Source organism: Onychostoma macrolepis, chromosome 12 (genome assembly GCF_012432095.1).
Source record: "Onychostoma macrolepis isolate SWU-2019 chromosome 12, ASM1243209v1, whole genome shotgun sequence".
Lineage (NCBI taxonomy): Eukaryota > Metazoa > Chordata > Actinopteri > Cypriniformes > Cyprinidae > Onychostoma > Onychostoma macrolepis.
The window spans coordinates 26,067,580-26,139,668 of NC_081166.1; the positions used below are offsets into that span (position 1 = coordinate 26,067,580).

Sequence of the window (72,089 nt, forward strand, 5' to 3'; positions counted from 1 at the left end):
ACATGCAGGCTATAGAACCTAACGAACGTGTTAGGAGTCGCCCAGCCCGCAGTTCTACAGATGTCTGCCAGCGAGGCACCACGAGCCAGCGCCCAGGTTGATGCGATACCCTAGTGGAGTCAGCACGTATCCTGAGCGGACAGGGCACACCTTGTGCTTCATAGGCCAAGGTGATGGCATCCACTATCCAGTGTGCCATCCTCTGCTTGGAGACAGCCTTCCCCTTCTGCTGTCCCCCGTAACAGACAAAGTGCTGTTCTGAGGTCCTAAAGCTCTGAGTTATATCCACATACTGTCGCAGTGCGCGTACAGGACAGAGCAAAGCTAGGGCTGGGTCTGCCTCCTCCAGGGGTAGCGCTTGCAGGTTTTAAGTGAGTGAAGTGACATACGGCCAAGTATGGTGACCCATACTCGGAATTCGTGCTCTGCATTTAACCCATCCAACGTGCACACACACAGCAGTGAACACACACACACTGTGAACACACACCCGGAGCAGTGGGCAGCCATTTATGCTGCGGCGCCCGGGGAGCAGTTGGGGGTTCGGTGCCTTGCTCAAGGGCACCTCAGTCGTTGTATTGAGGTGGAGAGAGCGCTGGACATTCACTCCCCCCACCTACAATCCCTGGTTCACCACCTGGTCCCTGAAGGGAGTGGAGTCAGCCGGCCGAACTCAAGGCACGATTCGTCGACCGAAAATGCCTGCAGGTCCCCAACCCTCTTGATCGAGGCCAATGCAGTCAGGAGTAGGATTTTCATAGAAAGAAACTTCAACTCGACTGACTGCAAAGGCTCGGAGGGGGCAGTTTGTAGGGCTCTTAGCACCAATGCCAAATCCCAAGAGGGTAGGGAGGGAGGCCTAGGAGGATTTAACCTCCTGGCCCCCCTAAGGAACCTGACGACCAGATTGTGCTTCCCCACCGACCTCCCCTCTATGGGGCAGTGGGTGGTTTCTGGAGATGCAAACAGGTCTACCTGATCAACTCCGAACTGCCTCCAAATAAGCTGAACCTCCTGGGGATGGAGTCTCCACTCCCCTGGAAGTGCTGCTCAAGACAGCTCGTCGGGTGCCTGGGATGTGGATGGCATGAAGGGACCTCAGATGCTTCTGACTCCAGAGGAGAAGGTGGTGGGCAAGTTGCGACATGCGACTGGTACATAAACCGCCTTGCCGGTTGATATACGCCAAGGTCGCAGTGTTGTCTGTGAGGACCAGAATGTCCCAGCCCTGAAGGCGCCCTCTGGGACAGGACCTTGTTCTGATATGCCCGACCCTTGAACGCGAATCGCAGGAATGGCCTGTGTCGCGGGAGGATCGAGACATGAAAGTACGCGTCCTTCAGGTCGATCACTGCAAACTAGTCTTGGGGACAGATGCACTCGAAAATGCGTTTCTGTGTCAACATCTTGAATGGCAGCTTGTGAAGCGCACGGTTCAAAACTCGCAGATCCAAGATCGGTCGTAACCCACCACTTTTCTTGGGCACAATGAAGTAAGGGCTGTAAAACCCTGACGTCATATCGGCTGGAGGGACCGGCTCTATCGCATCTTTCGCCAGCAGGACTGCGATTTCCGCACGCAAGACAGGCCTTGACTAAAGTGAACCAGATGCCACTGACCTTGGGGGGAGGTGGGGCGAACTGAATCGCACAGCTGAGTCTGATGCACTTGTGCTTGACGCTAGGTTTGGTGGGGGCCTGGAAGGGCTGGGCATCCTGCCTGTGACCGTCTCCACGACGCTGCCTGGTGGAAGGCTGCTGCGGCTGCGTGGGAGCAGGGGCGGCCACAGGGGCACCCACGGCGATGAGCAGGCTGAGGGGCTGCAGCTGGAGTGGAAGCAGCAGGTTTCCTCCGGTGCATGATATGTTTGATCGCCTCAGTCTGCTTCTGTGCTGCCGAGAACTGCTGGGCAAAGCTCTCGACAGTGTCGCTGAAGAGGCCGGTCTGCCCTTCTCCTGCTCCTTCATGTCGGCCAGACACAGCCACAGATGGCGCTCCTGGACCACTAGTGTGGACATCGCACGACTCAGAGACTGTGCGGTCACCTTCGCTCAAAGCGCGAGGTCTGTTGCAGCACACAATTCATGTAGAACCGCCAGGTCGTGAAAGATCGTGCAGATCTTTCAGGGCTTTGGCCTAGTGGACCTGCAGTAACGCCATGGCGTGGAGGGCAGAAGCCGCCTCCCCACAAGCTCTATAAGCACTGCCAGTTAGACCTTACTTACAGGCCCGTGAGGGGAGACACGGGTCACGCCGCAAAGTGGTAGCGGCTGTTGGTCACAGTTGCATGGCCACAGACCGCCTCCACCAAGGAGATGCCCGCGTACCCCAAAGCGGCCTCACCATCAAGGGTGGTGAGGGCGGAGGAGATACAAGATTTGTTTCGGGCAGTAAAAGGTGCCTTCCACGATCTTGTGAGCTCCTCATGCACTTCTGGGAAGAATGGCACCTTAGGGAGTGCTGAGAACCAGCGCGACCCCCACCGAGAAACCATTCATCCAGCCTCGAAGGATCAGGATGCGGTGGAGGATTAATCTCTGGGTCTGGCTCGGACAACGCTACCACACCAGAAGGGGGCAACGCAGCCGGGTCGTCATCCCCGGAGAGAGAGGGCTCGCCTTCCGATGCAGCGATCGATATCTGGTCATCAGAGTGGGCACTGAAGGAAACTCCACCGGCTGCAGAGTGCTTGAGAGGTGAGGAACTGCACTTGGGGAAGCCCTCACCATGATCCTCATATCACCTCTGACTCCACCGGATGCAGCGCTGCCCCGGGTGCCGGGACGAACGCTGGATCGCGGCAGAGGCAGAGGGACTCTTTTATGCAACTCCGAGATGGTCATGTCCCCACAAGAAGATGAACTATCCACGAAAGCTTCCTCAGCGTGCTGAATGCCCAGACACGTGAGGCAGCGATCGTGACCGTCCTGAGGCACCAGGAAACGACTACACCCAGAAGCGCACAGGTGATAAGACATCTTTAAAAAGACGCGATCACCCGTGTTGCTCTTTTAGAGATTGCTCTTTTAGTGCTGAAGCATGCAGGGGAGCTGGGCACTGCACACTCCTGGTGTGGCTGTCTGCACGAAGATGATCTCTTTTTTTTTCTCCCATGAGATCGCGACCACTGCTGCTACAACGTAACGCCCGCACTCGTTTCTGCAATCACTCGAAGGAGGGAAGAGCAGTAGTGATGCACCACTGCTCAGCTCCAAAGCGGAAAGATGAATTAATGTGGTGCACCTGCTGCCTCTTATACCCGCGCTGCGGGGTGTGGCAGCCAGATGCGAAATACCGCATGACAATGTCCATTGGCTCGTTTAGTTACACTCGAAGTGGATTGGTCTCTGTGGCGAGATCCCAATTCATCGGTCACTGACGTGACTCGGAGTGACCGACTGAAAGGGAACTGAAGACAATAACTTCGGGTTTATCTGTGTTCAAGCAAAGAACATTTTTGTAGTAGTAGTTAATGCAAAAAATCTTGGATTGTTTGCACTCTCATGTTATGCTAAACCTGTAAAACTTTATTTCTTCTGTCAGGTGGTGAGCGGTACTTCCATGCACTCTTGTGAAAAAGAAGTACACATTAGCATAATAAGAAAAAATAATATAGTTTAAAGGCATATGCTTAAGTGTGAACTGGATGTAATGTTTTCATGTTATTTACAATTCAATGAAAGTTAAAATTTATATTAAATGCAATTAGTCGAACTTTAAAGTGCTTTTCTGAATTGCATCTTTATATGTAATTTCATAATTACATCTATTGCTTTTGAAATATGGTTAAAGTCTACTGCCCAATGTTATGTTAAACTATATGCTTTAATGTCAATACTATTGAAATGTAGGTATGTCGTGTATTTTAATATATTTGTAATTGCACATTTCTAATGATGAAGTTGCAATTTAGAATTTTCTAATAAATATCAACAGCTTTAGTATTTCCACAAAATATTGCGCAGCAAAAACTGCTTTTAAAGGGGTGGTTTACTGCGATTTCACTTTTTTCATTTTAAATAGTGTGTAATGTTGCTGTTGGTGCATGAACAGTATCTGCAAAGTTGCTGCGCTGAAAGTTCAACGTAAGCGGAGATATCGTCTTTTAAAAATCAGGAAGTTTAATGCCTACAAAAACGACTCATATGGGACTACAACGAGATGCTTCCCGGGTTGCATACGTAAAAAACCCATAAATTTGCATCAACCCCTCCCTCCGGAACATGCCAAAAAGGGGGCAAGGCCATGTTCTGCTGCTTTGTCGAAGAGGAAGAGTAGTAGTGGAGAGTTGTAGCCATGCCGTCGAAACGGTGTTATTTTCACCCAGCTGTCAGGTCTTCTGTGTTCGGGCTTCCTAGGATGCTGTAGTTTGTCAGCAATGGTTAAAATTTATGTTTGATTATGTTCCTGACAATTACAATCCTAATTTAGCTCTCTGTGCTGCGCATTTTACGGAAGACAGCTTCCAGAATCTACACGAGTTCAATGCCGGATTCACACAGAAACTATTACTAAAACATGGAGCGGTTCCAACTTTAAAACCAGAGGCAGCAGTTGTTGGGCCACAACCTGTAAGTAAGATTTCATAATTTTAAATGTATTTGCACGTATAATTTCAGACGTAATGTTTTAGTTTTATCAAGGACGTAAACAAATGCCAACGCTGGCTTTAGTATCCAGTTAGTTAAATGATGTTTCGTGTGTCTATGACAAACGCGTACAAACATTTTGGACCCGAATTTGTAATTATGTACTAATTTTGTAAATGTATTTTCCATGTATACTTTATGACGTAATTTTTCGATTTGATCAAGAACGTAAACACAAGCCAACGCTGTTTGGTTAGTAGCCAGTTAGTTCGATGCTATTTTGTGTGTATAAGACAAACGTGTAGGAACTTCAAAAAATTGTATGTAATCACAACAGCAAACTTCCATTCAGAAACGTTTGTAAGAGCCGTGCTTGCGGAAGTTCTGCTTGACTCTCTTCATTACCGCTTTCTGGGTCTGATTCTGGCTCAAACTGATACGGCAATATTGACACCATTATTTACATTTGACCGCAGCACATGCGACTGTCGCCCGTGAAGGTGATGGGCGTGAAGTTTCCAGACAATGTGCAGTACGCAGTTTAGCCAATCACAACACACCGGCCCAACTAACCAATCTGAGCCCATTGCCTGTTTCTGAGGGAGTGGTTTCAGAGAATCAGGAAGTCAACCGGTCGTTCAAATGACAGAGGAGAAAGCGGCTTACAATAAAGGTGAAATATATGAAAAATAAGGCGTTTTTTAACAAACGAAACACAAAGACATGTTATTTTGCACCCCATAAACACAATCAAGCAAAGAAAAAAAGCAGTAAACCACCCCTTTAACATTGATAATAATAAGAACCGTTATTAATAATTGAGCATCAGTAATAATCAAACAGCAGATAAGCATATTAAAATTATTTCTGAAGGATCATGTGACACTGAAGACTGGAGTAATGATGCTGAAATTCAGCTTTGCATCACAGGAATAAATTACATTTAAAAAAATATTCAGAAAGAAAATAGTTATTTCAAACTTTAATAATATTTCACAATATTACTATTTTACTGTATTTTTTATCAAATAAATGCAGCCTTGGTGAGCAACTTAATTAAAACATGAAATATCATAATGTTTCCAAATTTTTGATAAGTACCGTACTTTTGATTTTATATTATTACACATTTTTAAAGAGTCTGTGTTATGAAACAAGTGTATTTGATTTAAGTACACTTAAGCTGCATTTCATTTTGTTATATAATCTGCAAGTACAGTATATTTAAAAATATACTTTTAAGATTTAAATTACACAAGTGCACATTTAAAACAATTAAGCACACTTCTTTCTTTTCTTGATCAACTGATTCTTCCTCACCAACACTCATTAATGTGCTGAGGAGAACTATGGTGGACATCTAATTTTTAGTGAATAACAACTTAAAAAGAAAAATGTGTCTTTTCCTTACACAAAGATATTGTTTGACTTCAGACGACTTGGAATATAGTGCAAAAGTTGGAGTTGCTGCTTTCATGATACTTTTATGGTGGCTTTGTGTCCTTAAAAGCTTCATTCCCCATTCGTTGTACTGTAAATGTAAATGTGTTTAAAAGTACGACCAGCATATTCTTCCAAATATCTTCTTTTGTTTTCCATAGAAGACAGAAAGTAATTTAGGTTGTAGCGTTTGGACTTATCAGACACACATTTATTCGTTATATTTAATGAATAAACCAGCAAACCCTCCCCCCCGAAAGAGCACCCTAAAGGGCTCAGTTACCAGGGCAACCATCTGATAAGACTGTTTTATTGCTCAAAGGTATGTGAGATGTGACGTGCCGTAAGAACGGACCCTTCTGAAACCCACGCAATGCCCATACAAACAAAACTTTCCTCCTTGTCACTCATAGACAAACCTTTCTACGGATCAACATGCATCCCAGGACATTGTGTGTACAATTTTAACTATCTTGGATAGTGTCTCTTTAATTGTATTTTGTTTTATGCATGCTTTATGAGTGAAGTACTAGTTAATGTAACCCCACCTATATCGTGTCTCCTACCAAATTAATGCTCATTTGATGACGCACACTTTGGTGTATACCACCTCATAGAATGCCATGTGTGTTTGTAATTTAATCAAAGTATAGACTGCCAGAGCCATTCAAACCATGCTCTCAGACAAAGGGTCATAGAAAACCCCAATATTTCCAGCCTCCCGCTTGGAAATTCAACCTTTCTCATTGGTCAGGCCCATCCTGAAAGGTGTGACTCTTCCCAGACTTTAAAGGGCTCATGCACAGGTCCGCCCTCCCTTCTGCTAAATCTTCCGATTGCTGCCCGTGTGGTTGGACTCACGGAGCACCTGAGCCGGTGCAGGCGCGCCCGGCAGGCCCCAACATATAGAGCCGTGTGCGATCTCCCTAGCCTGGGTAGATGGCTCTTGACCACAAAGAGTCAGACAAATACCACTGGAGTTCATTTTCACTCAACCCTGGAATTCACCATCATGGAAATGCCCTCGCTCAGACATTTCTCTCTCCCCACTCCCGGCAGTCTCTGCATCTTCATCTCTGAATTGCGGCCTGCAGTTCTACTGCGGCCCACAGGGCCAGCAGGCCCTATTTTACACCCAGCCATGTGCTTACTTAGGAGAGGGGACTCTCTCAACCCCAACAGAGTCAAGAACAACCTCGGAGTTTCAAGAGATTGCAACTTCGGCCATCGAATTGAACTATCCAGACCTTCTTCAGAGGCATCATGAGACTCTCGTTCCACAGCCAAGTCAAATGCAAGTATCGTTCCTTTCACCACACAGAGGTTTGTTGTAAGCTATCATATACTGTGCTTTGAATTAGAGACTGATGGTTCTTTCAGATGGTCAACTCAGCCTCATTTCCCCTGTTTCTGTCCGGTTTCATTCATCCAGTCCCACTTACCCTTCCCATGTACCATATGTGTGATTTGTGTGTGTGTGTATATATAATATATGTGTTTGTTTAGTCTAGTTAGGTGTTTGTGATTTAGTTAATAAAACTTTGTGCACAATACATATGAGTATTTGTTTCTGATTCCCTGCTTGCAACAAAGTCAATTTAACGATTTTGATCTTGTTACATGCTCTGAGTAGTACTGTACTTTAAAAAGGGTATTTCTCTTACCCTGGAAATTAAGATTTCTTTGAATTCATAAATAATCAATACTGAGTGTTCGCTAGACGACCTGGTCAATTGATTGTACTGTAAATTCTGCTTTATCAAGCTAATTCTATTAACTTATCCAAATATTATAATTAATTATAAAGAGTTATGATTAATTGTTAATATTCCCCCTTTGAGTTAATTTGCTACAAGGTTTTGAATGATGGGAAGATGAGTAAATGATGGCAGAATTTAAAAATGCTGCAAGAAATCACGATACACTCGCACTGTAATCATATGATATTTTGCTTCCACCTCAGCAATCATTCCCTCCTTATCGTTTTTTATCACTGTAGTACAGAGTCTTGAGTGGGTCTCTTCCTCTTTGTACACACTGATAAACAAGATTTAACCAATGGACTTCTGCATGTACAATGATACCAAGAGTCAGTTAAATAGAGGTAAGGTTAATGACTGCTTGACCTGTTTTCCGCTCCGTTGCATGAATGATCTATAATAAAATTGCAAAGGCTTTTACCCACACACACAGCCTTACAGGTCCACTTGGCCTAAGTCGAGTGGGTCACCTTTGCCAGCTGACGTAGTTGAAGGAAGATGGCACAATCCTGCTGCATAAAAAGAGTTGAGCAAGAGTTGTCCATGCATAACAGTGATGAACGCTTGTGCTCACAGACCTGCTGTGCTTGCAGAACCACAGGCTGTTCAATGGACAAAAGGTGAGCCTATGATGAATTCTGTCTTATGTTATTGCATTAAACAATGATGATTTAAAGCAATAAAGTGCATGTTTTGTGAGTGTATGATCATTTTTTAGTATAAGGGGTCCAAAGAATTGTATTTGGTCAATGGGGGTGTTTGGAGAAATGTAGCATTACATGACTTCCTCACCTATGAGTGCCGTCAGAACGAGAGCCTAAAAAAATCTCCCAAAATTTGTTCTAATACAAGAAACCAACTTTACGTCTTAGATAGCTTGAGGGTGAGCAATTTTCTCAAACAAAATTAAATTTGGGGTGAACTATTCCTTTTTACATATTTTACAAGATAATGAAAATAACTAATAATTTGATAAATATAACATTTTATAATTTAGTTTTTAAAACTATTTTTAAATGTGTCTTATGGGTCCAGTTACTGCTTTGGATAAGCATTGTATGAACCTTAAATAAACAAACAGAAAGAAAAATACCATTGAATCACAGATTTCAAACTCTTTAATGTAGAAAACACATACATATACAGCATATGAAAAACAAACAATTTCTTAGTTGCATTTTTAAAATCAAATAGAAAGTACACATCTAAGCAAGGATGATTTTTTTTTGCAAGGAAATAAATAAAATCAAAATAAAGAAAAAAAAAGATAAAAAAATAAAGAAAAAAGAAATAAAACCAAATAAAGAAAAACTAAAGGTTAAAAAAGACAGTTACATATTACATCCATGTCATACATATAAGTCTAGCTCACAATGTCAGTGGCGGTCTATTGCACATTTATCAGGGCAATGTGAATTGGCTTTTACTGCACAAATAACATTTTAGAAAACTGTAATCGCTCATCTTGGGTTTTGGCGCTCAGTCACTCTGTAAAGAAGAAAAGTTGTCATGTCATGACCTCAAAACTGAAATGAAATGAAATAACTAAAGACTGCATAACCATGTGATACTGTTTCAGGAACTTACAAGATCATCCAGGTCATCCATGGCAGGAGGCTCTCCTTTGTTCTTCATTTCATTAAGCATCTGCATTTCAAAAGAGTTATTACATTTTACAGAAAAATTATTTATGATCTCAACATGCCACAACACCCCGTGTTAATGCAGGAAATGATAACAGGTGTTGCATCACCCACTTCAAACAGATGAAGTGACTTACATCCACATACTGTTCATATTCTGTCATGCCCTCTTCCTCTTCATGTTCCCAGTCCCTCCAGTTATCAAAGTCTACTAACAGCCATGCGGGCTGAATGGAAAAGGAAAAAAATTACCAGAGCACAATAGACAGAACGATAGAATGATAGATCGATAGATAGAACGACAGATAGATAGATAGATAGATAGATAGATAGATAGATAGATAGATAGATAGATAGATAGATAGATAGATAGATAGATAGATAGATACCTTTGCAAGATCTTTCTGGAGTCGAGGCCATGCCACATTTTCCTTCACTTTCCTTATCAAGACATTAATTGTTCGGTCAAAGACTTTCTCCCTTGAATCCTAAAAGATCATTATTCACAAAGTTGTTTAAGACAGCCATGGAAAACTTTGTGGCATTAATGAAATGTCTAGACATTTAGCATAATTTACATATTTCATGAATCATGCTCAGTGTTGGGCAGTAACTAGTTACTAGTAATTTAGTTACTGTAATAACATTACTTTTTGTAGTAACTAGTAGTGTAACTAATTACTAATAAGATTTCAGTAATAATATTAGTTACTTTCCATAAAACAGCTTAGTTACTTTTGATGCCTCAACCCCGCTGATTTAAAATCTAACAATCAAATAATTCCTAGATTTATTTTAATAATTTTCATGACTCGCACATGCATGTGATGTCCCCGGTGCAGCAGGCAAGCTTGGAATATGGAAAAGCTTACATTCAGCAGATAGAAATATTGTATTATATTGATTTTGTCAGGAAAAAAGATCTGTTGTGCAAGTTGTGGCTTTACTTTACTCTGGCATTACATCCTTCTGATCAGCATGTGGTACATTATATTAATATAATTAAAAATATTTTTGGAAAATTAAACAGTTTCTTACAAACTCATGTGATTTGATAAAATACATAACGAAATTAAATCGCATATGGGTAACGGAAAAATTACTTCAAGCTACACATGACAATTAATGAGATGAATACAACACTTGAACGTCACTATCAATCACTATTGAGTGTTTGTAATAACTTCTGACTGAGATCCAATGTGGATTTTGGTCAAATGATGAGGCAGAAATATGTTGTTAGTAACATTCTAGAAGAATTTTATCTGGAAGATACACAGTTACAACTTCTGTGGGGCGTGAAGAAAAAGTAATGTAACTAGTAGTGTAACTAATTACTGTTGCCAGAAAGTAATAAGTAAAGTAACAATATTACTTTTGAAAGGAGTAACTAGTAATGAGTAATATATTACATTCTTTGAGTAAGTAGCCCAACAATGATCATGATATAATCACAACAAAATAAGACTTTAATATTTCTTCTGGTTACCTCCAATAAAACATAATAATAGGTTTAAAAGTGTATGTATGTGCCATCAAAATTACATATGCACACATACTACAAGCTTCAGGGTTCAAATCACAAACTGAACGGTAAAATACTTACAAATTTTAATACTCTGTCATAAAATTCAATCTCATTGTAGATATTGTTGTCATCTACGTCTTTACAGCTGAAAAATAGAGATTACAATAGGGATACAAAAAAATAATCAAATATATTTGTTATAATACATTTTTGAAATAATCTTACCTTAAAATAATTTTTGTGTCCTGAATATCTACTTGAACATCTTTTGGGTTTTGAACCACAAAGTTGATAGTCACATACTTTTTCCGGTCGTACCACAGTGTTCTGGCTGGTTGACTAAACAAATGAAAGAACCAGTTTAGACAAAATATGTCTCATTACATTACAAACTGTCTGCTCAAAAGTAAATAAAATAAATATTTAGTCTAAGTGTAGAGTTCATTGCAAAATTTTCATGTACCATTCAAAGACATCAGCATGCGGCTTCTACCATTTCAAACAAGCCCACATGTTCACACCTACCAGTTCTCTGGTCTCACAATCTTTGGCATTTTGACTTCCCGTAGAGTTGTTCTTGTAGTTCCCTGTGGAAATGTTTTAAATGGTTAATAGATTACGTGGTTTTCTTTACTTTTAAAGAAGACAGAACTGACTGGAGAGAGCTCAGTGTATTTCTGTGGCTATCTGAGTGGTTGGCTCTATTTTTAGAATGGATGGTATCAGCTGCTGGAAAGGAACATACCACTTCACCCCCCGCTCTTCCCATTTAAAGGCGGTGGTGGAACATTCAGGAAAATCACTGAAGTTTCTTCCCTCACCCGGACCATGATATTCCCTTTCACACCTCCTGCCTGAGGAGGAGGGGTGAGAATCTGCCAGAGAAACAGATGCAAACCTCAACAAAATGTTTACTTGAGCTTAAAATAAAAAGTCAAAACACATTTCAGTTTGATAAATTGTACACAGATTTGTCTTACAGATCCAATCTCGCAGATGAAGCTGAAAATCTGAATAAAGATACCATAAAGTCATTAATTTCTTTGCATATATATATAGGTTTATTCTTATCACAAACAAGTTTTTTTTTGTTTTTTTTTGAGGGCATGTAATCTTGAAGGATTCTGGTGTTTCCCATAAAGCTGATGTTGCTGAAACCAGCTTCATGCATGTCATTAATAATGGCCTCATTGCAAATATGTAATGTGTCTGCAGCGCCATCTGTAGAATTTGTGTACGTTATGTCAATATTTTGCAAAGTAGAACCAAATTCAAACGCACAAAGTTACGTCTTTGTTATAATCTTTAAACATTTAAATGAAGGACTTATTTCATGAGAACATAAAGGACATGGAAGTAAACATGAGAAATAATCTTTAAAAAAATACATTATTTGAAAACAAACAGCAGTCATTTTAATATCGAGCTAGTAGCTATAATAAATTAATCACATAAAACATTACGTTTGAAATGTTTAAAACACATTTTCGCATAACATCTATTCAAAAGGTTTTTGTACACACGACTTGGCAACAACAATATATCTTGTTCATCTGCATAAAACAAATAATTAAAAACAAGGATTCACTCCGAAATACTTAGATTTGTGTACATAAAATCCCAAAACAAGGATGTTATAAACCAGAAAGTCATCGTTTGTATTTGCATGAGTATTTCTCAGAACAAGTCCAAAATTATTTCTCAAACGACTACCCTCACGTTACCAGGCGCTTCAGCGCCGCCATGTTTTTCGTCCTCACGTCACTTCCGCTTTGGTTCGGTGTGGCGCGAGTCGCGAGAGAGTGAACAATCGGCGAGAACAGAAACACAGTAACTTATGAACACGCAGCTGCTGCATTATATCAGATAGCAGAAAACAAACATACCTGTTTGACAAATTTGCGAAAAGGACAGCGGTTGGATTCATCGAAGAGAAAATGCCGCGGAGAAAGGTAAGAGAAAATGCGAGAATTAGGTCAGTAGCCCAGTCGCCTCAGCGAGGGCTAACTGCTAGCTCAGTGTTTATGTACATGTTTGGACAAAAATAGTTTAGTTTCTTTGAAAATATTAAAATTATTTATCAGCAGTATTAGCAGCTAACATTTTATCACATGAGAATCGAAAACCACCGAACTGGCTCTGAAATGGCTTGTTTTAAGCTGATAAGCTAGTTAACTTAGCGGTTTGGCTTTAGGTGAGGATGTATACAAACACAATCCAGATTGTAAAATGTTAGTAAAATGTTTCTGCTTTTTACGCTAGATGTATGTTTTTGACCATATGTATGTTGTTGGCATCTTTAATTATTATATTTAGTCTGACTTGTTTAGACGTGCATAGTGATAGAATTGTTTACACCCGGTTTGCAGAGAACAGCAGGCAGTAGTTCAGACGGGACTGCTGATTCTGATGACTCTGGAGATCACGAGAAGACCGACAGCTCCCATAGCGAAGCCAATCAGCGCAATAACACCCGTATGACCCGAGCATCACTGCGCTTGAGCCAGAGCTCTCAAGGTAGAAACACACAGCTGATATATTGGCACCTCGTACAGTTGGTCAGTAGATATATTTTAGGCTTGATGATTTTCTTCAAAGTGCCAGTTGTCCAAAACACTTCAGAACTGTTCACTTTCATGCACTTTGGATAAACTTATGTTAAAGCACATTGTTTAATATATGACATTTATGCCTGCAAAATTTTACTAGTGTTACTGCAGCTTAACAATTATTTTTGATTCTTTAATAAGAAAATAAATTCTAATTTTATTCCTAACAATTCATTCAAAAAAAAAAAACTTGGAGGCTGAAATAATAAACATCAATGTATTCCATATATTTTGCAAAAAATTTAAAAATGGAGTCATCAAGAAAACTTCTGTAGTAGGGCTGGGTGATATGAGCAAAAATTCATATCTCGGTATTTTTTGGCTGATGTGCGGTATGTGGTATATATCTCGGTATTTTTTATTTGGATTAAACAAATAAAGTGAATGTAAGCATGAAGGCATATATTATGTGCAAAAAGGGTTAAAATCACATTACATTCTAACATTGTAACCTAAAAACAAAAATAATGCGTTTAAAGCAGAAGTTAAATTTACTAAACTAAAATTGAAAATAATAAAAAAAGCACAGACTAATTGAGTAAAAAGGCTATTTTGATTACCCCATTACACTTTACAGTTAGTGTTATCATACAAATACACTTACTTGTCAGTTTAAAATTCTACATATGTCACATTTATTTTCCAACTACAAATATTTCAGCAAAATGTACATTTTAGTCAGTTATTGCGCTCCTATTGCATTGCGCTTCGTCTGTTTGGCGCGCATGTGCGTGGCGGCGCTCGTTCTAAATGGTCTGTGAAGTTTAGCGGAGAATTGCAAAGCAAAAGCTCACGCACTTCTGACTGCAAAATGGAAATATTTCCATGGCTTTCTAACATTTACAGATGGAGAATATACCTGTAAAATGTAAGTTATGTGTTAAGGAAAACAGCACGTCTCTGTCAGCGGCACACGCAGCCTTTCTGTCAGAGCCGCTTTAAACTGAAACTATAGGCTACTATATCTTACGATTTTTTTAAAGCCCTTCATATAAAGCCTGATACATGTAAAACAAATTGTATTATGCATTTTCTCTGCAGCAGTTCAGTCTGTGTCCTCCCTAGATATTTTTTCAGATGCACTCGTATCAAACTACTTAAATCGATATTAACGGTATTGCTTCATACTGTATCGCCAGTAAAGAATATATCGACATATCGTACAAACTCGGTATACAGCCCAGCCCTATTCTGTAGTTAATCAGAAAATAAATCCTAATTTTATTTCCTGTAATTTATTCAAATAGGCTATAAAAATTAACATGAATATATCCTGTACATTTTGAAAACAAATTATATATAAAATAAAAACTTCACAATGTAAATTGCAGTAAGCTTATCAGTTTTCTTTTAGAACGTAAAACAAATCAGATGAACCTCTCAAAAAATGGACCATATTTTGAGAGCAGCAAGTAAACTGAAATCATTGAAGATGAAAATAAAGGAGGAAAAAAGCAGAAACTAAGTGTTAACTGGCTTGAGACTATATTCTTCAAGGTGACATATATTCTTTAACTTAACATATTACTGTTATGTATTTGTGCTCTGTTATTCATGAAAGTTACTGTTTGTATTAAAATCCCTACTGCCAGGCTTTTACGCTTTTCTGTTTGACACACACCTTTATGCGTGTTTATAAGGTGTTGTTTCTGTTCTTCACCTAGATGCTCCGCCGGATGTGAAACAAGCAGCTGAAAGAGACGAGTCTCCCCCCAGGACACCCACAGGAAACGCCCCCTCATCCGAATCTGACATCGACATATCCAGCCCCAATGCATCCCACGATGAGAGCGTGACTAAAGACCAGAAAGACTCTGGCAGCGATCCCTCTCATCGTCCAAAACGCCGCCGCTTTCACGAGAGCTACAACTTCAATATGAAGTGCCCCACACCTGGGTGCAATTCTCTAGGTAATTGCTCTTCAAATTAATTTCCTTTTGCATCTGCTTAATAATAACATTCAGTGCTAATGGTTTACGAGGGCTTAATTGGAAAAAACAATGTTCACAGTTTTATAAAACGTTTCAAATTTGAATGGATCATTTATAGTCAGGTTTAAAGATAAAATCTGTATACTTTTCTGTATTTCTTTTGTACAGGACATTTAACAGGGAAACACGAGCGACATTTCTCCATATCAGGATGCCCTCTCTACCATAATCTTTCAGCAGATGAGTGCAAGGTGCTTTAAGCCCAAAGTATATTTTGCTTGTCTGCTTTATTTTCTATTTGTTGTTGTTTTGAATGTTTTTTGCATGGTATGAGCTTTGACAGTTAAAAACATCATTTTGGTCAGCCACTAAATTGCAATTATTAATTAGCATGGCATGTGTGGTTTGTCCTTTTCTGTACTGTTTAGCACTATTTCTGTTGTTAATCTTTGTGTGCTTGTCATCCCTATTAGGTGAAAGCCATCGAGCGTGAGAAACAAGAGGAAGAGCGCAGTCAGGGGCAGAACGAGGAGAACAGACACGCTACTCGACATCAGGTGCTCGCCAAACAGATGTTCGCTCAACACTAAACAAACATTACACAAGTGTGTTAATGCCTCTTAAGTGCATGCATGCTATTGTCCCGAAAAGACACACTTATTTGAAGGCCTAACGTCAGCAGCGTGGTGCCTTCTATTTTTAAAATGAGTTGTGATTGTTTGTAAGCCATAAATTCTGTGGTAACCACAGTGAGGTTATGACTCATGAGCCTTTCCATGAAGAGATTTATCTGGAAGAAACACAATGTAGCTTTTAGTAAAAGTGGGGTGTAATATTAATTTGCATTGCTCTTTCACAGGCACCAACTCAAAGACAAGTTCGATATAAAGAGAAGGTCATGGAGATGAGGAAGAGGAGGGATTCTGGCCTGACAAAAGACCAAAAAGAAAAGTACATGGTAATAGTGTTCTCTCGGTGATATATTAAAATATCTTATCTATATTTTAATGAAAATATATGAAATATCACTGAAATATCACATGGTCCTAAGTATTCAGACCCTTTGCTCAGTATTTAGTCAAAGTCTGTTTTATTTACCATGTACCGTACATACATACAGAGAACTGAAATTTCGTTACTCTCTTACTCCCTGGTGCATACAGATAACACTAAGTACTAACTGTAGAACGCATAAATACGGGTAAGTACAAATCAAATATATATATATACACATATACACATACACAAACACAAAATGCAATTATTACAAATAAGGACATGTAGAATAAAAATGAAAATAAAATAATTAAAATGGATAAAGTGGCATAAGGCACATTGTAAATAGAGTGCAAACCAGTGAGATAGACAAACAAACAAACAGTGCAGACTATAAATGGTATAGTGCAAAGAGCTTATTGAGACTATTTTTTAAAGTGACGAAGGATCTCAAGGATGATCAGAAGAAATGGACAGCACCTGAGTTAAATATATGAGTGTCACAGCAAAGGGTCTGAATACTTAGGACCATGTGATTATTTCAGTTTTTCTTTTTTAATAAATCTGCAAAAATGTCAACAATTCTGTGTTTTTCTGTCAATATGGGGTGCTGTGTGTACATTGAGGAAAAAAAATGAACTTAAATTATTTTAGCAAATGGCTGCAATATAACAAAGAGTGAAAAATTTAAGGGGGTCTGAATACTTTCTGTACCCACTGTATATGTGATCCATCTACATCTGTTCTTTTTTGATGTGTCAGGAGCACAGACAGACACATGGAACCACTCGTGAACCACTGCTGGAGAACATCACCAGTGATTATGATCTAGAGCTCTTCAGGAAAGCTCAGGCCCGTGCAGCAGAGGATCTGGTATGAACAGACATGCCTCACTTCTGATACAGCAGAGCATCACTGCAACTCGACTAAAACCTCACCCTTTAGCTTTATCCCATCAAATTGTAAATAAAGGCAATAGTCAATTGGGATATCATAACTTAAGTATTTAATTTACAGACATTATAGTGTAGTTATGTAAATTACAGACATTATAGTGTGTGTTTTTTTTTTTTTATTTAGTAAAAATAACCATATGATAGGGCTGGACGATTAATTGAAAAGAAAACGAAACCGAAATTCAGAACCTCTAAACGACGTAATTTTCCCATGTCGGTTATTTCGGTTTTTTAATCCTATTTCCCCTTAAAAACATACTACTGCGTCAGCACTATACGGACGTGTATGACCGTTGCGCTCGCATGTTTTGCGGTGTCTCGCACGTGAGTGGCGCGTTAAAAGATTTTAAACTTTTACACGCAGCGCCGCTCTTCAATGTCAGTTCCAAAACAGTGGACCAATCAGAAGACCCCGGAGGTGGGGTAAGTGTTGCGAGCTTTTGTTTAAAGTAGCAGGTTGACATGACATACAACGGAGTAGGCATTCTGTGTTGCGCTTTTTTTTTTTTTTTTAAACCATTCCTGAGCGCTGCGGTTTTAGACACAAATATGCGTTCTGTGTGAATAGCCAGTAAGAATCTAGAGTAAATACACATATAGAGTGACAGGACAACGTCAATGGTGCCATGCTCTTTCTCTTAATCAGCAGTATTCTATTTGCATACATTCATTATTTAAAACATTTGTTTACAGGAGATGCAAGTTATTATTTTCTACTTTTCACATGACAATATTTTTTTTTTTTTTCAAAATATATTTATTGGCATTTGTTTTAACAACAAAACAATCTTAAAAAGAGAGAGGAAAAAAAATCACAGCGATATTACAAAACATTGAGACCACATGACAATATTTAAAATGTATTTTGTTTGCAAGAGATGCTGGTTATATTCTACTTTTGACATGGCAATATTCGTTTATTTTGTTTGCAAAAAATGAAAGTTAGTTTTTTTTGGAAACGTGCTTTTTACAATAAAACTGAAATGTGATTTTTTTTTTTCATAAGATGTCTTCATTTCAAGCAAGCTTTGATTTCAGTTGTTCGAAATATTCAACAAACAACCATAAATAGTTTGCTTCCTTCGATTATTTTAAAATCACAAAGATGAGATGCACTCTTTCATTAGAAAAAAAAAATGCCACATTCAATATTGGAGTATTTTTACACTAGCCTGACTATGTCGGACTTCGTACTTCCGCTCAATTTCAGTTCGCTTCTGTACTCAGTCTGATATAGCAAACCAGCTCCTAGATTAGCTCTGGCTCCGCACCAGCCGTCCAACCAACGAACAGAGGGTGGGCTGAGAGCCGTGACGTAGACGCTAAGAGTCGAATTTAAGATTGTAGTTTAGGTTAGGAAAATCTATAACAACAGCGGACATGGAGACACGGGATGCTATTTGCTCTGGTGTGGAGAATATTCACTCCGGTATTTCGCTCGATGGTTTTGTTTTCGCAGCTTACCTGTGTTTACAGCGGAAGTTCGAGGCGGCTGAGCCAGCGCATAACATGCATCATAACCAAACGTTATGTGATTGGCTTATGGGTACACCAATGATTTTAAACTTCAGACAAGCGACGCTTGTAAGTAAAAAAAGGAAACGCTTGTCAATTATGCCCTTCCAGACTCTATCTACGAAGCAAAGTGAAGTAGCAGAGTTTGGTATTACCAGGCTATTTTTACACTACAACCCTTTAATGAATTATGAGGACCAAAACAATTAAATGTTAAAAATAAAATAAAAAATAATCGTAATCGAGGTAAAGTGTTCAATTAACCGAGGTTTTGATTTTAGGTCAAATTGCCCAGCCCTACCATATGATGGTATACTGTTACTGTGATGAAATTAATTGAATTAACTGAGATTTTGGTTTTACTGCTCAATCCTATGTAGAAATTTGATGTCTAAGGTTTCGTTGTTTGCAGGAGAAACTGCGTCTGCAGGGTCAGATCACAGAGGGCAGTAACATGATCAAGACCATTCTGTTTGGCCGTTATGAGCTCGACACTTGGTACCATTCTCCCTACCCTGAGGAATACGCCCGTCTGGGGCGTCTGTACATCTGTGAGTTCTGCCTCAAGTATATGAAGAGTCAGACCATCCTGCGCAGACACATGGTATGAAATCAAACTTCCCTTAATAATCTCTGTTATGATTGCATATCCAAACATTTAGTCAAATGTTAGTACTGGCCAAGTCTATATGGAATGTTAAATGTTAAATGTGACATGTTGTCATGATCTATGCAGGCTAAATGTGTGTGGAAACACCCTCCTGGTGATGAAGTCTACAGAAAAGGTGCCATCTCTGTATTTGAGGTTGATGGGAAAAAGAACAAGGTAAGCTTTGGTTGTTAATGTACTCATTTTTTGTGGCTGTATGAATACAAAGAGTTTTGAATGTGTGGGTTGCTTTGTGGCATGGACTGTTTTCCTTCTTATATCCAATTCTAAGCGGTTGATGAGTTTGTTTGATAAACATATGAAATGTATTCATCCCCGCCCCAACAGATCTATTGCCAGAACCTCTGTTTGCTGGCCAAACTGTTTCTGGACCATAAAACACTGTACTATGATGTGGAGCCTTTCCTGTTTTATGTCATGACTGAAGCTGATAACACAGGCTGTCACCTCGTGGGATATTTCTCAAAGGTAATTAGGTCCTTGAGGCTACATGTTGTGAATTACATGATCACAAAAACATAAGCACTAAACTGTCAACTAGAGATGTCAAAGATTAATTGGCGATCGATTAATTGTCAATAAGAGATGCAATCGATTAAAGTTATCGATGGTCGATTAGGCAATTTAATTTTGGGCTGCGTGCAGCTCATGTGCAAAACACGTGCAATAGGGTTGGGCGATATATCGAACGTCTTATTCATGCACATCTAGTCAGTAAAGCCGGTTCCGTGATTAGCGGTAAATCTCCATCACCTGTTTTCAAATAGAGCGCCATTTAATACGTAGTTCACTGACAAGCTATGCAATATCACGTTTGGTCCTGGATTTCATTTTTGAAAATGAATTCCCCTCTTAGGTAACTCTTGCGAGAGAGGATTTTTTAATTTGAGGGGTGAAGGAGGGCATTTTTTTTTTGACATTTTTCAAAAATATATATTTATCTCACCTAAACATTTGATCATGCACTGCATTTTTGTTTTGACAATCGTGCAATTGTTGCACAATAACTTACACATAGCACAAGCCTGATTTCATGAGCTGTATGTGAGATGGGCCTTTTACACCTGCACTGTAAAAAAAAAAAAAAAAAATTGAGGCAACCAGCTTCAGCAGATTTTTGGGGGAGATTCTCAAATTTTTGTTGTATAAACTTAAAACGACAAGTTGAGAACTCAAAAATCTGCTGAAGCTGGTTGCCTTAATTTTAAGTTGGCTCAACATTTTTTTTTTTAACAGTGTGGTTCACACGTAAGCGGTGCAGAAGCACTGACTGCACTGTAAAAAATCCAACTTTCGAAAAGTTCTACTAACCAATGTAACAAAAAAAAAAAAGTAGCCTGAACAAAGATTTTTTAAGAAGTCAGTTTAATTTGAATGGTTGAAACACTGGCAAGAATTAAAAAGAAATGCAATTTATAAACTTTAGTGACGATGCGACACTGCCTCGATTGTGCAAGTCACAATACGTTGTTTGCACATGATGTCATTGCTGTGGCGCGAAATGCAGCTGGAGGGCAGGAAGTGTTTTTTCTCCATAGAAATCAGTAGCAGAAACTCAAGATGCCAGTGTTTTGCTTTGTTTATGATTGCTCAAATCGAGAAAACACAAGTAGCTTTTATAAGGGAGGAAAAGTCAAGAAATTGACTGAAAAACGCAGGAAAAGTGGCTTGTAAACCTGCGTCTGCGGTCGGGAGGAGCGAGTCGGATGTGTGCTAATGGTTAATATAAGATATAATGCATTAAGATATTAATACAGATATAAATAGATAATCCAGGGCTGCCAACTCTCTAGCATTCAGCGTGAGACAGTCAGAATTCACTCAGTGCTAAACGCCACACATAGACACGATGTAAATAAGATATTATTTGCAGTTTAGAGAGCTTCACTGATTGAAACGGAACATTGTGAGATTGCAATAAATTGAAGTGAGTGACAGCTTTTTAGTGAATATACAGAAGCGCTATTTACTCGCTTTCTAGGCTGAATAAAAGTTTTGCTTTACATGCTGCTAACAGGACCAACATGCACAAACCCTGTATGCAGCAAAGTTTCAGGAGTGACTGAAAAAGAGAACGGATGAGATGGAGGAAAGTCCTTACGGTACTGGTGCTATAACAAGAGAAAGGTATAAACAGAAAAACACAACATATGTTACGTGATTCTTATGTTATAAAGAGGAGAGATTTTTTTTTTTTTAAACTAAATTGAAATACTTCCATGCCATTGAGGCGGCGAATATAGGCTAAGCAACTTACCTTGATTGCAAACAGGCTATTTCAAAAGTGAATCCCGTATTTATATGAGGGATGTGGGATATACAGTGCACAGCATAAATGAGTACCGTATTGACCCGAATATAAGACGATGTTTTTTCCTTGGAAATGCATCTGAAAAAACGCGTTCGTCTTATATTCAGGGTCTAGACTTTGACATGTCAATAATACACCTACAACAATAGGTGGCGCCAAAAATGCATAAAACGAGTGTGCCATGAAATATGTAATGTAATGTGTGTTGTAAAGATCGCGAATGAAAACAAATGAAAAAGAAAAGCTTACAGCAGCATGGTCGTGACTGTCATGTTAGCCTGATGGGACCAAACTTCCTCTGTAAGTGATTTTAAAACATAAGACAGTACCCAGATTTGAAGACTACAATAAGATTTCACGTCTACTGATAATAACATTTTGGTAGGCTACTATGAGTTGGATAGCCTAATTGTTATATAATTTAGATGGGCTACCTGTTATTTCAATGGTATATCAAAATTTTCCAATGTCATTGTTGGTACATTTTACCAGTATTTACCATACTTTCAAAACAAAAATTAGAATTGGAAAAATATGCAATATGAAAATAATTTAAGAATAAATGTGTTTTACAGAGAGAGAAAAAAAACAAAACAAAACAAGATTTGGTTTTCAAAAAGCCTTTTTCCAACAGGTACATCTGGAAAAAGGGGGGTCGTCTTATAATCAGGGTCGTCTTATATTCGGGACAATACGGTATTACTCTTTATTTAGATGACATGTTAGGTTTCTTTGGAGATATAATGTTCCAACAAGCCTGCTTGATCAATTACCAAAGAAGAATGTCAAAATTATTCAGCAAAATAAGATTTTCTTATCAAAGTGATAAAATGTTGTGTTGCAAAAATGAGTACACCCTCCTGAAAATTACTAAATACAAAAATGTGTGTAGATTAAGGCTATTTTTGATCAATAGGTAAGTATATTGAACCAAAACTCTTAAAGACAAGTAATTTCCTGACAAATAAAAGTGTTATAGCCCACTGAATCATACTCCGACTTAATGCTGGCAGCAGTGGAACCACTTGGGAGAGAACTGCCAGGTGACTTATTTCTAAGCATAAAAGAGGTCAGTGGTACAAGAAGAATACCAAATTATTGTTTTAAGTGTGAAAATATAGCAGAAGTAGCACCGACATTCAAAAACAATGGACTGGTGACAAGGCTCTTGAAATAATCAGGTCTTCACTTTAAGTTTTCATTTAGTGATGAGTGAATTTTTGGAGAAATAACATGCAAGTGTCTCAGAGCCGGCAAAAGCTATGAAAAAAGTGACACTTTCTCTCACAGAGTATGACGCAGCCTGCAGAAGTGACATGCATGGTTGTTGTTACTACTAGAATTACCTACTGTAGCCAAAGCAAAATAAACTAATTTAACCTCTTCCAAGGCCCATATTTACAAAACAGAGACTTCTGGGAATCCATACTCTGGTCTCAAGAGACCAAGTCAATAATTTCAGATCCAAAAACATCCAAAATGTTCTGGTGTTGCAAGAGGAAGAGTACAGCTAGAAGTGCTTGGTTCCCACAGTGACATTCAGTGGTAGTAAAGCTTTTATATAGGGATGAATGAGTGCTGAAGATGTGAGGGAGTTGTGCTTTATCAAAGCTGTTATGAATTCACACACTACTGTGAGGTAATACAAAAACTTGAAAAAGAAGATGCTACCCTCCCCTCATTCCCTGCATTATTGGGCATTTTTCAGCATGACAATGAAGATATTCATTCTCCTAAGGTGAAAATTTTTCAGTGGACATGTATTTCAGTCAATCTTAGCACTCTTGAGCAGTTGTGGGGAATTCTGTAGAGACGAGCTGAGCAAAACTCCCCATTAAAAACCAGAGCATTCAAGGAGGTCGTCCTCCAGGAGTTAAACAGGACATATGTGAAAATTTGTCATGAACTTGTACACTCAGCGCTAAGAAGGGTCAGAGCAGTATACTTAAAGTTCTGTAGGACATACTAAGTACTAGAATATTATACATTTGCTGAATTAAATCTAGGGTGTACTCATTTCTGCAATCCTTCATTTAAACAAAATTGGCTAATTTACTTATCTTACAGAAATATTGGCATATATTTTGTTGTTTTTATTAAGTATATGTTTAATACATTTCAATTTTACCATCTTTTCATGAATAATATTAGTGATCATTAAGAAAATACATCTTTTATATTTATTCAGAGGGAGTGTACTCATTTATGCTGTGCAATGTATGTCACTGCTGAAATTTTGCTTATAGCCAAGAAAGCGAGTAAATAGCGCTTCCATGTAATCACTAAAAAGCTGTCACTCACTTCAATTTATCGCAATCTCACGGTTCCTTTATAATCAGTGAAGCTCTCTGAATTGCAAATAATATCTTATTTACATTGTGTCTACGTGTGGCGTTTAGCATTGAGTGAATTCTGGCTGTGTCACCTTGTATTTATTTATATGTCTTTATTAATACCTTAATATATTATCTTATATTAACCATTTGCACATACGAGCATTATCCGACTCGCTCCTCCCGACTTGCAGAAGCAGGTTTACAAGCCAGTTTTTCCTGCGTTTTTCAATTTCTTGACCCCCCCCCCCCCATATGAACAACATATTTTCGTTCACGATAAAAGCTCCTTTTGTTTTCTCCATTTGACCGATTTGAGCATCCATAAACAACGTAAAACACAGGCATTTTGAGTTTCTGCTACTGATTCCTATGGAGAAAAATCGCTTCCTGCCCTCCAGCTGCATTTCGCGCTCCATCAAAATCACGTGATTGCAAACAATCTATTCCTGTGTCAAGAATCTCAGCAGCTCGCTTATAGTGCAGATGTGATTTGAAGCCATATGCGCATTTTGAGAGGGAGCGTGCGCTGATTCTCTTCACGCTGTTTGTGAAATTATGTCTCACAGAAACTTTTCAAATTACTATGTTATTTAATGAAGAAATATGAATTGTACAGCATTATAATTATTTCACCCGTGCCGGACAGAGACTGAGACGGTGCCACTGCATGTCTTGTCAATCCTCTCACGGCAGGCGCGGCATCAGCTTGAGATCGGCCTTTTTAGAGACTGCCGATCAAACATCCCAACGCGATTATCAGCCAATAGTGATCGGTAGCCGATCAATCGGAGCACCCCTAGTATTTACCCTCGGCCCGTGTTCGTTTTGTCACAGGGGAGCCACTGCTAGTGCTAGATTAAGGATATCAGCCGTCTGAGAAGAAGTTTTGGCAGTTAAATCTTTATGCAAATCTACACTGTGTGCATGAAACTGTTGTTCTTCTGTTGTCTATGACACTTTTAAGGTGCGTTATCGGCAGCGCCACCCTTTGGTTACATGAACGCATCACCACCACATCAGCACCGAAAACATGGAGAATTATTATCCAAAAAATCGCACTGGCTATTTGATATTCTATTATTAAATCAACTAATCGAATATTAATTTTTTTTGACCCATCCCTAATATACACGATGCAACATTTGCCTGCTAACCTATTATTTCTCATATAATCAAAGTTTTGTGCATCACTTGTGTGCACAATACTCACATTAAAATGATACTCACATTAAAATGTTTCATGTGAGCAACCATGTGTTTTGCCTCAGCACTGCCGGTGGAAGCGGTTCTCTGACCACACGGCACAGCCACAGTTATGTTTGGGATCATTTTATTTTAAAAGCCAATAATGTCAATTGCGATTTGTGTTTTAAAATACAACAAGCACCATGAAACCATTTAAAGAGGCACATTCAGCAGTCTCCGTGATGGGATATGAAACAGCCAACAAAGTAAAATGATCCCAAACGTAACTGCAGCTTGCTCTCTTCATTTTATCAAATGATCATAATCATATCTATTCATTTTATAATCCTGCTACTAGCATTTTTTTAGACTAAAACCCCATTTAATTTGGGTGAGGAAGCTGGTGTTTTGAGTGGCATATGCACCTCCTGTCATGCCGGTGAATATGCCACTGCAATAGACGCATTTTGCAGTATTAAGGTAACAATTAATCGATCGTTCATTTAAACGACAATTGATAATGGAAGTGACCGAAAATTGACATCCCTACTGTCAACATATTTGCATTTAATGCCAGTGTCCCACAAACCAATTTTTTTGACTAATTTTTGAAAGCTTATTTTATGTAGTTATTGGAGAATCAGAGGGTGTGTGCAAAAACTGTTCTTAGCTGTAACAGCTTTGAGTTTAGTTTAGCTTCAGTAGGATGCCTCTTTAAGCTAGGGAAGTAGAGACTGATTGAATTTAAGACAGCTGTTTTGTTCTTTGCTGTTTTCTGTTGGCTTGCATGGAGTGTCTTTCTAAGGGTCTAATTATGTGAATTAAAAAAAAATCTGAACCAGGCTTAAGTGTTTTGTGGGGCTACTAACCAAGTCTGAAGAGCACTTCACCCTTTCGAGTACTGAAAACCTCATGACCTGGCAAAACATGCAAATATAATGAAACTTTTATGAACAATATTGAGAAATGTTAGTCTATAGTGTCTTTCGAGTCGAGACAGAGGAGTTGTCACGTCATATGCACACTGGCTAAATTGCTTCTTCATTTTGTGCAGGAGAAGAACTCGTTCCTGAATTACAATGTGTCCTGTATCCTGACTATGCCACAGTACATGAGGCAGGGCTACGGCAAGATGCTGATTGATTTCAGTGAGTGCCTGTGTTATGTCTATGCGAGTTTGCAGACTAGTAATATGAAGATCTAGATGGTAATCTGCAAGCATGTTTAATCAAAATCATTAAACTGATGCAAACTAATTTTTAGGGCCCCCTTTTTTTTTTTTGTCCCCGAATTTTATTTTGTTTACTAATTTAATGTTTCTGAATTCCGCTTTATTGGTTTAATTATATTTTAATAACCAAAAAGCATGTGTAATCAGTCAAAATAATAAAACTTTAACAATTTAATAATTTATTTATTGTATTATAAAATTGTTACAATCATAGCGTCCATTTTAAAATGTAATCAAATAAAAATGTAACAATTTTGTTTTGGCAAACTAAGTGCCACCCAAGTGGGTTTACTATTAAAATGTAAAATTCTGCGATATTCTACGTTATATTGTAAGTTCCATTTTTTTATAACTGCATTCTGCAATACCACCTGTGTTTTCAAGAACACAGAAATCATAGACCTTTATGCTGTATATGGCATCAGTACTTTGACATCATAACCATTTACATGTTAAAACTGTAACCGTTCCCATTGATATTGGAGTTATTTCAGAACAGTTGTAGTTGTAATGTCATTATCTCTGATGCTGTTATTCTTCAACACGTGCATCACTGTCTTTGTTTGGCATGGTTCTAGGTTACCTCCTGTCAAAGGTTGAGGAGAAGGTAGGTTCTCCAGAGCGCCCTCTCTCAGATTTGGGCCTCATCAGTTATCGCAGCTACTGGAAGGAAGTGCTGCTGCGGTACATGTACAACTTCAAGGGCAAAGAGATCTCCATCAAGGGTAAGATTAGTTGCCCCTGCCATGCAAGGGAGCGTTTGTAGGCACGTTCACGGTGACATCCCTGTGAAATCACTGTGGGTTTAGCCTTGTTTTTTTGTTTTGTCCTGTTCAGAGATCAGTCAAGAGACGGCAGTGAATCCTGTGGATATTGTCAGTACTCTGCAGTCACTTCAGATGCTCAAGTACTGGAAAGGGAAGCATCTGGTCTTGAAGCGACAGGTATCAGAAAATACTTTTTTTTTTTTTTTTTTTTTAACAGCACAAATGTCTGTGGCCTTTGTTTGTTTTTTGTTCTAATATTTTATTATTGCGCTGCTATTTCCATGGACTGAACTATGCTGATGATAATTCATTAATCTTTTAGTTATTCCTCTACAATATTACTTATTGTAAAAAAAAAATGCTAATTTAGTAGTAATTGCATTGTTGTTCTTGCAAAAATATTATTGCATTAAAATAGATTTAAATAGACATTTAAGTAGACTTTTTTTGGTCTAACCAATAATTTTTCAAAAGGAATATTTAGACTGTTGTTTGCATGTATGTGCCTGCTCTATGGAATAATAATGGAAATTCAATGGCATTTCCCTAGCTTTTAAGTATTCAGATTTTTTGGAAAACGTGCATGATTTTGAAAGGATAATATTACATGAAAATGTAACTTGCGTGCTGGAGGAAAACGCCTCTCTTTTTGTTTTTTTGTTTCTTTAAATTAATTGTTTTTTTTCCCTCTCTCTGGTTCTCTTTTTTTTCCTGAATGGCACAGGACCTGATTGACGAGTGGAAGGCCAAAGAGACCAAAAGAGGCAACAACAACAAGACCATAGACCCCAGCTCTCTGAAATGGACCCCTCCCAAAGGAACCTAATGGACTTACACGTTACATTTTGTACTGCTGTTATATCTTTTTTTTTTTTTTTTTTTAATGACTCTGTCAACAGTGTCTTTTGCAATGGCTTCAGCTGTTAGTGTCATTTTTGTCTCTTTTTATGTGCCCTTTGTATCTCTGGAATCTCTCACTTTTGTTTATACAGTGCTATTTATTTTTTGAAATCGTGTTTCATTCATATTTTTCTCTGGCCAAAGTATTGTCTATGCCCCAGCAAATATTTTTAAAGTTATTTTTAAAGTTTTTTTTTTAAAGCAAAAAATTGTTTCTCATCAGTAGAATATTGTGAAAAATGAGGCCTTACAAAAAAAATTTTTAGATTTACATTTGGATTTACACACGTGTGTTCCCTGATTTCTTAGTGTTGAAAGATTTGTGAAAATGTTTTCATTTAAATCAGAACTGGGTAAAAAAAACTCATGTTTGATACATACTTTTATTACATCACATTTGATACCTGAAGCAAGACATTTACTTGCTTAATGCTCCCAAATGATGGTCTCATGAATTATGTTGGTGCCAGCTAAGAGTGGAGAATATTTGTGTATTGATTCACGGAGCACTGGATAATGTCATCAGTAGTACTGCAGTCTGTCCCATTCCTCTTGCAAATCTGCTGTGTGAACAACAACATGATTTCACATTCATAAACTGCTGGTTTTTCATCATTTTTGCATAAATACAGTTCTACTTTCAGTGTTGTACCTGCTTGTTTGTTCAGATCTCCAGATTTGTCCATCGCTGTGCTGGTCTCTGGGATTGTTTTTCTGAAATCACCTGCAGGTTAATATGAAAATCAGTTTTTCACCTTGTTTAAACTGTTGCAGTATAGCCTAGCAGTTTTTATTTTACATTTACATTTAGTCATTTAGTAGATGCTTTTATCTGCTTCGAAATAAGGACAATAGAAGCAATCAAAACCAACAAAAGAGCAATAATATCCAAGTACTATGACAAGTCTCGGTTAGCTTAACAGTACTATTTTTAATCTATATAATAAAAAACGTAGATAGAATAGTGAACACTAGTTTTGGAGGGTCTTTTTTTTAACTAATAAATAAAAAGAAGAGAGAAAGCTAGTGACCTTTAATTACCAACACAAAACATGAACTGCTGGTGTAAGTAGAGCAGTGTAAAGACATACCTCCTGAAGATCTCTTGCCCATTAGTCCCACAAACATGTCTCCCTTATGCCCTTTGAGGAAACAGAGCTATAGTCTTTAATGCGTGTTTTTAAAACCAAGACATTTAGACAGTGGCAAAAAAATCAATCTGTTGGGATACAGGGTTTCTTAATTCGCCCTTCCACAACTGCAAGCTTTAGAAAGCTTTTAAATAGGAGCAGAAAGTCTTTAATTCATAGTCATGGCATTAAATGTTGAATACATTGCAAACTTTAATAACTTCCTCTATAATATATGTTTGTCTTGTGTCTAACACAAGAAATTGCACAAGAAGTTTATGTTTAAAAAAATTAACAAATATTTGTTGTATAATTTTGTATGAATATTGATGTAAGGATCTTTAGACATTAGTGCTGGAAAACAAGACAAAATTGTCGTGGAAAACAATGTAAGTTATATTTTCCAACAAAGTGTTGCTAATAAAACCCAAAGTGTGCTCCCTAGATGTTTACATTTGGAGAACATGCTGATATATTTTGTTCCCTTGAATTTATTGTTTAAAAAGCACTTAAGTCCAACATTTCCCTTTATAAAACCTGCTGAAACACTGGATGTAGATTTGCATGTTATAAACATTATTCTATATAAAAATATATACATTTATCTAAGGAATTATTTCATTTAGATACTTAAGTGAATTTACTCACTTCTTCGTTCCATTTTCACAGGCTGGATGAATTCTAGAACAAGTAAGGGAAATAACATCATGAATATACAGTGATTTTTTTATTTATTGTTAATGTCATTAACCATCTTTGCTAATATAATTTGATTAAAGACTGAATTATGCAAGAACAACTGAAATAGTGCACTAGAATTGTAAAGATGTTGTCCATGTTTCTGCTTAATTGTAAAATCTTAAACTTTTTTAGGTTTAATTTTATGTCAATTAGAATCCACTGTATTTTGTGGTAATAATCAAGTATTAATAACTGTAATACAACAAGGTAAACAGAACATAATTATTGTAGGTGTTTTGTATCCTGGAGTCAGCAAAAGCAAATCTTACCAGAGCGTTTTCCCATTAGTCCATAGAACTGATGAGATTTCGATCTCTTTAGTAGACTGGCCACTTGGCTGGCTAGTGTCTCCTCCACTGGTTCAGCCTGACCAAACAACCAAAGCATTTTGATGAATGCACAGCATCGCATGTTTTGGTTTTATGATGGAAAGACATTTGTAATGGATAAAAACATATAAACTGGTTACTTGCGCGCACACACACACACACACACACAAACAAAACATTTCTCACCTCCCAGTTATCTGAAATCCAGGGGTCTCTGTTTAGAGTAAAAGACAATCCTTGAACACTACAAGCAAAAGCAAGTATGGTGAGCATTAACACTGAGAGTTTCCAAATCTCCATAAGGAACCAAAATGTGCAAATAAAACTTTTATATTAAGTAAAAAGAAAAAATATATATACTGATAATGAGCTTAAAATACAAAGGCAAAATCTTTCTCAGCTAAGAGATTTTCTCCGTCAGTACAGTCTGTCCAGCCAGCAGGAGGGTCTTTTCTGTTCTTCACATAGTGGCGGCTGCATTTATAGCCATACGGCTGCCAACCCCCTCCCAGCTCTCAGATTCCAAAACCACCCTCGTCGCACCATCTCTCTGCCATAATCAATTCATATAATGCATTTATTGCAAAATGACGTCCACTTGACTTGAGTGATCAATGACTCCATTTCCATTCCCAGGTTTTGATTAATCGACCCATCACACAACAATGAAGATGCAAAATAATTCATGAAACAATGTTTTATTTTATTATTATTATTTATTTAATCCATTATTAGGCCCTTTTATGGAAGATTGGTAGATTAGAATCATGGATATAATTTAAAAATTATACTTATGACAAAAGCAGTACATCAAACTTACATTACAGCCTTATGTTTGAAATGACGTTAGCAAATATTTATGTTCGTAAAAGATATATATCTGGTATAGAGGATTTTACCCATTTCAAATTCAATTTCTGACATTTCAATCTTTGTTTTCAGAGCCAAACAGATTGACTAAAGTGTCTTATAATTTCACAGGGCTTGGCAAACAATCCCTTCTGTTGCGCAAGTAGTGACTAACTCACTAAGTACTTAATTGTTCAGTAAATTCTATTCATATACTAAATTACAGTTGTCTCCCTGTAAGCAAAAACCTATTGCTTTCAAATAAGCCTGGATTTACAAAATCAGTAAACTCTAATTGCTCAAGTCATATTTTTGCCATTGAAGTATTGCTGCTCACTGTAACTTGTGTTATTATACCACTCTGTGATCTGTTGAAAATAGGTTTAAATTATATATTTTGCCTAAAAGTGATTTAGATGGCTCTTTTTTTTTTTCTTTTCTTCTGGAACTGATTGTTCATAGTCCTTGTTTATCTGAATTTAAGCACTTCAGCTTTTAAGTGAACATTGGTAAAATTATCCATAAACAAGGTGTATTTTATTTTTTATTTTTTTTCACTCAAAAACTGGTGCACAAGCTCAGATCAATGAGGGCTACAGTCAATTGGTTCCCAAAACAAGTTGCTGGAAAGATGTCATCCAAGATTTGGTAATAATATAGCATAATGAGAGATGTACAAGCAATTTTCATTTTTGACCATGGATCACCAAACTAGGTACATGATTTTCAAAATATAATAGATCTTCTAAACGTTTATGATGAAACTTGCTTTTTGATAGCTTGCAAGACCCTTTTGGATGATAGATTTGTGCTGAGGGTTGAAATGTGAGGGTTTCTTCTCGAGAAGAAGGTTTAGAAAGGCTTTTAACATCCCTGGTGTGACCTGATGATAGAGGCACAAGATCGTTTTGTTCTTCTTTTAAAAAATATAAGAGAACTGACTAAAAAAAGAACTGTACTAATAAATAGAAATGACTGTGGCATTATGAAATGGTTGGCGTCATTGGCCCATTGGTTCCTTTGAGATTTCCCTATTTTATGATTTACTGTTTTTTCCTTCCCAAAATACGAGTAAACCAATGTTTGTGGTAAATACAAATTGAGATACTTTTTGCTCTACAACATGAATTACGCCCAGCACCTTACAGCATCTTATGTAGTTTTGTGTATTTAAGCTACTCTGGAGTCCTCTATAGTTAAGTGAGTGGAATTTGCTGTCGTAAACAAACCACTGTCATAATTGCAGTGGATAGCTCTATACCTGCATTTATTGCTGCTGTAAAGCAATCAGCCATTTTCGCGCAATTTCGTACCCGCTCACCAGATAGACGTTTGGAAAGAAACGGAAGCCGTTCTACGTAGCTATTAGAAGTAAGTGAACCATCAGGATGATTTTTAAAATGACATTCCAAGGTTAAAAAACAACGACAAAAAAAAAAAAAAAAACAGTACAGGTACAGTTTTGTACCTTTGTTTCTGAGAGTGCAAGAGTATAAACTTGTATTACAATTAAAAATGAGTGTTTGATTACGTCAACGTCTGAGAATCCTTCGGGAAAGCATTAATTGTGCTTCTTTGAAGCAATTAAAATTCACTTATTCAGAAGTACTTCAAAAGCTCAATGCATTGTTTACGTTCGTCCGACAATTAAATTTGAAAGTTTTTTTTTTTTTTTAATTCCAAATGACTAAGCTATCAAGCTTCACACAAACACCTCTCATTGAAACCTAGATGACACACAGGATTTGTGCTCTTTGATCTCACCACAGGTGCTTAACAAAGCAAGAAACCAATTTTCGATAATTTCACCTGAACGCCACTCATGCGCTTCCAAGCCCACAGAGGTCTAATGTTGAGTGCTGAATCAAAAAGATCCAGAGGCTCTTCATTTGCATATGAAAACTGCTTCATTCAATGGGGTCTGACAATGCTGACACCATATTACCATGTTATACTCAACTGTTTGCCCATATTAGGCATAGATTTATGATGGAATATACCATTGATATTAGTTGATCAGCATTATGAGAAAAATGTTGGCCTGGATTTAAGATTGTGTGTATCTGATGTATTTGAATTGCATATAAAATTTCCAACAAAAAACAAACTAATAAACGTAAAGCATACATGAAACAGGTAAGGATTTACATTGTTTACATCATATATGTGACCCTGGACCACAAAACCAGTCACAAGTGTCAATTTTTCGAAATTGAGATTTATGCATCATCTGAAAGCGGAATAAATGAGCTTTCTGTTGATGTATGGTTTGTTAGGATCAGACAATATTTGGCCAAGATACAACTATTTGAAAATCTGGAATCTGAGGGTGCAAAAAAAATCAAAATACTGAGAAAATCACTTTTAAACAGAGGTGGACAGTAACGAAGTAAATTTACTTGAGTGTTGTACTTAAGTACACTTTTTGAGTATCTGTACTTTACTTGAGTATTATTTTTTCTGGAAACTTGCGACTTTAACTTCACTACATTTGAAAAACAAATATCGTACTTTTTACTCAACTACATTTATAGCAAGGTCCCCAAGTAGAAAGTCGTTATATGTAGCAGTTTTTAAAGTGTGTGCATTTTCAGATTCACTGAACCCCTTTTTTTCTGCGAAAATCCGGCCTGCGATCTGCCAGGACCTTCCTGTGTTGCCAAGTGTTACAGTATTTCTGACTGCAGTTTTCCGCCTAGCTTTGAATGGACATTTGGCTGATTTGTTTTATGCAAATCTGGCAACCTCGGGATCTTCCCCACTAAACTAATGTAAACGTCCACGCTACTGCACAGCTAAAAGTGCTCTAAAAAGGCATGTTAACTCTTTAAAGCCCTTTGGAAAATTAACCATGTTTTTACTATAGTAACCATAACTATGGTATTTGCAGTAAAATCACAGTATCCACTCACTATAGTAACCATATGCTATTTGTAGTAAAACTTCAGTAACCACAAATTTACCATAGTTTCATTATATTAACTATAGTTTGATTTTTGTAGTTAAACTATGGCAATACAAATGGTAGGCTAATATATCTGTCAAAAATCGCTGCCCTCACTTTACTATATATATAAATAAATAAATATATATATTCCCCACTATATTTATATCTATCTATCTATCTATCTATCTATCTATCTATCTATCTATCTATCTATCTATCTATCTATCTATCTATCTATCTATCTATCTATCTATCTATCTATCTATCTAATGATCAAAAAGTAGGCTAAATGAAAACTTTGGAATCTAAACTGGGGATCAAAAAGAATTTAAATCAATTAGCAGAATCTGAATGGATAAAATTCAAACAATACCCAACCCTAGCCACATGTTGTGAAGTTCACTGATTTCTGAGCATTTTATGAACACTGATCAGTTGATGGCAAAATTAAAAAAGACGGTTCTTTGGCGCAACGTCCACACCCATGAGACATACTGAGAGAGTATGATCCAGTTTTCTGAAGAGACTAAAGGTTTGTTTTCTTTTCAATGTTTGCTTTGTTTGCCTAAAATAAACCATATCATAGACTTCAATATCTCTTTGAAAAAGAACTTTGTAACTTTTAAACAAGTATTAAAATGTAGTTGTAGGAGTGTTAAATAAAAAAATAAAGATGATTATCTTCATTCAGCTGTTCCATTTTCTATAGGTTTGGTAACATAAAAGCTCTTAATTCCAAAGATAATACAAGCTAATAAGTTTATTCAGTAGGTTGCATTAGTGGCATAAGGTATTGTAAGTATACAACAATGCGACAATAAAACAATGCATTTACTTTTTACTTTTGATACTTAAGTACTTTTAAAAACATGTACTTCCGTACTTTTACTTAAGTAAAAATCTGTCTTTACAACTTTCACTTGTAGTGGAGTAGTATTTGACCAGCAGTATCTGTACTTTCACTCAAGTAAGGAAGTTGTGTACTTTGTCTTCCTCTGCTTTTAAAGTTGTCCAAATGAAGTTCAATGCATATTACTGATCAAAAATTAAGTTTTGATATATTTACGGTAAGAAATTTACAAAATATCTTCATGGAACATGATCTTTACTTAATATCCTAATGATTTTTGGCATAAAAGAAAAATGGATAATTTTGACCCATACAATGTATTTTTGGCTATTGCTACAAATATACCCCAGCGACTTAAGACTGGTTTTGTGGTCCAGGGTCACATATGTATTATATATTTAATTTACATTTTGGCAAGAAAAAAAAATGTTGTAGGAGATTTAACCACGTTTGTAATTTTTAACTGAATAAATGTTATTGATTTCACAGTGAACAGATTTATGCAGATTTGAATGATAAATGCATTTTGAAAATGTAATTATTTAAATAAAATCAAACAAATGCAAATAGTTTTTTTTTTCATTGCAGAAATATTATCTATTTCATTAATGTGACAATTATGCATCACATTAAGTTTATTCATTTATGTCAAAACTGTAATCTGAATGGATGGAAATTTTATATGCAATTCAAATACTTGATTTGATTGGATTTATCTGTACATTTGTAAAGCCCTGTTAAAGCAACTGAAAGTATGCGTAGTCTCAAAGTAATGCTTATACAGCACACACACATGTGGAGGTCAGCTTTTCTTGCTCTCTTAAGGAGTGTCGTGATCTTGGTGAGAAATCGTGACTGGGAATCTGTATGTCTTGATTGCATCCACTTTGACCTCATGACATTTCCTGAAGCTCTTTCAACTTCCTTTGTGCATCATCTGATTGCTGATATTGTTGTTTTTAATAGATGTGATGAGACATGTCTTGCTTTTTTATCAGCAGTTCAGCTTGTCCTGTAATTTCTGCACCCTTTTTCAAACCAGACAGATGAAACTGATATTTGAAATCTGGTAAAGTTAAAGTAAAGAGTTTTTTTTGCCATTGCAGGTCCTGGTTTGCATTTAGAGGAGCGGAACAGCGTGTGCTGGAACAGGTTTTGTCAGCCTTTAAAATGGTTCATGTTCAATTTATATGTCAGAATGAAGGTTATCGAAAGCTTTAAAGAAATGTACTAGCAGTTTGATCTGAATATCTTCTGCTAACTCAATTTGAGTGTCACACTGTGCAAAAGTATATCAGATTTCTTTGAAATATGACGTTTGTTCATTAACCGTTTATTATGTTTTCAGGGAAATAATTAGCTACGGTCAGTTAAACAACCCCACTGGGGGAAAAAAATCACATGAAATGTCTTTACCACAGCCTACTGTATCATATCTGATACACAAATTTCTAAGGCTCTAATTTATCAACATGATCAAATGTGTTGTACACAATCAACTACATGCCTTGTTGTCTGATTGATGTTTTAGTATCATCATAAAAATGTCAATCTTCAGATAATGATGACTTTTTTTCTTTATTGGTTTTTATAAACGTAAGAATAACTTTTATATTGTTAGTAATATTTCAAGATGATTATTTACTGGATAGAAGCAACAGAAGTTTACTTGATTATCCATACGTAATATTTTTAAAAAATCATGTTAAAAAGTGAGAATCAAATATTATACATCAGGTTTTTAATGGACGTTTATTTGCTCATTTCTCAATCCTCACTGTATTTAATTGAATTATATGTTTTGCCCCCACAGTAGAACCTAAGAATTTAAATATCATCCTACTTAGACTTATTATTAGGAGACATAGAGTGACAACTGATATTTAAAGCCGTTTTATGTAAGTAGTCTGCTATACAATTTAAAAATTTAATTGATTTACATTATAAGCTGTCAAAATTTCTCACTTTTTGGCCATATAAATATCAGCAACATTTATTTTATTTTATTTTATTTTATTTTATTTTATTTTATTTTATTTTATTTTATTTTATTTTATTTTATTTTATTTTATTTTATTTTATTTTATTTTATTTTATTTTATTTTATTTTATTTTATTTTATTTTATTTTATTTTATTTTATTTTATTTTAAGATTAGGGTTAGGGTTAGATGTGAGCTAAAAAAAACAACTATGAGTAAATTTTGTGTGTGTTTATTTAGTGTTAAGGACAGATTTAGACAAATTCTATTAAACCATTTAGAATGGTTTGTGCTTTAAGTGAACATGATTACTTTGAATAAAGTTCTTTACTACTTTACTTAGAGAGAGACTATTGACTGTGTCTATGCAGAATAAAGACAGGAACCCTGCGGACAGGCTCTCAGCTCTCCAAACGCCTCCTTTGTTAAAGAAGTCACAGTTAAATGATTGTCCTCTAATCCTGTGATGACAGATTCCCCGTCAGATTGGCCAAATGCCAGTTTCTGCATGTGTGCAAGAACAATCATTGAGTCCGACAAACTTCATTTAACGTCCTTGTAGATTTCATGTCTTATACTGTTACTTTAATTGTAGCAATTGTGAGTCTGCGATCACATTTGCTGTTTTACTAGCTATTGGAGTGTAGCATCATATAAATCAGTATGGCTGATCTTTCTGAAATTTGACAGGCTCTTAGAATTGATCACTTTTATCCCATTAAGCCTATTCAATCCATATAAACACGTAATTTTAATCCCACGGTCATTAAAATGAGAAGCATTTACATGGCTGAAATACAAAATTTTACATCAGTCTGATTAACTATTGCTCCTAAAATAGATGATAGTGCTAATTTCAAATACATTTTAATTGTGATTTCTTTCAATTTTCTGTATTTATTTAATAGATTTATTTCTGATTTAATATTAGCATCATTATCCAGCTCTTGCAACCCACTTAAAACCTTCAATAAACATTTGCTTTAGGTTAGTCTCTAAAAAACACAAACAACACCAACAAAACTCCCATGCATATAATGTAAACAACCAAAAATGACAACACTTGACATGAAATAAACACATAATTTGCATATAATCGTTATTAGACCTGCTAAGCCGGTTGGTAAATGACTTTTTGTTTTGCTCTTAAAATGCCGAATACTTCAACTTGGGTGTGTGTTTTGTGGTGGTAGGTTTGCTTTAATTTGTTTGATTTGGCCAGGTACTATTGTTAACAAGATTTTTTGTGCCTTTCATGGAAATCAGACACCACTCAGATGCAGCTGTTGTGTACGAAGCCAGGATTGTAAACCTTTGCTTTGGGACAATTCCTGTCTGACAAGTTTACTTGGTCCTTGACCTTCCAAGATTCCTGAGGTCTCCTCCCATGGAGTCATCACATAACCAGACCGAACGGTCTGAGTAGCTTCAACCAATACCTTTTATCTCAGGTGTGATCTTACCAGGGTGAGGCCAGTATCTCTTCAGAGATGATACTTTGTTTTAGTCACGCAATTTGTTATTGTCTTGACTTGTGCTTCAGTAATAGCAGCCGTATTTAACAGTGTCGAACACAAACTATTGATGTCTAAATTGATGGCTGTCTTTGGAACTACATATTCTTGGATTATGTCATACATGGACTACATTAAGTCATATAGAAAGGTTGGGTTTCCACATTGAACAGTATCGCTATCCCAGAGTCCCACAGGGTTCAGTACTAGGCCTTTTTTTAAATTTTCTGTTTGCACCAGATTACATGGTTTCACCTGCTCGTAGCAAACGAAGTGTTTTAACTCATGAACTAGAGATCCCTATTTTCAAAATATATATGCTTATATACGCAGTGTACATCCCATGTTTTTGGCTAGTAAATCACACTTTTACTGTTGTTTATTGTAAGTTTTCCAAGTCAGCATTTTGTTGCATTAGTTATACTGTACTTTTGGTTATCATACTTTTGTTTGAAAAATATTGGGTTACCACTGTTAAATAACACCAATTTTGAAAAACGGGATGAAATTTGAACTAAACAAAATATATAACTACAGTAGACTTTCAAATGGCAGTGCATTTCAGGTCACCACATGCAAATTAACTCCTCCATGCTGATATACTTAGTTTTATGCAAATCTCCATTGCATGCATCATGAAATAATTATAAAAAACATAAATGAAAACTTTGAAAACATCATACTTGCCTCTCAAACATGCCTATACCTTTTTTTTTTTTTTACCTTTTAAACCCTTTAAAAATTGATCTGCTCAGAGGTAACAGATTCTCATTCTGCCATTAGAGGGTAGTATTGTATCATCTGTGAAACATTAAAAGTGTCCTGACAGGTCCCCGTTTGCTTCTTTTCCTAGACAAGCCATGCTCTGCTTACCAACATTAACTTGACTTTAACACATTTAACACTTTTTTCTATCTACAGTTGCAAAGTAATAACCAATCAATATCTTGCATAAATGTTAAGGAAACACTTCAAATGGATTTTGCGTTTTAAAAGAAATACGGATTGCATGTGATTACCTTCGGCTAAAGTATAAATACTTGTGTAATTCCCAGTCAAACTACTTCTGTGACAACAGTGGCACCAACCCAACATTTTGATATATTAGACGTTCATGTTTGGACCATCTCCATGATACATGTAACTGTTAAAGGACGTGTGGAAATATCTAGCACAGCTTTCATAAGAAAATGACTACAGTGGCCGTACAGTGTTAACTGTACAGTTATGGCTTATTTGTGGTTGTTGTAGTTGTTTGCGATTTTACTGGCTCCATAGCATCAGCATATTTTTGTCCTTTCACATTCACAGGCCTTTGACACAAACACTAATATACTTGGCAAGAGGCTAAAATGTGATGAGTGTAAATGTAGTACATCCACACTTGTACGTAAAAAACAGCTTACTCTTAAGACTCATTGGATCTTTTTGTTTTTAAAGACCCAATTCACGCTTTTACTCACATTGATGTAATTTCACACCAAAAACTGATTGTAGTGTTTCACCCCATGGATAACAACTACATGATGTTATGTCAGATAACAGTGCCAAAATCCTCTCAGCACCATGTTATATAACATTCTGGGTTGCTAGCATGGCACAGATAGACTCTGAAATAAAGTCTTAGAAAGTCACAATAGCGGGCGTAACATGCAGACTTGCACAGAGCTATAAATTGTCAGTGAGAGAGAGTGTTCTATTGCATATTTGGTCCCAAAGGCCTGATTCTCATGTTCCTTGAGTCATTTTTCTGTGATTTTGAGGCCCATGGCACATTATGTGGCCTACGAGAGCAGAAGGAGACATTGAGGCAGTAACTTTGGTTTTTTATTTCTATTTTTTTTAATCTCTTCTCTCACACTTTCACCAATGCAAGCCAAAAAAACCACCAGATCCTATGAGACAGCTGTCATTTTTTATTTGAATTTTTGTCGTCACATGAGACTACAACTTATTGATGTTGCAAAGCACAAAAATATATTGTGCCTGAGAAACATTTGCCTCGCACGAAGCAGATCCAAGACAAGCAAGCAGTCTTTTGATAATAAATGGCATTTTGTAGTATATATTTAGCATACAGTATACTATATACCGTACTGAACTCTTAGTGTCACATTTTGTCAGTGAAGTGGTGCTTGATACACACACAATTAATAATATAATAAAGAATTATTAAATTAATATTGTATATAATATATATTATATTTGTTAAATAAGATAATTAATAAGATATTAATAAGAGATAGATAGATACTGTAGATAGATAGATAGATAGATTTAAATAAAATACAATATATATATATATAATGTATAAATAAAACATAATAAAATTATATCCAGCATTAAAATAACAATGGTTTATTGGCAACAGTTATTTTTACATTAGTATTTATATGCCCACCACTTTATTAGGTGCCAACCAGCATTTTGTGCAGTGAGCGGTTGCCAATTCAAACAAACATCGGTCATGGACACATTGACATTTTCTCACAGACCTTGTGTGTTGATGTGGGTCCCTTATAAACAATAACCCACATGCATTGATATACACACTCGTACACTATGTAATTAAGAGCGAGCTCTCTTGCCAACAACATAACGGTCATCACAAGCAGTTATTTACCATTTTTAACAGTCACTGACTTACATTTGTCAGGAATGCTCTTGGTAGTGCATTGTGTTCGCCTGTTAGACAGCTGATCACATGGCTGCACACAGAAACCAAACCTGCAAGCTTGTTATCATGGTTATGTCCTAACATTTTTCCTTTCAGCAGTTTGAAATTACAACGGCATACATAATGAATGCAGTAAAATGTTTTTTTAGTCCAATCTTGTGGCAACACTGCTCAGAACACCCTGCAGTGCTCTGCTTTGCATGGTCAAATTTGCTTACTTTGTCTTCCAGCCAATATCTAGCTCCTCTGGTGAACCACAGAGGTGCAAAAGCCAAGAGCATAATGGGTAGACTGGGAGCGTCGTACAACTGGACAAATGTCAGTGAGGAAAATGGCAGTCAATTCATAATGTGGCATTGTGTCAGTCATGTCAGAATAGATCAGGATTTGACGTATCCCTCATGTCTATTTGTCCTCCTCTGTAATTATCAGATCTGGTGTGCTTTAATGCGTTCCTACAGTTACTACCGCACAACAGCAGTTCAAATGAGCCTGCGTGCATGTCACTGATTTATACGTCTTTCATTTTGTTTATATTTCATTTCACCTTCTGACTAACTGTGTTATGTTTACAGTGCACTAGTTTGTTAGCTAGCTATCAATCAAGATACACTGTAAAGTGATAAGTTGACAACTTAAAAATTGAAACCGTTGCCTTAAAATTATTATACATAATAATTAAAAAAAAAAGTTAAGTGAACTTGACAATTCAAATAACTTATTTTTTTAATTATCATTTACTTAAAAATTTTAAGGCAACGGGTTTCCTAATTTTTTTTTAAGTTAAGTCAGCTTATCACTTTTTACAGTGTAGAAATTTACACTGATATTGATTGTAATGTTTTCGGACACTTTTTTGCATATTTGCAATTAAATGAAAATGTATTAATGCAATTAGTTGAACTTGAGAGCTCTTTTGATCCACATAAGATGTGTTTTAGTACACTGTAAAAAGTGATAAGTTGACAACTTAAAAAAATTGAGGAAACCCGTTGCCTTAAAATTTTTAAGTAAATGATAATTTAAAAAAACGTGAATTGTCAAGTTCACTTAACTTTTTTTTTTAATTATTATTATTTACTTAATAATTTTAAGGCAACAGGTTTCCTCAATTTTTTTAAGTTGTCAACTTATCACTTTTACAGTGTATGTTAGCCAACACATCAAAATTAAAAGATTATTTAAACATAAAGATTTAAAATGTATGTTTAATTTGAAATTACTACAAAGTGCACTTTTTAATGTGTATTTAAGTGTGTTAAGTACACTTAAGTGGCCTTTTATTTAATTAATATTATATTATCTGAAAGAACAGTTTTACACTACAAGTGCATGTTCAATGCAATTGAATACTTTTCCACCATATTTCTCACATCTATAGCATCTTTAGAGTAGCTATAGCTTTGCTAGGTAATGCTAAATTGTGTATGACAGCAGTTAGCTATACTGACTTCTATATTAATAATAACTAGTGTCAACATCATATGATTGAAGTGTTTGTCTTGCTGCTAGGTGGATGTTGCTATGGACTATTTAGCCTATTATAATAAGCCTGGATGTATGTCACGGATTAATATTTGATTTATATGCTGTCTTTTTACTTCAGTTGCAGTTTCTATAAATAGATACGTCCTGAAACTGTTTTTTTTTTTTTTTTTCAACATATGGAAGTAACCTTTAGAAAAGCTAATCTATATAAAGCCTACAACTACATTTTATGACCTATCGGATAATATTTAAAACCTTGATTAGTGTGCTTATGTAATTAAACATTAAATAAACATCAAATTAAAATATACAAAATTATGATATAATATTATAAATATTTTAAAAAATGATCATTTATACAGTATATTATATTTATATTATCATATTAAATTATAATATAATTTAACAGTGATGAGTAGTTGCTCTTGATGAATGCACACAACAATATTTGTAATATTTTGAAATAATATCTTTCAGAAATCATACTAATATGCTGATTTGCTGCTCAAGAAATATTTCTTATTATTATCAATGTTGAAAACAGTTTTTGCCGCTTAATATTTTTGTGGAAGCCATGATCGTTTTTCAACACTTTAATTAGAAAGTTCAATGGCACAAACCTTTGAATGGTAGTGTATCTAGGTTTCCACAAAATATTATACCACAAAAACGATTTTTACACTTATAATAACGACAGATGTTTCCTTAGCAGCAGGTCAGCATATTAGAATGATTTCTGAAGGATCATGTGGCACTGAAGACTGGAGTAACGATGCTCAAAAATTCAGCTTTGACTCACAGGAATAAATTACATTTTAAAATATTTTAAAACAGAAAAGAGTTCTTTTGAATTGTAATAATATTTCAGAATATAACTATTTTTACTGTATTTTTAATCAAATAAATGCAGCCTTGTTGAGCAGAAGAGACTTCTTTCAATAACATAAAAGATAGTGTAGTAGTGTAGAATGACACCATCTTCTCAACATTACGTAGAAAGAGTCTAAATTATAGTCTTATACAGACGTTCATGTGTTTAAAACGAGCTACTTTTCATGCTGTGGTAACGGTTGGATAATAGATTATCTACCATATCTAGTAGTTCTGACTAATAAAAACAACCAGGACACCAAGTGTACTGAAAACTACCTGATAGCTAGCTATCGCGCAGAAATTCACACAGAGTTTGATGCCGTTGACTTTACGAGGCTTGTTTAATACATACGGTACATTTCTTCCCCTCCTCCGCTGCCTGCTGTATTTGCAGGCGGCTTTAGCGCCAGACACCCTGAGGCAGCGGTAGCGCCAGTGAGTCTTCCCACCTCTGTTTTTGTGGTGGGAGATGACATGTCGAAGCTTTGAAGAGCAGCGGAGGGAGGGAGGGAAGGACTGAACACATCACTCTGCGAGAGCACAGAAATGTCATGTGGCCAGCAGTCCGCCCAGATTCCCTCACTGTCTAAGTGGGCCGGAGAAATGTAGACAGGAAGTACAACTCTCTCTCTCTCTCTCTCTCTCTCTCTCTCTCTCACACACACACAATTAAAAACTCCTAAAATCTGCAGTGCCATATTTCCGTCATACCTACCCTGTCTGAGTTGTGCTGTTTGTCAGCATTGCTGTCAGCTCAAAGCTGTGCCAGAACCCACACCTAATGTTCAGAACTGCTGTAACACATCACAGTTCCTTTAAGAAAGAGAGAGAGAGAGAGAACAGAAACACTTGGAATGTTGAGTCTCTTTAAATACACCAAACAAAAAAGAGACACAGCACAAACAGACCCAGACGATCCACCCACCCGCAGCACCTACACCAAAATAAATAAAGACACCAGGACAAACACAAATTCTTCTTAAGTATAGCACAATGCTTTCTGTGTGTGAGCGTGTCTGTTTGTCGCACTTGTGAAGTCATTGTTTTGGGTATTTCAGCCGTTTGCTGGCGTTCTTGTGGTTAGAAACTGCACAGATGCTCAGAAAAGTGATATAAAGTGCGGCCTCTGTATAAATATGTATTTAATGTCATCACAAATCAGGTCCTCCCTCGAATTAGGTCTCTGTTAACTATCCGTTTATAGTTAACAAGTACATACAAATGATATTAATCTAAAATTTGTATGTAAACTGCTTACTATATAGTGCACAGTAAAAGGCGATCAGGCAATAAAGAAAGTATCCATTAAAAGTATCCATAGAGGACTTGATTTTTTTGTTGCAATGGCTGACTGTAATACTTGATTCATGCAAACGGTTTTTAAATGAGCCGTTAGAATGGATTAGCCGAGTAGTGCTGTTTTGAGACTGAAATGGCTAGAAATCTAGAAAAAATCAGATGACATGACGTGCTTATAATAAACTGAACATTATAATCCATTGGTATAGTCTGTAATGTAGTTACTGTTATTGTTATAGTTATCGTCCTTGGTGTGAATGGCCTTTTATACTGACACCTATGGTGTGGATGCAGCATTATGCAAAAGCTATACATACAGTATATATATATATATATATATACACACACACACACACACACACACACACACACACACACATCATGTGTTGTATTATTTTTATTATATATTATATTTAATATATTATATTTTTATTTTGTATAAATAAATATATATATATATATATATATATACAAAATAAAAATATAATATATTAAATATAATATATAATAAAAATAATACAACACATGATAAAATAATAAAATGAAATAATATTTTAGTAATACAACACTGGGTTTATTTCACGGATTTTAGATCATCTCTTTAATAAAACTGTATTTCTACTATATGAGTGTAGAAACATGCATGTTTGCTTGTGGTGAGTTGGATGTGGGTACACCTGTACGCCGAGACACTAGACAGAGAAGCGCACCTCCCTCAGCCGTGCCACCAGCGCACCTCCTGCAGGGTTTATGTCCGCTTGGATCTCCTGTCTGAAGTGCCGACCTTCATTTAGAGACAGAGATTAGAGAGGAAGCCCTCTGCATCCCTCCTATAGAGATCAAACAGTGCCAAACCCACGTCTCATGCAGCGCTGCAGTCAGGGTTACAAGGAGTCGGTGCACAGTTTGAACCGCACACTCCTAGACAAATAAGCCACCAGACGTTTATGCACAGAGCAGCAAAGACTCAGAAGGCCAGGCTAACACGCTGCATACATTTTGTGCATTTAACTTCTGCTGTAATTCTGCTTTAGCTTGATTGATATGATAAATTGCTTGTAATGTTCCTCATTTGTAAGTTGCTTTGGTTAAACAGGTGAAACCGAACGCATTATGCAAAGATACGTTTTAAACCGTAATATGCTAAACTACTGTCACATGACCTTGTCACTTTGCATTCATTTTTCATTAATGCAAAGTGAGTGGCGCTAAGAACCTTTTTTTTTTTTCCCAGTTCATTATGGTTTTCACAATACACATCATTTCAGAGAAGCTTTACAATCATGATGCTAATGTTTATAATTTCTTAATATCTTCATGCCTTATAGCCATGTTTTGCTTTATTAGAGCTGGATGATAATATAGCTTATATTTTGTAAAGATATAAACAATCAAGCAGTTGAGTTTTGTTATATGGTATATATTCCAACACACTCATATGGAAATTCATAACTATTTAGGTTTTTGGCAAATTGGTGGCTAATTTTGTGTAAAAATGTCTTAAATTTTGTTAGTCTGAGAGAATGTTAAAAAAAAATGTTGGTTGATATTACTTCCTTGTTATTTGTCACATAAATGAAGAAATATATGAATTGCTGGCTAATTTGTAGGAATTTGTATGGTTTCATATGTATTCATACAATTATGCCTCCCAGATTAGTGGTGGACCTTCCCAGCAAAGAAATATTCTAAGAACATTTTGATAATGTTCACATTAAAGAGGTGGTTGACTGTTTTTTTTTCTTTTCTAGGCTTGATTGTGTTTATGGGGTGCAGTCTAATGTGTTGTGTGGCAACAACATGGTCCCGCCCCCTTTGTTGCATGTTCCTGGGGGCGGGGTTTATGTAAATTTCAGTGTTTGTGATGTCACCAACCCAGGAAGTAACTCATTGTAGTCCCTACGAGCCATTTTTGTAGGCATTAAACTGCCAGAATTTTAAAAGACAATATCTCCGTTTGCATTGAACTTGTAACTTTGCAGATATTGTTTATGCTCAAACAGCAACATTACACACTGACTAAAGTTAAAAAAGTGAAATCACAATCAACCACCCCTTTAATTTATAAAGATTTTCTGAACATTCAAATCGTCCAGTTTTTAAAATGTTTTTTTCTAAAATGTTTCACGATAAAATGTCGTGTGAATGATGTATAAATATTGTTTTTGAGAACAATATTAAAGACCAGAGAACTTTTAACGAATGTCCTATCAAAGTTACTGGAAGAATGTTTGTTCATAACTTTGAGAAAGCCTTGCCAGAACATTCTGAGAACGTTCCCTTTTAGCTGGGTTCAGGTTTTTTTCTGAATGTTTTCATACAAATTACATCATACGAATTCGTATGAATTCACCACCTCGTTAAATAGTTAGGTTTTCTCATGAAATCTGGGTTGGCTATTCCAAACACTCAATATCTGTGTTAACAAAACACCAGAGAAATTCTACAGTATTGGAAAACGTCTGTAGAAATATATTTTAGTCGGTTTCTGATTGACTTCAGATACCTGTTTGATTAGCTGTGGTTTAGTGCTGCTTTTATTTTGATTTGGCATTGAGCGATTAAGGAGTTCTGTTGGATGACCTCCAAACTGTGTTGATTAGATTTTGATTGCCATCACCATCAAACATTTTGATAAGCTGCCAAGAGGAGGCCCGGGAGGCTTGTGATCTCGGCTCACCGTCAACTTGTTGCATTAGAATTTTGCCTGATGGCTCCGTCAGTTTCTTAACTGAACGAATCGCTCTTTGACTGGCCACAGAATCCCAGACTGCTCTGTCTGCACCTGCAATTACTGTGAGTCTGAAGGTTCTTTAATCAGGATCTGGAGTGACCTCATCTGTAAACTCCATCATAAACAAGCCTCGTATTTAAATGGCTTCTTCATAACAGTTTACTTTTATTACAACATATTATTCTAAACCTATGCCTACGCAAAAAGTTCAGACGGTTCATACAGATGTAAAATCATTAAATATGAAACCTTCAACCAGTTTGGCCATGTTAAAACAAGCATGTGTTACACAAACCGAATGGTTCTTCTCCGTATTTATTATAAAATATTTCTTTGTTCTCAGTTGTTATCAGCTTTTTTTTGTTTTTTGTTTATTTATTTATTACAAACTAATAGCATTCTTTTATTTATTTATTGAAGTTGTTATTGATATTTATTTATTTATAAACTATTTATAAACTAAAAGCGTTATTTATTTATTTATTCATTCAAAGTTTATCTGTTTGTTTATGTATTATTATAAATAAATTATTATCTTTCTTTCTTTCTTAGTTATGAGTATTTGTTTTTTGGTTGTATGTATGTATTTATTTATTTTAAACTATTAGAATTCTGTCTTTCTTTTTGTTTTCAATCTTTATTTATTGAGTTATTATTCAGTGTTCATTTGGTTGTTTATTATAAATGATAAGCTTTTCTTTGATTTATTTATTTATAGTCATTTTAGCGTTTAATTGTTTGATTTTTATTATAAATTGTTAGCTGTTCTTTCTTTCTTTTCGTATTTATTTATTTAAATGGCTTTATAACCTAACATCATGGTAGAGAGTTTTGCATTTTTGGCAAACACCACTGACAAATTCAAAATCATACTTTTACATACTTTTTACGTCATCATTCTATATGCCAGATTTAATCCTGGAGTGCGTATTGTCGTAGCATTGCTGAAGTGCTCTGTTATGTCATTAAATTGAAAGGGCCGTAGTAAATAAACACATTACACACATCATTAGAGTGAAAGGCTGTCATTATACGACTGAAAGTCAGGTGGGGTGTCAAAATCTAACTCACCCACTCTGCCAGATCAGCAGTATGTAATTTCATTAGATAATTATAGCACTCAAGAGCTTAACTATGACATACTATGTCAGTTACGCTGAGCGCGGCTCTCGGGCTGGCTACTTTACATGTCGTCCAACGTGACGGCGCGCTGCGTTTGGTTTCGGTTTGGTTCGATCAGGTGAATTTGACCATGAATGGAGCACCTGGACAAATGACTCAGCTTTAACAGCAAAACGCGACTACAGCAAACAAAGAAACCAAATAAGCAGAAATGACAGTTACAGATTCCTCAAGGGACGGCAGGCTTTAACAACGTGTTAAAACCTTTAAGAAAATCACAAGCTGTCAGAAATGCTTATATGAGCGCATGAAAATAACCCCTCGCGAGGGGGGTTTAAAAACCTCCGAAAACAAAATAACACCTCCACACCTCCCTCTTCCTGGTCTTTCTAGTTGCGTCTACATTTTCCATGGCTGCCGGCCCAGCTGCTGAGAGAGCTGTTCCTTGAAGCCGCAGTGTATTTAGAAACAAGGTTGAGGGAGAGCGCTCAGGCTCCGTGCGGCAAACACAGGCCTCACAGTTCTGGGCTGAGGCTTGGCAACGGACCTGACCAAAGAGGCCAGGCAGCCAGCACTCCCCACAGCATGTGAGAGCAGGCCAAAGAATGAGCCGTGTGTGTGTGTGTGTGTGAGGGAATCTACCTCGGGGCAAGAACTGAATCTAAGGTGTGCCAAACAGCAGAACCTGTCTGTCCTTGATTTACGTTTGCATGCATTAGTTGTCCGGCTGATCTGCATTTGGAAAGAGTGACTGTTATAACTGATTAAGTCTTTGACCTGTACACTTAGACCTGTACTACCGTAAAAGAATCATAATTGTCCGAAAGTGTGATGTGACGTGCGCTTGAACACATGCCTGGGATTTTTGTCCAGTTGAGGTGTTCCTGCCCATGTTTGTGTCTCATATTTGCTGCCTGCGTCAGGCGGTTATGGTTTCTCAGTTTTTGTCGTTTCATCTCGATATGCAGGGGTCTGGTTGTTGTAAAGCTGGAGGAGGGTCCAGATGTTCGCAGATTTGACCCATCCACACAGGAAGACGAGAGGGGAGCGCGTGAAATTGGTTCCATACGTTTCACTGACAGTGAGGTCATTACACTGCGTTACACGGGTGACAGTGTGTCGTAGTCGGGTGGTGGGGGGATGAATCTTCATCTTCAGAGACTATGTGGCGGCTTCAATACTAGAGAATTTGGGTGCTTGCCAGGCAATTGCTATGCATTTGTTAAGGTGTTCTGCATGGTTGCTTGCAAGGCCATTTTCAGAGTTCCCATGATAAAGAAAAATGTAATTTATTTTAAAATGCATGACTCTGGTGGAACCATCAAGTAAAGAATTTATGATTATTTTCAAAAACAAATTATTTTGATCATTTTAGGTTTTAAAATGTAAGTCTTTTTTTTCCCAAAATGATTTGCAAAGTTATTTATTTATTTATATATTTATTTATTTATTTATCTATGTTTACAATTATAATGTATGGTTAGCTGATTAGTTCATAAATGTTATGTATTGTGACACCACAAAACAAAACATTGTGACTTTTATATCATTGTAATAATATAAAATTAATATAACAGTTTATATAGATAAATAGATAGATAGATAAATAGATAGATAGACAGACAGACAGACAGATGTTATTACAGAAATGAGTGTATTCAGGTTACTGTTTTCGTGATTTGCATTTTATTTATTTATTTTTTAATAAATAAGGGATAGGACAAAAATTGAGTGTCACATCATTGACCCTGAATTATAAGTAGAGATCTGTTTGTGAATACAATTAAAGGCATGGGTAGTGTTTTTTTGTTTAGTGCCAGTATTGCACATTGCAGCTTAAAAAGGTGAGTAAGGGCATTTGTAGATGCTTTGTGCAGAAAATAGTACCATCTCTACCTAAGTCACAGTGTTCACTGCTCTTTAGACACATGGGAATGACATTAGTGTTCTCTACCTTCACCACGACGTCAGTCAGCTGTCAAAAAAAGAAATAAAAAAAATCAGCTGTCTAGTAGGAATATCCTCCCCGGGGTCCGTATGTCTGGGCCGCAAAATGCAAAACCACTGAGAAGAAATAAATACAAATAAATGTTCCTGATTTGTCTTCTGTGCCTTTGTCTGTCCAACACACTCAAGTCCTCAGTGTGCCAAGCTGAGCATCTACATTTGGGTTTGGCTGTTCTTGTCTGCGAAAACCACAGGAAAAGGAAATGTAAAGTCCTCTGAAAGCTTGAAAAACATTGGCCTGAGTAAAAATGGCTGTAAAAATGGAAACATCCAGTTTATAATAACATTTTCAAATTTTAACATCCAGGCAGACTGCCTTTTTTCTTGATAATGTGTCCTCCTTTTACATTTGTTTAGCTTAACTCACTTTTCAGAGAAATTATATTATCATTTACTCACCCTTTTTGATTGCCATGACTGTCTTTCTTCAATGGAGCACAAAAATAATTATTTATAAATCCAGTAAAAGGGAACTTTCACCACGACTGTTAAAAACCTTTTCAGGGCAATATATTGGCTTCAGAAAAACGTATTATAGTTTAATTATACATGTTTTTTTTTTTAATAGTCCCCATCCATGTATCCATTGCATGGAAAAGAGCAGCACGAATATTTTTCAAAACACCTTCTCTTGTGTTTCACAGAAGAAAGTAAGTCATAACTGTCTGGAATGACACGTGGATGAGTAAATGATGACAGAATTGTCTTTTTAGGGTGACCAAATCATGATTTATTCCTTTCATGGCTTAATCAGACGTCATTCACACAGTTCCTCTCACGCTTCACACATGTCACATATAGCCTCGCTCTGTGTTCCCAGCTGTATTGAGTGTGTCTAACAGTCTTGGTGAATGAGTGTAGAGTCTTCGGGATGCTCCAGCGAGGTGGGCCATCTGGTCACTGCCGCCGGGCCCTTGAAGTGCTGTGAGAGAAGCCGCTGCGGTCGGCCATGGCGACTGGAGGTTTGCAGCACAGCACTTCCAGCCCTTGCGCTGACCTCAGAAAAGGAAATCTGGGTTGGAGAAACAGAGGGGTTGCTCCTGAGTTATTTTCAGAGTGCTCTGCCTATCCAGTGCCACCCACGAGATTCCATATGACAGAGGAAGAGTCTGAGGGTGTGTGTGTGTGTGTGTGTGTGTCGAGTTTTACGATAAAAATTATATGTAAGTACACTTGCATATGTACATCAGCAGGATACGATTTTGAATCTGATAAACCTATAAAACAGAATTTACCCAGGTGGTTTATAAAAAAGCCAGTCCAATTTTTCATCAGTGTTTTTTCCATTTATTTTTCCCATAGGGATTTTAAAGTCTTTGTTAAAGCATTATTAGCCATAATCCAAGCCAACCAGCTATGAGGTGAATCACAACATTACAAAATTGTATTTGAAGCATGTTTTTATTTGCACTTAATGGCTTTAATGAGGGAAAAACTACAATCCTAAGAGGCTTTGCGAATGACAATCAAATAAAAAATGATGGAAACATAAACCTAGACATTTAAAGTTGTTGATTATATTTTAAACAATTTATTTTAAGTGTATTGCTTTATATATATATATATATATACACACACACACACACAAGTTATCATTAAAAATAAATTTTCCTAATAAATTTTACCTTTTTTCTGACGTTGTGACATTATAGGTGGCGAAAACTGTCTTTGAGTAACTGAATCATCGTCGACCAATTCATTTAAAGACACAGATATGTTCATCAGAAACAAAAGGGTTATGGCTAGATGGTATACAGATTCATCTACTGGGCATGCGCACATCAATACAGAGTCATTTTTGTCACACTGTACAACAATAATTGTTGTTTTTGTATTATTGTAAGGGGTAGGTTTTGGGTTGGGGTAGGGGTAGGTGTAGTAGACGTTAATAAAACACAATCTAAAAGGCAGAAAATTAAATTTATTGTTAGTTTCCAGTTTTAGCTGTATCCCTTCTAGCCACAACTTAACAAAGCTGTGAGTTATTAATTCATCTAATCCACTGATTTAAAACCTTGATTAATTCAGTATCAAAACAAGTATGAGTAAATCATTTACTCAACCAATTTGTACAAAAATACTGATTTATTCAAGGAAACGTTTGTATTGTGTATTGCTTGAAAGGTGTTTTCATGGTCAGAGCAAAACTAATCATGTCTAAAATGTAAGTAGCTTAATATTAACTTCTTGTTCACTGGACAGTGTATAAAAGCAAAAGTCAATCATGCAGTAGGATATTTTAGAACAGAAGTCTTGCCAGTGTAAAATTAAGCATAATGCAAAAAGGCTGTTTTTCTCTTATGTAAGGATATCCCAATTGCACAATTAATATGCTTTGTGAGCACACTTTCATAGTTACTAAAAATTAGTTGGTGTGCAATATTTTATTCATATTCCCATTTTTACCATTGCCTAGTACTACAGGTGCTGGTCATATAATTAGAATATCATCAAAAAGTTTATTTATTTCACTAATTCCATTCAAAAAGTGAAACTTGTATATTATATTCATTCATTACACACAGACTGATATATTTCAAATGTTTATTTCTTTTCATTTTGATGATTAGAGCTTACAGCTCATGAAAGTCAAAAATCAGTATCTCAAAATATTAGAATATTACTTAAGACCAATACAAAGAAAGGATTTTTAGAAATCTTGGCCAACTGAAAAGTATGAAAATGAAAAGTATGAGCATGTACAGCACTCAATACTTAGTTGGGGCTCCTTTTGCCTGAATTACTGCAGCAATGCGGCGTGGCATGGAGTCGATCAGTCTGTGGCACTGCTCAGGTGTTATGAGAGCCCAGGTTGCTCTGATAGTGGCCTTCAGCTCTTCTGCATTGTTGGGTCTGGTGTCTCTCATCTTCCTCTTGACAATACCCCATAGATTCTCTCTGGGGTTCAGGTCAGGAGAGTTTGCTGGCCAATCAAGCACAGTAACACTATGGTCATTGAACCAGCTTTTGGTACCTTTGGCAGTGTGGGCAGGTGCCAAGTCCTGCTGGAAAATGAAATCAGCATCTCCATAAAGCTTGTCAACAGAAGGAAGCATGAAGTGCTCTAAAATGTCCTGGTAGATGGCTGCGTTGACTGTGGACTTCAGAAAACACAGTGGACCAACACCAGCAGATGACATGGCAGCCCAAATCATCACTGACTGTGGAAACTTCACACTGGACTTCAAGCAACATGGATTCTGTGCCTCTCCACTCTTCCTCCAGACTCTGGGACCTTGATTTCCAAATGAAATGTAAAATTTACTTTCATCTGAAAAGAGGACTTTGGACAACTGAGCAACAGTCCAGTTCTTTTTCTCCACAGCCCAGTTAAGATGCTTCTGACGTTGTCTCTGGTTCAGAAGTGGCTTGGTAGCCCTTTTCCTGAAGACGTCTGAGCGTGGTGACTCTTGATGCACTGACTCCAGCTTCAGTTCTCTCCTTGTGAAGCTCTCACAAGTGTTTGAATCGGCTTTGCTTGACTGTATTCTCAAGCTTGCGGTCATCCCTGTTGCTTGTGCACCTTTTCCTACCCAAATTCTTCCTTCCAGTCAACTTTGCATTTAATATGCTTTGATACAGCACTCTGTAAACAGCCACACCTTTCAGTAATGACCTTCTGTGACTTACCCTCTTTGTGGAGGGTGTCAATGTTCGTCTTCTGGATCATTGCCAAGTCAGCAGTCTTCCCCATTATTGTGGTTTCAAAGAACAAGAGATACCCAGAATTTCTACTGTAGGGATGGTCATTTATTCAAACTCAAATGTAAATATTCTAATATTTTGAGATACTGATTTTTGACTTTCATGAGCTGTAAGCTCTAATCATCAAAATTAAAATAAATAAACATTTGAAATATATCAGTCTGTGTGTAATGAATGAATATAATATACAAGTTTCACTTTTTGAATGGAATTAGTGAAATAAATCAACTTTTTGATGATATTCTAATTATATGACCAGCACCTGTAAGTTCTGCTAAGCGTAAGTTGTCATACTCTCCATGCCGAATATACTGAGACTCAGTCCTCTGTCGTTTCACTCGCACATACTGTAACAACAAAACCACAAAGTGAGTCTCAGCAAGTAACCCTAAATCATAAATCACAGTCTTTTTTGATGCCACGTTTTAGTCTGCATACCTTAACCTAAATTTGTAGGTTTGTATTTTCTTTTCCACAACTGTATAAGCAGCCGCTGGTCGCTACTGTTGATGGATATGCATAAGGGGAGATCATGAAGAGAAATATGAGGCTTGTGTTATAGTGCACGAGCTAGATTCAGAGAGGCACAACGTTTGGTTCAGATGAGCTCATGGGCATCTCTGTTTCAACAGACATCAATCGTATGCTGTGGTTTTGTGGTTACTTCTAAGAACTACCTTTTTATAATCAGTGGCAGTCTAACTGTGAAGCTGTAGTTAGAGACTGAAAAGGCTGAGTATGCTTTTTGACAAAAACGTGGGCTACAGTGACAGCAACTACAGAGCAATGGGCTATCAATCGCAATTATTCATTTTTAAATCAATTCTTAAATCCCAAGCTTGACATTTATGCTACTTTCAGTTTACATGTAAACAAAACTTTGCTTTGTTATTTAATATGAAACAAAGTCTCTATTGTGAATCAAATTCTGTCAGTTTTATCATGCATGTCAAACGATAAATGTCGTTCTGGTGCTCTTTAAAGCACTGTATGTAGGTTTGTTTTGTTTATGTATTGTTTTACTTTGAAATTTCAGTTTCAAAATCATTATGATGGTTCACTGACTTCCAATAAGGTGAATGGCTTTTGTTTCTTTCTAAACGTCTGTGTTTGTAAGTTTGGTGAGCAGGTACCAAATTCTGCGAAAAAAGTGGATTTCTTTATGGCAGCAACAATGCACTCTCTACTGTAATTACGACTGTGATATATTTACGACAGTTGACTTCACTCTTTTAACTGCAAGTGGCGCCAAAGTTGACAAACCTACATACAGTTGATTTAATGAGGCACAGCAGATAGCCATGTCTGTATCTCTTTCTCATTACTATTAGTTACAGCACGGACATAAATACCAATGAACATCGGAAGGTATGTTGAAAGAAACAGTACAATTAACTGAAATGTATGGCGTCTCATGTAATTACTCAGTTCATGTTTAAACAGCGTAGATATGTCAACAACAGCTTGCAAACAATGCCAGGTAATGTAAGTTACCTCAGGAAAGCCAATTTCCAATAGTTAGCTAGAAAAATAACTCGAGGAGCTTTTTGTTAAATATGTACACTAAATGACATTCATTATATTTTTTTCCTTTGTGATGTTTATATGATGTGTTTAAATGTTTCTTGTCACCATAGCACCATTTATGTTTATATTTCAACAACGAACTGGAATAGTATAGAATTGTATCATAAGTTATATTATAAAAACTGCCTTATGTGCAATTTAAACGCTCGTATACAACCCGTTTTTAAATTTTTATTTGAGTGTTGATTATTAAATGTAATATCATAAATAGCAATTGAACTTTTAACCTTTAATGTTTTAGTAATGTGCTAACTGGCAAGGTTCCTTGTATAGTTTACAGCGTTAGTTGAGAGATTCTTTTTGTATAGGAAAAATTGGCATGTTCTTTAGTGGATCCAAATGAATCAATATCGAATCAGATCAAGAGCTTGTAAGTCTTCTCATTTCTCATTAACATTTCTAATGAAAGATACTAACATAGTTTAATATATAGAGATTTAAGAAAAAATAATGTAAGAGACTAATTTAAGAGAATTTCACTGGGTGAGTAGTTGGCAACCTAGATAGCAAATTAGATTTCAAATGAATGAAAACAAGGATGTGACTGACAGACCTACAATTTGAAAATGTTGAAAACACTGCCAAAAAGACATTTTCAGTTCTTTGTCAGCAGAAGAAAATGTTTTTGCTTCGAGCCAGAGGTTATTCTTTTTATAATTCAGAACTTTCAGACGTCTCAGAAGTCTACAGAAGTCGCGGTAATGTTTCATTTAAAGTTTCAACTTTGTCTCAAATGTTGCTACTTAAAATTCTGTGGAAGATACAATATAAAAATTGAGTGAATTGTTGACATTTAAAACAAGTTTAAGGGATGTATAGATATTTTACATATTTTCTATCTATTTATTTGTTTTTGCAGTGTGCAAGTCGGCGACAGACCCATGGCAATGATCATGGAAACCAGAGGCTTTTGGTTTCTATGCATCTGTATAGTCACCTCGCAGCTTTAAAGTCCTGAATGAAGCAGGCAAGCCACCCAGGAGGACCTCCAGGAAGTCCTGTAAGTCTCCGGATGGAGATTTTTAGGTTAAAGTTATTTTAGGTAGCTTTGCTTTAGAGGAAATTATAGCAGCAGTGGTAAAACGAAGAGAGAGAGAAGAGGGGAGTAAAGAACAGGCGGTCAGAAAAGTGTATAATTTTCTCATTGCTCTCATGGAGGATGAGGTATTCCTCGAGAAGGCTTCATTTGATTTATGAAGCCTCTAACCCAGCCCTCTGACCCCAGATAAACAACGTTGGTCTTCTTTAGGCTGTGGAGACCGTGGTGGGGGGCTCGGTGTCTCCTGCTGTAACCCTTTCTGCACGCTTGCGTACATGTTATCTAAACTTCATCTTGTATTGTAAAACTGTCAACACTATTTACCAGTGCAGCCATTTCCATGGAAAGCTTAGAGGCCACAAATGAGCAGTTAGCATCATGGTAGCTCATAAGGTCGTTTTATCATCATTGTGCTATCATTTTATGCAATGCTGCACAGTCATGCAGCCTGCTAACTACTCTCGAGAGGCGTGAATGCATTTTGAATTTTGGCATATTATGTTTTACCACAAGAAGAAGCTGGCACTTTTACTTTTGTAAAGAAACTGAGGCACAAGTAGAAATAATTTTCATAACGTAATAATGCTCCAAATGTTGCTAGAGCTTAAGTTATAATGAACCTGGAACATTCCTTGATCACTTCGCATCATTATGCTGTCTCTGTGTCTCTTTCAGCTTTAATCATAGCCTTTACAGGGTTTACGTTCTGTCTCTTTTTCAGTAATGTAATGCAAAAGCGGCTTCTTTTTGGAGATTTTCTCCAATTTTTACTCAGGTTTTGCTTTGATCTCTATGACAGCTGGAATTAAGCTCTTCAGTCTCTCGAATGCCACTGTAAGAAACATAAATTTCACTCTTAATCTAAAAGAGAAGTCGGGCATTGTCCATTTGTTAGCATACATGTTCAGAAACATTGAGCCTTGGTGTTTATGCAGGCTACATTCCTTTGAATTCTGCTTGCAATAGTTCCTCTTCTTATGCTGATGAATTTGTGGTAAAATACAGTAGATACCATTTGTTTGGTCGCACAGCCAACGACAAAGACAAAATATAGGGGAAGTGTTTCATCTTTCCTTTTAAAAATATGATAAAATCATATTTGATTTTATAGTTTGTTGCATTTAATATGAGCATTTATTGTTGCTTCTCAGACCAAACCTGCGACACATTTTTTTGGCCATGACCCACCAGTTGAGAACTATTGCTGCAGGAGATGTATGAGATCATTTGTGCTGTCGAACTCTGTTTCTACAATGCAGAGCAGTGTTTTGGCAAACAAAAACTTATAAGCAGTTATTTTAACGAGTCTTTTCTCCACCCCACCACACACTGTGCTATGTGATTCCCAGTAGCACATCTATAAAACAGCAGTGAATGACATTAATAATGAGTACTGCATGTCTTTGGGTTGATTCCAAATCTAGCAAGCTGCCTTTGACTGATTTAAAACATTCTACATAGGCAACAACACAAATAGTGGCACATGAATAGTGCTTTTCATGTGAGCTTTGACTAACAGCTGAATTCAGTTATATTTGTAGCCCTAAACCTGGAAATGAGTTAGTAGTTTAGCTATTCTAGTTCCATCATCAGTGGGGTTTTTTTAATGGAATTTTGTTAAATGTTTGAAATAAAGTCTGTGGTTAACACAAGCTCAAGATATTTTCACATTTTATTTTATGACGTAAAATACATCACTAATTCCCCCTTGTGATTTTTCAAAAGCTTTTACTTTTAGCCGATTGATAACAAGCAGCTAAATGGGACTTCAGAGGTTGTCAGAGACATTTAAGGGGCAGTTCACTCAAAAATGATCAAAAGTCATCTTCGGAACACAAATTAAGATATTTTTGATGAAATCCGAGAGCCTTCTTACCCTGCATAGACAGCAACGCAACAACCACGTTCAAGGCCCAGAAAGGTAGTGGGGACATCGGTAAAATAGTCCATCTGACATCAGTGGTTCAACCTTAATTTTATGAAGCTACGAGAATACGTTTTGTGCGTAAAGAAAACAAAAAAGTGACTTTATTCAACAATTTCTTCTCTTCCATGTCAGTTGACACACGTTCACAAGAGTACCACAATGCAACTTCGCGTTGCACCTTGTTATACACATTCTTATAAGCATAAAAATAAAAATAGAAATAAAAATACATTTTGTTCTGGGCTTCTTTTTCTTTTCCACTGAGATTATTGCAATACATAGACTAAAAAATTAAATCTACTTCAGCTTAAAAACTTCAGGTCAGTTCCTGCCTTAAATTTCTTAAATTTTCACTTTTAAAAAAATGAAGTTGAATCTTTTAACTTAAAAAATGAAGTTGAAATTGGTTAAATTATTTTAAAGGAGACCTATTATGCCCCTTTTACAATATGTAAGTCTCAGGTGTCCCCAGAATGTGTCTGTGAAGTTTCAGCTCAAAATACGCCATAGATCATTTATTATATCATTTTGAAAATGCCTAGTTTCCAGAATAGGGCTGTGCCTTCTGCGACTCTAAAAATAGTTTTCTGTGCTCGTCAGTGCAGCCAATGACAGAACAGTTAGCATGCTTTGCTCAAACTTTCACCATGGCATTAGAACTGGTACACCGTTGTTGCTTGCGAAAACACAATGGCGGCATCGTGGGTGGAAACTTGCAGATTAAGGGGCGGTAATATTATAATAAGGTTTCGTTTCTACAGAGCAAAATGTGAGCACTCGTTTTTTCACAAGCTTGCAGAGAAAGGCTGACCAAAAAAAAATGTACTGGGAGGTTCTTTTTCACATTTTCTATCTTGGTAGATGCACTGCAGACCTGATTATAGCACTTAAACGCAGAAAAAGTCAGATTTTCATGATATGTCACCTTTAAAAAATTATTGAAAATGTATATTATACATACTGTATATAAATGTCATTTTTTACAGTATAATGAGATTAACTTCTTTTTAAAGATTACATGCGAAGTTGCCTCAGAGTTTGACTAAAGCACTTGTATGATGCCTTCAAATGCTGCCTATGTATGCAGATCACTAGGTTTTAAAACAGAGATGAATGAGCCCCTGCTGGAGGGATCATGGAGAGAGAGAGAGAGAAAGAGAGAGAGAGTAGGGGGTAGAGCTGTGTAATTATGGGCCCTGTGCTGCAGCTAAACTGGCCTGGGCGGTCTCTGGAGCCAGTGGGTCTGGCACAGGGAGGTCTGGCCACAGACCCCAGCGGTGACGGCACAGAGTCTGGGACGAGTCGCAACACCAGCCTGGGTTTGGAGCATTCCACACATAACCCTCCTCCTTCCTCTTCTCTCATCCCAGCCCTTCCCAGCCATACCAGACAGGGAATTCTGCTGCGTGTGTGTGTGTTTGTGCGCGATGATGAACATTTATGTGTGTGTTTTGGCATGCAGGTGTGAATGTTTTTATGTGTGTGTACATAGTTTTTTTTGCATGCCTGTTTTTGAAGAATATGTGTCACATGTTTTCTTTGGGATTTAGATCTAGACTTGCCTGAATTTTATGGGGAGTTTTCTGGGACCATGGTAGAACAGACCATACAAATGGATTCTGGTGAAGTCAACAAGAAATGGTATTTGCATTTTAATTCAGTGATGTGTCATTTCTAAAGTTATTCAATATGATCAAATGCAAGCAGGGGCCTTGTTTTATTTGTCTGGAATTTTTTGGATGGTAAAAAAGATGGTATAAAAGGGGAGGGGCTGAAAAATAAAAGGCCGTGGTGACACCAGCTGAAAAGAAAGGTTTATTTATTTATTTGCGATAACTTACACTAATGGACCCTGTTCTAACGGCATGAAAGTAACATCGTTAATCTAGCTATGTTTTTTTTTTTTACTTTTTTTTTTTTTAGAAAGATTAATCTACATTTATAGCACTATCTATATATTGTTTTATAACCTTGACGAATTAAATAAATCTCGCTGCTGTGTTGTGTGACTGAGGAAGTGACATCAAATTTGACATCTTTCTTTCTTCTAACCAAATTAATAAATTTCTTGTTTTTTATTTATTTATTTTTTGGTTTTGTTTTAGAAAGTAATAGAAATGTGTAATAATTTTCTGTTGCTATTGGGGTAAATGAAAATGCTAAAATTATATTTGTTGTAGTTTTCATTTACCAAGATAGAAGTTTACCCAACTATGGCAACTTCTACTTCTGAGAACCCTGGAAATGTGAAAAGGGTAGCAAGAAGACTAATGCTGCATCCAGATAGGCATACTTGCCTAATATAGTAAGTGGAAAATCAGTGTGTGAAGAGTGGTTTGTCTGAATTCACAATATTCAACAGTAGGCAAAATTGCTAGATTTCCTACTGCTTTCTACAATATTCCGAAGACACTTTACTATCCCATGAGGCATGAGGCCCATAAGTACCTAATCAGCTATGAAAAAAAAAGAAAAGAAATGGGGACAATATTTAACCTTAAAACTCTCATGAGTAAGGTTATATATATAGTAAATGCATATATTTCATAATATATTTTTTTGTAATTTTCACAAATGATTATAAACATGGTGAAGTTCAAGTGTGTGTGGGCTGAAAATGTAGAGTGCAGCAAACCTATGTGGCAGGTGTGTGGGCCATGAAGCTTGGTTTCATTCTACACGCCAAAAACAAGATCAAACAAGGTGGCCCATCAACAGTCATCTATGCGTGCACAGCTCACAGCATTCTTATCAACACCTTCTCCATCCCGTAATACCAGCACACAGACACGTTGTTCATCTTATTCTTTAAACGTGTAAGCCTGTGGGAAAAGTATACAACCCAAAAAACTCAATTCTGCTGAGGTAATCTCAGGTTATCTGAGAGTTTCAGGAGGTTGTGGTTTACCAATCTTGGATAAACTTCAAGGTTGAGATCAAAAATCCAGCCAAAAGCTCTCCACTGGATCTTCTGGATGGGCTTGTCATCTTGAATCTTTATTAGGGTTGTGGCAACATGGTGTAGCAAAAGAAAAATATTACAGTTCATGGTGGGAGAGTAGGAGAAAGCGTGGATAAAACTGGGCAGATATTATCTTGTAAACTTTCCAACAACGTGTTTCGTACTTTGTTGTTGTCGATGAGGGAGAAATTAATAAATAAAGCAAGCGGCAGTAAATTGTGCACAGCGTACAGCTCAGAATACACTGTCCTTAGTTCAAGCACATATTTATGCAGGTTACACCAGCATGAGTCAGTGATCCATATCATTTGTTGTGGCAATAGTAGCAACACTACAGTCCGTTCAGTAATACATTTTGTGGTCCATCATCAGGAGATCTGATGACTATGAAGATATGGGGTATTATGTACATATAAATATTGTTTTTATTCAGAGCCTAGTACATAATACAGAGAGAGAAAAAATACATTTTTACACTAGAGCAGCATTTATTTACGTTGTTGTCTTAGGTACCCAAAAACCTTTATCAGTAATGCTCCAGAAACAAGTTCCTTTTAACAAACAGTATTCTGAATATAATTAAGCTTTATAATTTATATGATCAAAGTCACTTGCATCCCATCCATTTCCCAAACCTGTGTAATAGAGAAAATAGATCAAATAGAAACGTTACGCATTATTTAATTTTTCTTTCCTTCAGTTCACCCAAAAATGAAAATTCTGTCATCGTATACTCACCCTCATATTCCAAACCTGTATAAGTTTTTCTTTTGTTGAACACAAATGAGGATATGTTGATAACCAGACAGTTGACAGTAGCCATTGACTTTTATAGTATGAAAGAAAATACTATTGAAGTCAGTGGCTACCTTTAAAAATTAACAAAAATAATTGATTAACTATTATGTATTTTTATCTGTTTATTTTTCTGTGGCAAAAGTACCCCTGAAACCCACCTAAGAACCCCTGGTTGGGAGTCACTGTACTAGATAAGAAATGAAGAAATGAGACTCCACTGATGTAGTCACGTACCTTTTCCTTTCTCTGCACATTGTGTGGTCTCACTGATATGGAAAAAGGTCGGAGTGGAACAGTCACAAGGCTGTTGGTAAAATGGATTCCTTACCGCCTGTGTAGAGGCACAGCTCAGTTGCATTCTTGAAAACAACACTGAAAGAACTGCATTGCGCTAAATCGCATTAGCACACTGGCTGCTTTCCCCGAATGCCTAGTCATTATAGTCAATAGATAATCTATTGTAAATGAGTAAACAGTTAATTGCACATCACATTGTGTTTTCGGATACATTTGCACAAGGGATGAATTTAAACAATATGCTGCTTCCTGACTTCTTACATGGCCTGAAACTGTATTTATACATTAGGCCTTATACAGGAGTTGTTTTACTCAATAAAGAATCATATTTTGCTTGGAAACAATTAAGACAGATCTTGTCTTCTGTATTGTGATGCACATCTAAATGTAATGAATTATTGAAAAATAAAAAATGTAGGATGTCTTTTTTTAAATGAAAAATATAGCCTACATGGATGAATCGTTTAGCATATCTATAACATGCATTTAGAAAATGATTTCCCAATCAAGTCCTTTTCATTATAATTAAGCACATTTCACTCCAAATTACTGTAATACACATGACTGTTTTGTTTATTTATTTTTTTTGTAATTTGAGTTATTTTTAAAGGTCTGCATACTACAGATTTTATAATATATCAGCATTAAAGAATATATATTAGCATATTACATTATACATTTAAATAATGCATGTTTTTAGCATTAATGAAATGAAAATATTCAAGATAATTCAGTACATTTCCCTCCAAATTAACATAATGCAAATGATTTATTTTTCGGTAATTTCAGTTCTCACGTATATACTGCAGTATTTATAACATTAAAGGTATTAGAATATATGATGTATAGGCCATGATGTATAAATACTTTATAAATTTAGATAATTTGTGTTTTTTTAGCATTAATGTAATGAAAATTATTTGATTGGGAAAGGGAAAAAAATGACATTAAATGAAAATCCACAAATCTAAAAAAATAGGCTTATAATGTTTTATAAATTTTTGTATCTCTTTTTATCTTTTTCTGGGGTAAAATATGACGTGGGCATGTTGTAATGGGTTTGACCCACAGACAAACTTAACCCTTATGTTATGCATTTATTTGTATGTGGACTTCTCTTAGCAACTGAGCACATCTTTTTTAAAGGAAACCAGTCTGAGGATGCTGTAGGTACACAGCACACATAAGCAGCCAAAATAAACCCTTACACTGGCAGGCGGATGCCACAAAAAAAGAGTCACTGTTTCTATTTTCGTAAGGTCCTTTATTTTGACAGGAACAGGAGAAATGGGTATTTATATCCCTGGCTGTGTGCTGCGGCCTCTCCACAATTACAGACTGTTCATCCCAGACTCTGAAGAGGGAGGGATAGAGGGATGGAGGGAGGTGTAGCGAGATGAAAGGAGGGGGACAGCGGGACAAGAGGGGACCCTGTGGGGACATCAAGGGACATCTCAGAAATACATTGTGCATTAATGTATTTATTTATTGACAAAACTAAAATTTTTAAGTGATAATTCACTCATAAATGAAAATTTACTCAGCCTCGGTATAACTTTGTTCCGAGATACAATAGGCAAATTTTGGAGAATGTACTGGTTGCTCTGTTTAGTGCAAGTGCAAATGCAAGCTTTTTGAAAAGGACAAAAATATGACAAAACAGCTTGAAATTTAAGTTGCTTTTCATTGATAATGATCCAGCGATCATTTAACTGAATCAGTGGGTGAAATCATCATGAATCAACTCAAAAAAAAAAAAGTTACAGTAATGTCATATGACTTGAGAAGACTGTATAATACAGTATATGTTGCATAGACCACTTAATGATACATTTATGATGCTTTTGCGTCAGTTTTTGAAGTTTGAAACCTCAGGCCTCATTCATTGCAGATGCATAGAAAAGAACAACCCGTACAATTCTTTACAATTTCTCCTTTTGTGTCCCATGGAAGAAAGAAAGCCATACAGGCTTATCATGAAAGGTTGGGTTGTTTTGATGTTTATTCATAGCAAAACTTGAGGCCTTGTTTACAACTATTTAATCCTCATACACACTACAGATTGAGGACTCGTTTTACAAGAATCTGTTTAACAAGTGTGTTTCCAGAAACAAAATATACTTGTAAAACAGGGTACACCTGTAGTTAGCCTATGATAATGACCAATCAGCACACCTCTGGCAGAAAACAGCAATGAAATACTCCCATCATTCTTATTTGATCTTTGTAGAGTAATATGGGAACTCAGTAATAGAAAATTGCAGGATACGCTTGTAGTTTTTAATTTTTTAAAAGACTTGTATTTACTTATTTATTTAAATAGAAATGTATTTATGTGTACATTATTCTTTTATTACGTTATGAGAATTGTCCCGTGGTTGAGGCCACCCCTCAGGTTTGCTCTGTGAAGACTGTTGCATGTCTTGGACTTTGGGATCCGGTGTTGGTTTTGTATGATGGTTTTGGGGGTTGATGTATCCAGTATGCTTGATGTTTTTTCAGGGGGCTGGGGTTTTGTGGTTTGGTGGGAGTGCCTGAAGCCAGGGTGGTGTCTGAACCACCTTCTCTCCACTGGCCATGTGCCCAATGTCCCAGCTTCACCAGCGGCGCTCCACCTCAACTGTATGTCACTGCAGCCAAGCCCGTCTAGGGCAGCCAAGAAGATGGCGTGCAAAGCAACAGGAAATACAAGACAGCCTTGTTTATGAGTACAGTGTGTGATGCAATGCTGCCTGCACTGGACCGACTGGTGCCTTTGAGGCAGACATCTTTCAGTGCTGCCTGTAGCGTCAGCATTCGCAGCTGCAGCAGGGATTACAGAAGACCCAAATTTCACCAGTAAAAGTTTTAAATGTCCTTAAAGGACTGTAATGTGTTTTATGTAAAGCTGTTGAGTTTGTAGTCCTAAAACCCAGAAGAGAGTTAGCGTTTTTGAGCCAAGGGTTCCCTTGGGAGATTCTAATGGCTTTTTAGAATAGTAGTTTTCAATTTATGAGCACAGTAAGGTCCATGTTGAATATAACTTGAAGAGGCATTGTCGGTTTGTTTAGAGTTTACAGTTTTATTTTCTGTGCTTCAAAAATGTAAGTTGCTAAAATAAGGATTACAGCTACCACAAGGATGTGAGTTTACATGCTTATTGAGTTATAGTTACAATGGTTTCAAAACATTTATATGGAACTCCGTATTTCACAGGGTGACTTTTTCTCACTAACAATATGACTAAGTCAGCATGAAATAGAAATTGTGATCATTTTTAGTGTCATATCCGAGTGAAATGACTTCTGGAAGAAGAAAAATGTAGGGCAGGAATATCACCGCAATATTCAATAAAAGAGTAAAATTAGTCTTAAAATTTATGGTGATTTCAATATCTCACAACTTTGTACTCTCATGTTTTTCCTCTAAATTGTGACTTTGTAACTCACAGTGTTACTTCATAGGAATATCACAATGTGGCTTTTCCTTATTTATTATTATTTTCTTTTATTCTAACACAAAACGGGCTTCCATACTATAAGTTTGAGATAAGACTGTGTATAATTTCTTTTTGACCTAAATTAAAGTCTCTTCAAGTAATGTCTAAAATAAGACCAAATTTTACTTCCAAATAATCTAAATTTTTTTAAAAATCAGAGGAAACAAATTAGCCTTAATTAGCCTACAAATGACCTCTCTTGAGCTCTATTGAATTGTGGTGATCATGTCTTTGAAAAATGATCAAAATGATCATGACTTTAATTTCCTTGAGCAGTTATAGCATGTAAACATTTTGTATGCTTCAGCAGTTTAACTATAAGCTCGTGTGATGTTAATGTTCTTCCTTGTTCTGAAACCAATATACAGAACGACTCTATTGGGAGTCTGTCAAAGGCTTAATGGGGAGTCAGGTTGCTTTTGATATCACTTTCTGTTTGTGAGACGGATTGCACTTTGCGGAACATGTGTTTATGTTGATGGATGTCTCAGCAGTCTGTAACCTATTAACGGTGAAGTGTTGGCACAGTAACTCGGACTATTTGCTCTTTGGCTCTTTTGCAATGCTAATATATCGTCACCTTGACACCTACAACTTTGTTTGCTCATCTTTCTTTGCAGATATGGTTGCCACAGCAGCATAACAAATCATTTCAATGTCTGCTAGTCAAAATAGGTGTCACACATTGTTTAAAGGTACCGCATCATAGTTTTAATACAGAAAGAAAATGTAGCATTGTTTCTAAATTTAACAACATTTTTGGAAGTTCAATTTTGAAAGAATTTCTTTAAAAAAACTTCTGGAATAAGTTTGCAGCTTCTAAATTGAAAAAAAAAAACTGAAACTTTAATGTTGTAAATTTAACTTAATTTTAAATTTAACTAAATGAAACTAACTAAACAAAAAAAATAAAAATTTGGAAACTACTTGGGAAAAAAAAGATTTTGGAACTTCAAGTTTGCAACTTCTTAATTGAAAAGACTTTGGAATGTCAATTTTGTAAATTCTAAATAAAAAAGTAGAAACAAGTTTGCAACTTCTAAATAAAAAGACCTTTAGAACTTAAATTTTGGAACTTCTAAATAAAAAAAAAACAATTTTGGAACGTCAAGTTCGTAAGCTTAAATAAAACTTTTAGAACTTCAGTTTTGCAATTTCTAAATTGAAAAACTTTGGATTGTCAATTCTAGAACTTCGAAAAAAAAGTTTGCAGCTTTTAATTAAGAAAACCTTTAGAACTTATTTTGGACCAATTTTGGAACTTCTAAATTAAAAAAAAAAAAAAAACTTTTGGATTTCTAAATTAAAGGAACATTTGGAAGATAATGTTTGCAACTTCTAAATTGAAAAAAATTAAAATTTGGAACTTTTAAAATAAAAATGTATATAATTTAAGAACTTTTTTAGTGTGGGAGTGATTATTTGCCATATATCATGTAATAACAACCAAATGCGTCCCATAAGGCCACCATATTTAGAGGACAACACATCGTTCCTCAACTACTTGACATGACGACAAAGTGTCTGACCTTTAAGATGTGCATTGTCACTTGTTTTTTTCTCTCTTCCTGCTCGCTCTACACTTGAAGCAGATCAAAGGCGGCACATCCTTCACCTGTCCCTGGAATCCACCTCCTCCTCCATCCATCAGCATGTCTCCTCTCCCAGCGCATGGCAGCAGCCCAGGCCGGATCAGGCCTCGGGGAATGCTTTGTGATTGACATGTGGCACCACGATGCCATTAGAGATATTTTCGTGTGCATGTGTGTATGTGTTTACTTGTGTGTTTTTGGGATGGGGCTGGTTGGGAATGGGGAGGGGGTGAAGCGGGAGAAACCAGGGTGTGAGCCTGTGCAGTCAAACAAGTCACAGCTTTGCTCAGGTGGTTTTACTGATGTCTGCGGTTTAGACAGGGCGTTACACGACGTTCACGAGAACTTTTCAGAGAAAAAACAGAAGAAAAGAGAAGGATTCGGCATGCATCAACATGCATACCTGTTGCCGTGCAGAGAAGGCCCTGAAGGCACGATGGGAGTTTCTCATGAGTGTGATGAGCCAAGCCCAGACAACAGGCCTACGAGAGCACTGTGCTCACCTGAGCCACACTGGCTTAGAGTGGCGTCAACCAGCAACACCTTCACATTCTTCTAGGTTTTTTTTTTCCCTCTCTGCATCATGTTTGTGTGGGCTGCTGCTGACTGCGGCTCGCTTTAGAGGTCTTGTTTTTCTCATGAGTTTGTGGGTGGTAGTTAGGGAGGCAGGTCTTAATGCTCTATGATGTCTGTGTGACTATACTGTATTCTGCACGTCACAAAGAATGGATAATACAACTGGCACCAAGCACTCACCATGATTGTCACCTTCATAATAGGATATGAGATGAAGGCTTACAAAAGTCCTGCAGTCAGATTACTGTGTTGGCTGTTGGGTCAGTGACATAAAGTTTTATTTGCTTTTGCAGACCTTTTTTTTATTTTATTAAGTTATTCAACAACACACTACATGCGTTAAAAGCAGTTTTGATGTTCATTATTGTTATGCGTGTGAGGGACCTACAGTTAAAAAGTCTCATTAAAAGGCTGACAAAAGCAAGTTTTTTTGTTTTTTTTATATTTGAATTAAAAATTAAATGTAAAAAAATTGTGATTAAAAAATTAAATGTGATGAAATTTTTTTGGAGTGCAAATTCATTGACATAAGAAAACATAGCTTCCAAAAAAAGAAGAAAAAAAAATCATACAGTCAGTAAAGTGATTTTTTATTTAAGCCAGATATTTACGGTTTTTATTAAAATTAATGCTAATTGTAGAAATATTCTGTAAAATACTTTTATTTATTTATTTTTTTTAAATAATACATTTTGGTAATGTTGCTAATGCTATTTGAGTTTTCATTTGCTTTTACAATGTCCACATATTTTCTGTTTAAGTCCGCATTAAATCAAAATTTACACTATTTACTTTGGCAGCGCACATTTTGGGTGAACAGTTTAATCCACTGAAAAAAAAAAAAGTTAAATTTTCCTTGGTAATCTTTAATCAAAATCTGAACATTTGCTTTCGCTCTGGAATGGCATTCCTTTTCTGATGATGTCAGTTTGACGGCTTGGGCAGAACATCCTTAACCACTCCCCTCCAACCGTTATTTTGCCACGAGCGAGAGATGGAGAGGAGGAGCGCTAAAATAAAACCTCGCCCTCTAATCAATATTCCTTTTCAGTTAGAAATACGTCACTATGTTGAAAAAAAGTCGGCAGCATCTTCCGGTTCACGTGGACTTTAACTCTTTGCATTTTGTGTACAGTCTTGAACTGATACTGCACTGTAATTATGCAAATTAGAATCCACACCCATTTACTACTGTGCACAGAAAAAAACAAACTGTGATTAGTCACTTTTTCTGTTGGGCGGCTCTTGGCCAGTCTGCAAACTGGACCAGACTTTATGCCAATACTTAAAAGTCTGGCTGTGCAAAAATCATATTAACAAATGACTGCGTGTGCGTTTTAAGAGGTCACATTTGCAAACGGAGCGCTGTGCTGGCAGACATTCCGAAGACATATGAAAATTATTAGAGGCCTAAATTAGATCAAGCACAAGCTCAGATTTTGTTATGTAGTTTATAGCCATAAAATGTGTTGTAATAGTATAATGTTATAATAATAATTCATACCAATGCTAATCACATAAAATGCTCTCTAGTAAACTGCTGGTGCAAAGCCACCACGGCTTACAGCCTTACAGCTCCTTCTGCAGCTAACAGCGAATATTCTGTATCATTTCCGCATCCCGGCCGACATCAAAGAATCATCGCTCTGTGAAAGGTGAAGCTCAGAGGCGTTTCGAGTCTGATGTTGCGTGACACACAATGGGAATGATTGCAGCCGTCTGTCAAAAGGTTGCACAAGACAGACCGAGACAGAAGGAAGAGGCCGCTTGCACATTCTTGTACTTCTCTTTACCTGCTTTGTTACGTCTGGTCGGTCTTTTATTCCACCGACAGCTAACAGACACTGACAGCCGCATTTCACAATGCTGCGATAGCGATCTAACAAATGAGAAAAGGGAAATGAGAGCCATACAGTAGGTATAGGCAAAAGTGTCTGGAAGGGGGGACAATAATTAGTTTTAGGTTACAGGCCCCATTTACCAGTTTTGTTATTTGAATCACAAAAGCTGTAATTAGCTTGTAATTGCCTTGCCACGAGTTGTCAATAATTTACATTAGTCTGTGTTTTGGCGCATGTGCATGAATGCAATGGGTGCATCCATTAAAGTAAACCCTAATTGAAGGACAGCTGATATGATAATTAAGATAAGCCGGTTACAAGGCCCCGGGTGCCAGTTTCTATGTTAGCACTGTGATACAGCAGGTTCTTCCAGAGCTGAATAAGTAGATATCCCAGAGAGGATAATTGCTGACACTGTCATTTCAGGGGGGTTCTCCCATTCAAAACAGTGGCATGCTGTTGGGTGATAGTGTCATATACGTAGATACAGCTCGCTTCAGGTGCTTGTGAGGCTAAATGGCTCTTAAGACGAGACCTGTGTGCACTTAAGTTGTGCCTGATTGTGGTTTTGATTCTGAGTTGTTCTAAAGAATAAATGTGTTTGACTGATTAAGTCAATTGATTCAATGGCTGTTTTAGGATTTTATTTTGAAATAAGGTAAAGCCTTGTGCACACAGTTTTGCTATATTAGACAAATAAAGGATTTATTTAGCCATATATAGTCAAAACTGACAGTCTTTGCTTAGTGTGACTTTTCAAAAGTATACTGAGAAATATTTGGTGTAGAAACAATTTTAACAGAATTTTTTTGTAAATTTCACAAATAATTACAAAGAATAGGGAAGTAGTGCATTGAATTAAACATGGAATTTTGAAGTAAACAGAGTAAAATAGTATTATTTTTTTGCAGAACGTACTAAAATAATCTTGCTTTTATTGCTTTTATTTCATTTGATTTGCTTTTATATTTTGCTTACTAATGCAACTTTACTTTTTTATATTGTATTCAATTTATTGTACTAGTTGGCCATTTTGGTGGCAAATTTGTAGGTAAAACATCACCATGATGGTCCACCTCTAAATCTAAGACTGGGGAGTGAGCAGATTGGTCAGAAATTGACAAATTTGTGACAAATTTACCAAATCGTAAAACAAATTGTCATGAGTCTGTTAGACTTGTTCAATGACAACAGTTAATTTGGCTGTATTCGCTAATTTTGCAGTCCTGCAGTGCGAATACTTCCATGACGTCTGTCTATTCGAGAACAAATAGGAACACAGTTACTGATGAAACTTGAAATTTCAATGGTTTTCATGGCTTTCTCATCGCAGTCAATATCCAACAAACTGACAAGCAGCAAAATAGGAATTCTACAT

The 72,089-nt window shown here is 36.6% G+C and overlaps 3 protein-coding genes across 6 annotated transcripts; 1 reads left to right on the forward strand and 2 right to left on the reverse strand.

The window, feature by feature from the left end:
- Positions 1-8,890: 8,890 nt before the first annotated feature.
- ptges3l (prostaglandin E synthase 3 like) lies at positions 8,891-12,765 on the reverse strand. 4 transcript variants are annotated; one of them, XM_058793890.1, is made up of 9 exons: positions 12,675-12,765; positions 11,707-11,836; positions 11,487-11,548; positions 11,187-11,300; positions 11,040-11,106; positions 9,823-9,921; positions 9,571-9,660; positions 9,378-9,437; positions 8,891-9,278 (listed from the first exon to the last, which is right to left on the reverse strand). In XM_058793890.1, exons 2-9 carry the CDS (start codon positions 11,728-11,730, stop codon positions 9,270-9,272), a joined length of 525 nt encoding a protein of 174 aa, XP_058649873.1. In that variant the 5' UTR covers positions 11,731-11,836; positions 12,675-12,765; the 3' UTR covers positions 8,891-9,269. The 4 variants fall into 4 exon arrangements, with proteins under 4 accessions (XP_058649873.1, XP_058649874.1, XP_058649872.1 ...); XM_058793891.1 differs by having other exon boundaries at positions 12,686-12,751; XM_058793889.1 differs by having other exon boundaries at positions 12,574-12,702.
- Positions 12,766-12,773: 8 nt separating this feature from the next.
- kat7b (K(lysine) acetyltransferase 7b) lies at positions 12,774-28,820 on the forward strand. Its single transcript, XM_058793887.1, has 14 exons — positions 12,774-12,913; positions 13,331-13,478; positions 15,235-15,480; positions 15,670-15,752; positions 15,975-16,058; positions 16,361-16,459; positions 17,260-17,370; positions 19,381-19,572; positions 19,705-19,794; positions 19,966-20,106; positions 26,525-26,618; positions 27,280-27,426; positions 27,539-27,645; positions 28,193-28,820. Exons 1-14 carry the CDS (start codon positions 12,899-12,901, stop codon positions 28,292-28,294), a joined length of 1,659 nt encoding a protein of 552 aa, XP_058649870.1. The 5' UTR covers positions 12,774-12,898; the 3' UTR covers positions 28,295-28,820.
- Positions 28,733-34,065, reverse strand: si:ch211-131k2.2 (uncharacterized). Its single transcript, XM_058793893.1, has 6 exons — positions 34,023-34,065; positions 30,755-30,782; positions 30,509-30,605; positions 30,147-30,179; positions 29,460-29,510; positions 28,733-29,092 (listed from the first exon to the last, which is right to left on the reverse strand). Exons 3-6 carry the CDS (start codon positions 30,522-30,524, stop codon positions 28,839-28,841), a joined length of 354 nt encoding a protein of 117 aa, XP_058649876.1. The 5' UTR covers positions 30,525-30,605; positions 30,755-30,782; positions 34,023-34,065; the 3' UTR covers positions 28,733-28,838.
- Positions 34,066-72,089: the final 38,024 nt, after the last annotated feature.

What these genes read in the sequence shown, in the direction of transcription:
- kat7b (XM_058793887.1), top strand. An exon ending in CTTGAGCCAGAGCTCTCAAG is followed by an intron (nt 13,479 to 15,234) that starts GTAGAAACACAC and finishes TTCTTCACCTAG; the next exon opens with ATGCTCCGCCGGATGTGAAA. An exon ending in ATCTGGTCTTGAAGCGACAG is followed by an intron (nt 27,646 to 28,192) that starts GTATCAGAAAAT and finishes TGAATGGCACAG; the next exon opens with GACCTGATTGACGAGTGGAA.
- si:ch211-131k2.2 (XM_058793893.1), bottom strand. An exon ending in TGTGAAAATGGAACGAAGAA is followed by an intron (nt 29,511 to 30,146) that starts GTGAGTAAATTC and finishes GTTTCCTCAAAG; the next exon opens with GGCATAAGGGAGACATGTTT. An exon ending in GGGCAAGAGATCTTCAGGAG is followed by an intron (nt 29,093 to 29,459) that starts GTATGTCTTTAC and finishes ATTAACCTGCAG; the next exon opens with GTGATTTCAGAAAAACAATC.
- ptges3l (XM_058793890.1), bottom strand. Translation starts at nt 11,730, where the DNA reads ATGGGAAGAGCGGGGGGTGAAGTG. An exon ending in ATGACAGAGTATTAAAATTT is followed by an intron (nt 9,922 to 11,039) that starts GTAAGTATTTTA and finishes ATGATCTTTTAG; the next exon opens with GATTCAAGGGAGAAAGTCTT. An exon ending in TCCAGAAAGATCTTGCAAAG is followed by an intron (nt 9,661 to 9,822) that starts GTATCTATCTAT and finishes TTTTCCATTCAG; the next exon opens with CCCGCATGGCTGTTAGTAGA.